This window comes from Pinus tabuliformis, chromosome 4_2 (genome assembly GCF_031772625.1).
Source record: "Pinus tabuliformis cultivar Carrire ecotype Pingquan chromosome 4_2, CPIR1, whole genome shotgun sequence".
Classification (NCBI taxonomy): domain Eukaryota; kingdom Viridiplantae; phylum Streptophyta; class Pinopsida; order Pinales; family Pinaceae; genus Pinus; species Pinus tabuliformis.
Window position 1 is genome coordinate 159,832,829 of NC_142304.1, and position 72,089 is coordinate 159,904,917.

The window sequence follows — 72,089 nt, forward strand, 5'->3', positions numbered from 1 at the left end:
ATGAGCTTCCTTGACTCTTCAAGTAGATTGTTTGGTTGTTTTCTATTATGTTTTTGGTGTTTCTCTACATGTTGTTTTCAGGTAAGAGTGACTAGAAGAAAAAGAGCTGGAGCAACACGATGAGGACTTCATCGAACGTCATATTGAAGGTAGGTCTTCATAACACAAACTTTCTAAGGAAATTTTCTTTGGTATTGTTTGTGCAGTGACTAAACGCACTCTAGGGCTAGAGGGGTTGCCTCTGTCTGTAGAGGGAACTTACATGTGTCACAAGTTGGCGACCATATTGGGTACTTTTCTTCTGTCTTTTGTGTTGATTGGCTTTGTTGGTTTATTTTATTCCTTATTTTTTGGGTAGCATACTTCATTTTGGAAGCTGTTAGACTACTTCTATAGCCTTCCCAACCTTCTGAGTGAGAGATCTGGTCCTGCCTTAGTCAAACTTTCATTTTTTGCTTTTGATTCTAGGTCGTCACTGTTTATTTCCTAACAGTCATGAAGTAGTCACATCTGCACTATCTTCTAGGTTGCATCTTTTACTATACGACGTGGATAAATTGTCTAACAGTCACGCTGAGGCTTGAAATCGGCTCGGGGCAGATAATTGAAGTACTTTCACGACGATGTCGCAAAGTGCTTGGTTAGGAAGGTGTGACGATTTGTTGTCGGCTCATGTTGCTAGTGTTTTACTTGGGACAATTCCTGTCAATTTCAAATTTTGAGGCTTGTTTGGTTGATCAACCAATGTGTTTTGTCCTCAGAGCTTGTTTTGCTCCTCTTTGTTGTGTCAAAAGTGTTGGTTGTTAAGATTTTTTATTTTGGTTTTCAAGTCTTTTCAAATCCTCACTCTTGAGCCATGTGACCTAAATACCCTAGGGTTTCTCCATTGCTTGGTTTTCTTGGGTCACTCCTCCATTGAGATATTTAGACTCTACTTGGTAAAATCTCTCTTGTTGTTTGAGGCTTCTTATTTTTTTGCTACTTGTCATCGTCTTGATTGGTATATGTGTTTGGTCACTGAACTTCCTTGTCTTGTTTGTTCGATCTCCTTCTTTCGCTTGGCATAAATTACTTTGCTTCCCAATCAATGAGATAGTTTTCTAGTTTTGTAAAAAGGATTATTTCTTTAGTCTTGAGTCTTTGATTCATTTGCGCATCTAGTTTCTTATCATTTATTCAAGAAAATAAAAAAAGTGCATTCATCTTGTGTTAAGGTTTGAAAGACGATTTTTGCATTAGTAGATTCTTGAGATTAAGACACTGAAAAGCAAAAAGTGTGTTTCTCATTCTTTCTTGTTCGGATTTCTTACAAGTTTGAGTAAATGGTAGAAGTGTTCCATTTTATTTGATTGGTTTTCTTGTTTTCCATTCAGTTTTTATGCATTGAACCTCTCACTCTTCCTTAGCTAGATATTCATCCAACGAAAATGGTCTTTTTGCTCATCTAGTTGCATTCTAGGAGTGTTAAAGATACATTCGAAAGGGCCTTAAAACCGAGACTTAATTCAAGATTAACTGTTAAAATTTATTGAATGAATTTAAAAACGCATTGGAACCTAATGCTCACATATCTAGAGGTCTAGGCTAGAGACGTGTTCCGACATTGTTAAACCTAGTTCCTACTGTTCTCACTAAGGTTGGGTGATTCCTCCTTTTGTGATACAATAGATGCTAGTATGGATTTTTGCTCCCTGTACTATCATGTATATATTGGGAGACCCCACTAGGTTATCATTCTATTATCCATAGGAAGCTGAGTCTACTACCTTATGAGTCGTAATGCACCAAACACAACATTCGGGAAGATTGATTACCGTACAAGAAGTCCTTGGTCATTTCTCTTTCATTTTATCACCAAGGTGTATATGTAATTTTATGATTTGTCCGGTAAACCTCTTGCCTAGAATTCCAGAGCAGTCACTTTCATTCCTTTTCAACTCTTTAAAAGTAAAAGGATCATCTGAGCACTTGTCCTTTTAGGCTCATTAAACTTCGAAGGTGATTAGAGTCATCTTTAGCCCTTTTTCTCGACTCTTTAAACATGAAAAGGCAGTGCTTCATTCCAGTGTCCTAAAATTTATTTGTCCGTGATAACATTTTACCTATTAATCTTGGCCACATTGTGATCACATCTTGAAAGATGTTTTGCAACCCTATTGATTATATATTTTCTCCCAGACTTTTGAGTTAGGCCATCTTGGCGGACTCACCAAATCCATTGTCCCTGCCAAGTGATGGAGAGCCCCTTTCTCCTATCCCTTCTGAGGTATCATCTGTTACTGGTACTCTTCTTATTGTCCCAATTGTTCAGCCTCTTGATTCTCGAGCTCCGGGTGAAGACCCTTTTGATTGGACTCATCCCAATGTTTGGGAATTTTTAAACATAGATCTCTTGTCTACTCCTCCCAGTGCTTCGATTTCGATGGCCACTTCTAACATGGATGAGTCAAATCCTATTAGTAGTCAAGAGAGCCTTGGGTCGACTGGGGAACCTTAGTTTTCCCTGGAAGGTTTTCCTTTCCACACTGTTACAAATGTCTCATTGCCACTTTGCTATCACACTCTGGATGACATACTTGGTTCTACATCTCTGCATCAAAGCTCTATGTAGTCTCGTACTACCATTCCGTCTTCTGGCCCTTTCATGTCTGCTTAGTTAGCCCCGACTTCCACACCTTAGATGCAGGTTATGTCAGTTACATCCATTCCATCAATGCCCACCATGTGTGTGGCATCCACAGCTCCTTCCGTTAGTGCGGTTACCACATCTTCAGTAATTACTACTGTTACTAGGATATTGTTCGGACCTGTTGGTAGAGGTCCTTCACCTCTGGTTTCTGGAGTGTAACAATCTCTTCGAATTCCATTCCGGCAGGATTGTAATATGATCAATACCTGTTTGATCTCCAAAATCCGACTCATAACCGTTTAGGTTCTCAATCGTTGCCCATTCTGCATAACCCTCCGCACTACTATGATCACCGTGGAGCTCATATTTATTACAATGGGTTGCTTCCTCCGGGAGTCCCAGTTAAGAATTACGTTCTATTTTCGGTTGCCTAGAATCGTACTACCTATCATGGCCCACAAGGCAAACCTTTGGGTTTGCAAGGGAAACCTTCGGATTTGCAAGGGAAACCTTCGAGTTTGCAAGGGAAAACTTTTCAAGGACAACCTTCAGGCCTGCAAGGACAACCCTTTCAGGGACAACCTTCGGCCTCCACAGGTTCCTCTTTTGTTTATTTGGGGCAACCTCCTGGTCAGCCAGGTCAACCTCAATTCCAGCTAGGCCAACCTATTGCCCAGCAAGGTCAACCTTCTAGTAAGCTAGGTCAACCTCAGTTTTAGCAAGGCCAACCTGTTGCCCAGCAAGGTGAACCTTTTGGTTAGCTAGGTCAACCTCAGTTTCAGTAAGATCAACCTATCGCCTAGCAAGGTCAGCCTTCTGGACAGATAGGTCAGCCCCAATTCCAACAAGGACATCAGTCTGGTCAAGTCAATCCAACTCTTAGTCAACCAGGCACTCAGTCGCAAGCTAGTTCCCAAGTTCAACCTAGTCTCCAGACTCAGGCTGGACTCCAAGCTCAACCTGGTCCCCAAACTCAAGTTGGATTCCAAGCCCAACCTGTTTATCAAATGCAACTTGGGCCCTATTCTGACGAATGACCCTATTCTTCAAAATCCATATTGGCCACCAGTTCTAACTAAGATTCTCAATGATTGTCCTAAATTCAACGATAAATCTAGAGAGGATCCCCAAGCGCATGTTATGACTTATCACCTTTGGTGCTCATCTAACTCATGGCTTGATGATTCTATCCACCTTCATATTTTTCAAAGGACTCTTACTGGTTCAGTTGCGAAATGGTATATTGAACTCACTCATGGAATTTTCCAAGACTTCAATTCACTTGCGATGGCATTTCTTACCCATTTTCAGTTACCAATTCATTATGAAATGGGAACACATCTCCTTAATTCTTTGAAATAGGACACAACTACTCACATCTCTGATCATATTCATGAATGGAGAAGGTGGCGCCGTTTGATTAAGTTCTGGATCCCTGATCAACTTCTGATTGACTGGTTTACTACCTCTTTTGTCGGTCCGATAGCTCGAGATATTGCTATGGGGGCATGTGTTATTGAAGAGCAAGCTATCGTACGTGCTCAGTATCTTGATTTGGTTTATTCCCAATCTAGCGTGCTTTATGATGTCTTACCTGATGCTTCATGACCTAGAACTTCTAAAGCCCCATCGATGCCTTCCGTCGACGGTGTTATTGGTTCCGTTGCTCAATATTCCCGAAAGTCTTCCACGACTCCTGTGAAGCAAAAACCTACTGCTCCTAGTGAAAATGCTTCTCAGTCCACATCTAATACTAGGAAAACCTCCGAAGTCAATGCCATTCAGTCCACCGTGGCAGAGAAAACTTTGAAAGGTGAGAATAAGGGGAAAGGTAAAAATAAGGCCGAGCTACCGAAGCAAGATCCTCCTAAAACTCCTACTGATGATGGTTCTAAATGCAAACCTAAGTATCCTTGTCTTATCTATGATGAGGATCACTACACTAAAGACTGTCCTAGATGGTCTAAGGTTAGTCGTTTGCATAAGGGGACTTCGGAACTCTTGCTATACTTAAAGAGCCTTTTCCCTCCCAGCAAACTCAAATGGTGGTCAATCAACCTTAGTCCTCTTCCACTTTTGGCTCCCAAGTTTTTATGGCTGGGACTATCCCTATTCATGTGAGTACTCAATTGAAAGAATATCCTCTGTCTATTGGCAAGGAACTTGAAGTACCTTCTAATGTTCCTTCATCCAGTTCGGGCCCTCTTCATATTAGACGACCCAACACTGAGTCTGTCATTAGACCTCCTACTAAGGGAGCTCTCCGGAAATCTTCATATAACCCTAATGCTCGTGCCACGTATAGTATTGTTGAAGACTAAGCCCAAGCTCCTTTGGCTATGTCTGCCTTGGAAGTTCTCCAAAGTTGTCCTCCCCAATGGAAGTCTTTGTTATCCGCCATTGGTGGCATTGATCTGGCCGATTCGGAGTTAATTACATTCAATCTTGAAAACCATGTGTTGCAATTGCCTCATCAAATCGCTTTCCTCATTCAAGTCATAATTAACTTGAAGAATATTCATCATACTGTTATTGATGAGGGTGCCTCAACTTGCATCATGTCTGTTGCTTGTTGGAAGGCCATCGGTTCCCCATCTTTGAGTCAATCTCCTAATACCTTGGAAACCTTTGTTGGAAGAGATTCTCATGCATTTAGTATTCTCCCACACTTGCCTATCACCCTGGAAGGGAAGACAGTTGATGTCAAAGTCGAAGTTGTTGACGCTAATCTGACTTACAACCTTTTGTTGGGGCGAAGCTGGATGTATGCTATGCATGCCGTGGCTTCGTCATTATTTCGTGTACTCCATTTTCCTGATCAAGGGAAAACCACCATGGTTGATTAGTTGTCTTTCTTCACTTCCTCTTCCTCGGATGGCAATTTTCCATTTGTGGAGCATACCAGTATTCCCTATGAGAGTGTGGGTGTTGGACTCTTTAAAGATCCTGCCCTTATGGGTGTTTTCTCACTCCCACCTCCTAATGTCGCCTCTGTTAATATGATCTCTATCAATCCTGATCCCTGGGTGATTCCCCCCATTGATCAGGTGGATTCATGGGGTGAGGTTATGCCGTTGAGCCCTGCCGAGCTCAACTATGTTGAAATCATTTCAGCTTCGATTTCATCTTCTGATTCTGCTCCTTCAAGTAGATCTCTCGACACGTATGTGCAATCCCCTTGGCTTGGAAATATTGCTTCTCCAAATCTGTTACAAGAGACATTTCCTTCTGATGAGGCAATTATTGAGACTATGTCTTTTGAGGATCCTCCTTGGCTCGATCATCACCATTGTTCCTCTTTCTCTCAAGCCCCGAGGCCGTGACTGCCTGTCTAGGTAAGTTTTCTTCCTGTGTTCCTTCTCAGCCGCTTCAGACTCCTATATTGACTCATGAGGTTTTTTCTGAGGGGAATATGGGGAACATTAAGAAAACCATGCCCATCGACATCTCTATTAAAACAACGACTGTTGAAAATATTCACATGGAGTTACTTGTTCTCCTGAGGAGATCCAACTTTACACCGACATTTTCCGAGAGTTTTGCGATGTGTTCACCTGGTCATATGAAGAAATTTTTGGTATTGATCCAAGTATTATGGTACATGAGATACCTACATACCCTGGTCCAAAGCCAGTTCATCAATGTTTACGTCCCGTGCACCCGAGAAAAGCTGTGGCCATTAAAGGAGAAGTTGAAAAACTTCTCAAGGCATGGTTTATTTACCCTATCCCACTGATAGACTGGGTATCTAACATTGTCCCTGTGACCAAAAAGCAGGGAACTATTAGATTTTGTGTTGATTATCGTGACATCAATTGCACATGTCCGAAAGATAACTATCCTACTCCCTCTATTGACCAGCTTATCGATGACTGTGCTAGGAGTGAGATATTCCAGATCAATATTTCGCCTGCCAATCAGCACAAAATTGCCTTCATCTATCCATGGGGTACTTTTGCTTACAAAAAGCTCCCTTTCGGTTGGAAGAATGCTGGTGAAACTTTCCAGCGAGCAATGTCCTATATTTTCATGACATTCGACACATTTTTCATCCTTATTTGGATGATCTTCCGGCTCATTCAACTAAATGCACCGACCATCCGAATCACCTCCACCAAATTTTTCTTCGCTGTAGACATTACTTTATTCGTCTCAATCCGCATAATATGACAGAATTCTAGGGTTTGTCATTTCTAAAGAGGGTATTCGTCTCGATCCCCTCAAGGTAAAAGCTATTCTGAATCTCCCGCCTCCTGCTTCTTTGCATTAGTTATAGAGTTTGCAAGGGAAGGCCAATTTCCTATGTCGTTTTATCCCTAACTATGCCGAGATTGCTAAAGGTTATACACATCTCCTTAAGCGTGACACTCCATTAATTTGGGATGACATCACCCAAAGGTCATTTGAGCAACTCAAGACACTATTTGTTTCTGCTCCCTTGTTGCGTCCACTCGACTATCATCGTGATTATTCTCTTTATCTAGCTACCACTGATAGTACTGTTGGTATGGTTTTGGTTCAAGACGATGACGATGGTTCCGAGCACGCCATCTATTATCCTAGCTGCAACCTTCTTGACACTAAGATTCACTATGCTTACATCAAGAAGCTCACCTTGGCAGCTGTTCAAGATGTCCAATGCTTTTGTCATTATATTTTTTTGTGCACGACGACTGTGATTTCATATTGAAACCCGATGACGTACATTCTGTCATGTCAATTACTGGGGGGGGAATAATCAAAATGGATTGTTATCCTTCAAGAGTTTGATCTGGAATTTACCATTTCCAAATCTAAGAAGTCACTGGTCTTCGCTGAGTTGATTTGATCATTACCATCTGCTTCCTCTCCCTCTCTAATAGAGGACCACATTTCGAATGACACACTTTTTTTTATTATTACCCTCGATCCTTGGTATGGTGACATTATTGTTTACCTCCAGACGTCTTCATTCCACCCTGATTTGTCTAAGGATGATCAGCGACGCATTCGCCACCATTCTAAGCCCTATCGTATTGTTGGAGACACTTTATACTGTCTCGGCATTGATTCAATTCTTCGTCATTTTCTAACTTTCAAGGAAGTTGAAAAGGTCTTAAATAACTGCCACTCTGGTGCCTGTGGTGGTCATATTTCTGGCTATGCTACTGCCCAAAAAATTGTTCGTGCTAGTTAACTTTGGCCCTTCATTTTCAAGGATCACTTTCTAGCTGTCCGTTCTTGTCACGTGTGTCAAATTTACTAGCAGAAGATGTGCGCGCCACCTTCCCTCTTGCATACTGTCATTACCGTTGACCCCTTTTGCTAAATGGGGCATTGATTTTATGACCTGTAACCCTCACTCAGCCGGGGGGCATGGGTATATCATCGTTTCCATCGATTATTTTACGAAATGGGTTGAAGCAATGCCTACATTGTCTAACGATGGTAAGACAGCTACACAATTCCTATTCAATCATGTGATTACCCAGTTCGGAGTCCCTCAGGCTATAGTCACTGATCATGGTTCCCATTTCCGTGGTTATATGATGACTGAGTTGACAACCCAATTAGGCTTGTGTCATAATAGTTCGACGCCTTATTACCCTCAGGCCAATGGCCAAGTTGAAGCAGTAAACAAAGTATTGGTTACCATGCTTCAGCGTACCATTGGAATGCACAAGTCCAATTGGCATTTGATGTTGTTTTCTGCCCTATGGGCCTACCATACCTCGGTTAAGGATGTGACTGGATTCACACCATTTCAACTTGTTTATGGTCTGGAAGCTACCCTCCCGATTGAATGTGAAATCCCTTCTCTCAAATTAGCTGTCGAATTGCTCCCGAATACTACTCTAGTGGAAGAACGCCTTCTTTATCTAGAACGGCTTGATGAGACTCGTCGACTTGCTTCTTTAGTCATTGAAGCACAAAATAAGAGAGTCAAAACTCACTTTGATCAGACAATCAACCCATGTTCCTTCACGGAGGGAGATTTAGTCTTGCTGTATGATCAAGCTAATGACATGCTGGGGGCAGGGAAATTCGAACCCATGTGGCATGGGCCCTATATTGTTAAACGTGTGTTGCAAAAAGGGGCTTATGAGCTAATTGATTATGAAGGCAACCCTTTAGATAAGCCCTGGAATGGGCTTTATCTTAAGAAATACTATGCATGAGTCTTTCGTGCATTTCTATGTACATAACTATGTTTTTCATTTTGTACATGTTTGGCTTGGTGTGTAAGCGTTTGCCACTTATTGTGTCCTTTTTGCTTCTTATGCAGATGTCTTTCGCACCTTATGTCAGTTTTGCTGATGGTGCCTGTCCCTGTACCTGGAATCTTTCCCCCACAACATGGGTTATCTACGATCCTCACGGTGAGTTGGTGGATCTTCAAGGTGTTTTTCTAGGATGTACCACAAACAATGTTGCTGAATATAGTGCCATCATTGAATTACTAGTTGAGGCTTTTGTCCTCAATATTCGTGCATTGATTGTGAATCTAGACTCACAGCTTATTGTTATTCAACTCAACGAGCGCTATTCTGTCAAAAATCCTCAAATTTTAAGGTTGTATTCACGTGTTCATTTACTGGAAAGGAATTTTGATTATATTACATATCGACACATTCCTAGAAGACTAGATACATTAACTGATGCATTGGAAAATCATGTATTAGATAGACATTTGCGACATTTATGAAAGTAAATCATTAAAGACATAATAAGTCATATAGCAAAAAAATAAGTTAAAGACATAATAAGTCATATAGCAAAAACATAGGTATATATATATATCAGTGTTCCACATCATAGTGCTCAAAAAATATGTGTTCGGTTACATCAAGACAACATGTCTTTCAAAACTGGCAGAAATTAAACCTAGGAGTCTAATCTATGTGGTACTCTCTATAGCACATGACTACTCGGACCACACATCTGAGAAGTCAGTGAATCCTTCCCAATACCCCTGCTGTGTGTCATTGGTATTGTTGAGGGATATCCTAGAATCTCCCGTAGTTAGGGATTCCCTACGTCAATCCCTCTAAGTATTGAGTGATCTCGTCCTCTACGTCTCCGCTAGGAGGAGGAATATCATACTCCCACTCAACTCTTCGAGCAATCAGAGACAAACTTGCAGGATTTTCCAGCCCAACATCTACCAGATTGAAACATAGTGATCAAAATATATATAAAAAATGATAAAAAATTACAAAATCTTTAAAAAATCAAAATTTGTTACCTTTGTGGTCCCAGTGTTCCCCAGGGGGAAGTACTAACTCTGGATCACCCCTGAAATCTAGGCCAGCATATGCTCAGTCCTAGACAATGACAAGTTGGGTGTCCAACCATTAGAAAAAATCGAGTCTCCATGATATATGTTGACCCCCGCCTCCTCTAGGCATCAGCAGCACCCACCGAGTCATCCGTGGTTCCCACGAAGTCGACCATGCTACAACTGCTTCCTGTCTCTAAAATATAGGAAGGCACTCAAGGATGAACGATACCAGGATGGACCCATACTCGAACTATTTTACATCCCCTCGCCTGCACTTTGTTAATTGTCGTTTCATGTTATCAGCCATGGCCTCAACCCAGTTGAAGACGGTGGGATCCATACAGTCGGCGGCCAGCTGAAGTTGGGTTTTGGTGGCCTCATGAGGCGCTTGTGAGCCAGCTTCTCTAGTGATGGTTGAGAGAAGGACATGAAGAGACAAGTTTATGACCGTAGAAATCTTGAGATTTCCGCCCTTGTCTGACTTCTCTACCTTTGGACACATTCTTCCCATCATCATGTCCATGGTTTCTCCAGTGATTCGATTCCCGTTCATGCAGGGCCTTTTGCCCCCTCCATGACAAACTTGTCAAGAAATAGATGTCTGTTGCCTCAATCTCTAGCTCTTGCCCTCAGATATTGAACTTAGCCTCATTCAGATCCCACACTCCAACCAGATATTGCATCAAGTTTGGTTGTGCCCTCAGACTAGGCACCATGAAAAATTTCAGTAGACCACAGTTCCGAAGCACATCCAGACAGTCTTGGTCTCCCATGGTCAGTTCATCATCGCCCGTATGCTCTCGTTCTTTCCACTCAATCACCATTTTTCTTCCTTCACTCACACATCAAGGATTATAAGTACTTTTCTTACATTTAAAATTCAAAGAAATAGCTTCAATTTAGAGAAATGTTAAGAATCGGTGCTCGGCATGCCTATTTTTCAAATAGTTGTGCTGAGCCAAAATCACCCGTTAGGGAAATAGGGATCTTCGCAACTTTTCCGTGTACAGTTGTGAAGACCTCGTTTCCTCCCTGTGGAAGATTTTGGGTCGTCATGATCCTAAGCTAGTGATTGACGATGATTGCCACGCACATGCCAACCCTAAATCCTTCCTTGGAGGCGGCTTCAACCATAAAAAACGAAGTATTGTCTATGTAAAAATGCAGGAAAACGATTAGAGCTTACCTAGAATGGATGAATTTGCTGACAGGCTGCTGATCTTTCTCCAGTCGATCATTGAAATTTCGAATGCACGAGGGTAAATTTTTCACTCTGAGGTAAAATGGTGAAAAGTAATTTGTTTTTTACCAAATGAATCTTTTATAAGTTTTTTTGGTCAAATTAGGGGTTTTGACTATTTCACGTGTAGGAATTTACAGGGTAAGTTCCTGAGACAAAACACCAAAGGACACCGCTCACAAACAGATCACAGATCAATACACTAGTATTGTTGATGTGGTTAAAACCCTCATAGAGGGAAACAGTCCATGGCTTGAGCCAGTGCGGCCACTTCAGGCAATTTATTAATATAAAAGAAAGACAATGTACATAAGCTTCTCTCATGAACGGTCACCTTACAAATGACCCTCCATGCTCTTTAAATAGAGATCATGGACCAATCGAGTGTTAACCATGGATCAATTATCAGTAATAGTGAGGAGAGAATGAACAGTCCGATCACTTCATGTCTAGAACATATCATGACCATTGGATTGTAAGTTACAAAAGTACATAGTAAAGAAACACACTTTACCTAACTCTACACTAGACCAAGTTATACATAACTATTTCCTATGTGTCGGAATATCCAAACATCCTCCCTTAAGAACAACTTGGGATGGGATTGAAGGATGTACAAATATGACACAATAGGAGAAGGAAGGAGGCATTAGAGCCTATCCCCCCTTAGTGACAACTTCCTGAACTCCAACCATAAATCAAAGTTTAGTAAACTTTGCCTCTGTGAGAGCCTTTGTAAATATGTCTGCAACTTGATCATCTGTTGAACAATATTGCACTTCAAGAACATGGTCATAAATGAGCTTTCTGATGAAGTGCATGTGTAGTTTAATGTGTTTGTTGTGCTGATGTTGGACTGGATCTTTGCATAGTTGAATGGCACTTTGATTATCACACCAAAGTGTAGTTGGATGCTACTGCTGAAAGCGAAACTCTGAAAGGATCTGACGAAGCCACAGGGCCTCCTTACTAGCTTCTACAGCACCACGATATTATGCTTCTACTAAAGAAAGAGAAATGGAACTTTGTTTCTTGCAAGCCCATGTAATAAGTCCTGAACCAAGAGTGAACACATAACCTGCAGTAGGCTTCCGATCATCAGGGTCACCAACCCAATCAGAATTAGTGAAACCAACCAATAGAGGAGATGTTCTACACTTTAATGAATCCCAAACTAAACTGGACCTCGAACATAATGAAGTATTCCTTTAGCTGCTTTCCAATGACTTTCATGTGGGTTTTGCATAAACTGAGCAATAAGGCCAATAGCAAAGGAAAAGGTCAGGGTGAGTATGGGTCAGATACAAAAGTTTTCCTACAAGTTGACGGTATAAGGTAGCATCAACTTCAGGGGAAGTACAAGTGATTGAAAGTTTGGCTCTAGACTGAAAGGGAGAAGAGGTTGGCTTATAGTCTTCCATGTGAAAATGGCGTAGAAGATCACAGGCATACTTGGATTGGGAAAGGGAAATACCTTCCTTGGATTGCAAGACTTGAAGACCAAAAAAATAATGCAAGTGTCCTAAGTCTGTCATTTCAAACTTCTTTTTAAGGCTGAATGTCACATGGTTTATAAGGTTGGGATCACTACCAGTAAGGATAAGATCATCAACATAAAGAACAAGAATGATAAGAGACTTTCCCACTTTCTTGGTGTAGATAGTATTGTCAGAATGACACCTAGAAAAGCCAGTTTCTAAAAGAAAGCTATCCATTTTGGCATACCAAGCTCGAGGGGCTTGCTTGAGACCATAAAGGGATTTCTTAAGCTGACATACAAGGCTGGAGTCTATTTGTATAAAGCCAGTAGGTTGTTCCATATAGATTTCTTCATGAAAGAAGGCATATTTAACATCCATCTGATGGACTTCCCATTTGAAAGAGGTAGCAAGTGAAGGAACAAGGCAGATAGAGTTCATTTTGGCAATAAGGGGGAAGGTTTCAGTATAGTCAATGCCTTCAACTTGTGACAAACCCTTAGCAACAAGACGAGCTTTATGTTTATCAACTTTTCCATCTGGGCCATACTTAGTTCTGTAAACCCATTTGCATCTAACAAGTTTTCATCCCTTTGGAAGAGGAACAAGATCCCATTTATCATTTGCCAATAATGAACGATATTCTTCATTCATAGTTGCGTCCCAATCTGGATGGCCTGAAGCTTCTGCAAAGGTGTCAGGATCATAATTCGTTGAAGCTTGAGCTAGTAAAGAAGAGGCTCTATTGAACTGAGAACGTGTGCGACACTGATATGTAGGATCACCGGCAAGAGTACCTGCTGCATCCCGGGTAGTACAGACCCATTTTGGAAGCTGAGGAGCTGAAGGAGGATCTTGAGAAGGTGGGGGAGGATTGCCATCCTCACTATCATCATCTGAAGAAGAAATATTTTCAGAAGTAGAAGGGATAGAGAGAGGTGTCACATCCGACGCACTAGGCTCCTAGGCCGATATATTTTTAGCAAACTGTATATCTCTTCTAATGATAACATTTTTGGACTTAAGTGGAATAAGTCTATATACTTTGACATCTTCAGAATATCCAACAAAAATACATTTTTCACTCTTAGGTTCTAAAGCTTTATGTTTCTCATCTGGAATATGGGCCCATGCTTCACTTCCAAAAACATGAAAGTGACTTACATCTGGTTTAATTGAGCTCCATGCTTCTTTTAGAGTGATGTTCTTTAAAACCTTAGTAGGAGTGCAATTTACTATGTAATTTGCACAGTTAATTTCTTCTACCCAAAAAACTAAGACTAAGTCCTTTAGATTGAAGCATACAATTAGCCATTTCCTTTAAGGTGCGATTCTTCCTTTCAGCTACACCATTTTGTTGTGGAGTATATGGAACAGTATGTTGCATTTGAATTCCATTATCAGTGCAAAAGTTGATGAATTTGTTGTTAACATATTGTTACACAAAAATATCGTCACCATGATTATTTGCAGTCAGTATGGGTCTATCATCACTTGTACTGTCCTCCTAAGCAAGTCTCAGACTATACTCTTCAAGTCAAGCTTTGAAAATGAGAGAAAGGCATTGAAAATCAACAAAGCTCTGGTTTCGCACTTTCTCTCACTGTTGCCTGCGGTCCCGCACCCCTGTTCACAAAAACTGCGGACCTGCCGCTTTGTCCCTAAAGGAGTGGGTCAGACCCCTGTGAAAGTCAAAAAGGCGCAAGTTTATTCTAAAAACTCACTTTGGGTTAATTATAGATGATTCTAGAAGGAATTTTGATGTGGATTAGTTGCTCTTAGGTGGTTCATGCATCCCAAAAGAGAAGGATCTAATCCCTTGATGAGAGGAGCTATCCCTTTGAAGGAGGGCTTTATCCCTTTGAAGGAGGACCTAGTAACTTCCCTCCATTGCACTATAAATTAAGGCATTGGGCTGGTTTCTAGGGAGGTTAGATGCTGAACATTTTTGAGGGTAAATGCTGGTGGAATTGAGACTTCCTAGTTGAGAGATCACATACCTTTTTGGATTCATTGGGAAGAGAGTGAAACTTGTCAAAGTAGAGGAGACTTCTTGTTGGACCTTGGGAGGAGCTTGTACAGCATCAAGGCACAGGTTGTAAAGTTCTTCTTTGATTTGAATTAATACAATCAGATTCATTTTTCTCAACAAATTGTCTTATGTCATTTGTTTCATGAATTCCTTGATCATCATGTTAAGTATGCTTTATGATATTGGCTTTTCAGGTGCTATTTAATTTGTTTGCTTGTTTGTGTTTGCAGATTTGCAACAAGGGAGCTCATTTGGATCAAAGGAGCGAAGCTTCTACAAACTTGCATTGGACCCAAGGTAGGCCTAAACACTTGTTTGCCTTTGTTTATAAATGCATATTTAGAGAAAGATAGTTTTTTATTGGCTTTCTTGTCACTAGATATTGTTAGATTCTAGGAAGGTCTATCTTGTCTGCAAGATCGACTCATTCTGTGTGACAAAATGGCGACTCCACTGGGGACTTTATTTTTTCCTTGTTTTTACTTTGACCTGAGAAACTGTGTTTTTGTTTCTGTTTTTGGCTTGTTGTGTGTGGAATTGGGTAGATTTAGGATTATTTTTTGTTTTTCTTAACTTTGGGAGAGGACCGCACCCTCAGCTTGGGACACAGTGCGGACCTATCCGCACTTTTGCTTTTAGCACAGAGCGGTACCGCACCTGTGTTAACTGTGCACTTGCGGACCCTGTCAAAATTTTGGAAAACCTAGGATTTTCTCTGTTAGTCAGCTTAGTTTTTGTTTAGATGTTATTATCCCCTGCCCAGACCTGCATATAACTTGTTAGAAGATTTTCTTAGGTTAATTCCATTGGTGTTAGGGTTTTAGGTGAAATTCCTAGAAGTTTTGATTATTGGGTTTGGTTTTGTTTTTGGTCTTGTAGTAGCTCTGAGCTTAGAAGCTGTAGAAACCTCAGATCACCTTGGTTTTTACCACCCTTCTTATGAGTTTGACCATTTGCAAGATCTACCTTTGTTGAGGAATCCACCTTGTGTTTTCTCTTTACGAAACTTCGAAAAAGCTTTTGTTAAAAGTTTGGATTTCATTTTTAGAAAAGAAATGGTTGTTTTTTGACTGATTTGTGATTCTAGACAAATTAGTCCTTAGTTTTCTTGTAGCTAAGTAAAACATCCTTGAAAAATTGTAAGCTTTGACTTCAAATAGGTTTTTATAGTTTATAGATCTCAAGATTAGTCATTTCCGTAGTTTTGAGTGTTTTATAAAAAATAAAAAATCTCTTTTGGAAAAAGTTTGTTTTTGTAGTGTTTGAGTGTTTTGAAAGAAAAGGGAAATTTTTGTGAAAATAACTAGTTGTCTCGTTTTGAGTGCATTGGAAAAGACAAAAAGCTCTTCTTTTAATTTGTTTGCTAAGAAATATTTGTGCTTACAAGTATTTGCATTCTCAAACTCTTTCCTAGCTAGAAGTTCATTGAAGGGAAAAGATTGCTTAATCATCTTAAGTGCATTTTTTAGTGATTTCAAGTCGAGTCTTCACACCACGAGTTTCATCTCCGCACCTCTTGACTTAAACAAAAACCAATAAAAATAACGCTTAAAGTAAAATCTATCTACTAATATTTTTATTTCTAGGGCTCTGATACACCAACATAACTTAGGCTAGTGTCTTGGAGTAGGGAGTAATTAAATCTCCAAGACAGTAAAACAAACAAGTAGTTGTATCTTGCGGTAGGAGAGAAATCCAATTGTTGCATTTATGCTCTGGGAAAGCTCCTCTTAAAGGAGAAGCACGAGATCGTGTCCGAACCAGTGTGGGAATCAATCCTTCCTCATTGGGAATGACGCTAGATATTCATGTATTAAAAACGGTAAACCTCGGATTAACCATTGTCGAGGAGCCTGGGGTCACTTGTTGGTAAACCTTGGATTATGTCAAGGAGCCTTCAAGGGGATTGAGCTTGTTACTCTGCCCTTGTGTGCGTATCAGAATGTAGACTGTTCCCCCAGGTATATTTGTTTCCGTTGGTAACCTTAGTGACCATATTCTATAGGATTCTTCCTAAGGTGACAGTGGTGGGAAGATCCCACTGTACTTGGAGCAGACGTCGGCTAGACTCACTTGGATTTTTTGGGGGGTTCTCTTCACTCGAGACGGTTTAGTGGAGGAACTTGTGCCAGTCTATTCATTAAGCAGGTTTCCAGGGTAACTGTTCCAACTGCCATTTCTGTATTGAACTCTGCGACGTTGGGCTTCATCACCAACTAGTGTTTTCAGTATGGAAAGTTACTGTTTGCGTGTGTTTTGATTTCCTAAATTCTTTAGGCGTGTGATTCAAATTTGTTTGGTTCTTTAGAGGCTTTAGGTGGTTTTCATTGAGATTTTACTTTGTTTGCGTGTGAAGTAGTTAAAATTTTTTAATCATGGCTGAATTACCGAGGAAGTCCCGTAGACTTCGGGGCCAACCTCCTGAGTTTTTACTGAGCCAGCTTGAAGGGTTAAGAGCCCTCGTAACTCCTAGAGACAATAGAGTTGGGTCACTTGAAGAAGGAGAGTCTTCTTTGGTGGTACATCCTGATTTTAAAGCTTTAGTAGTAGATTATAATCCACAATCAGTGTCTGTTTCCGAAATTACTAGTAGCTTTTCATCTACTAGTGATATAGGTGAGGAACTTGAAATATCTGAGCTTGAGAGTGAATTTGCTGCTACTCCAACATCGGGGTTTACCTCTCCAACTTCTACTGGTCCTGGTTCACCCAGGGTAGAAAGAATAATTACCCAAAATCTTCCTTCTGGACTTATAGCTATTGAAGAACTTGCTACTCCGGAAGAAGAAGTAGGCATCCCTATCCCTGAAAATCGACCTATTATTGAACTTAGGGAGAGTGAATCAATTTTTTACAGTCCACCTAGGAGTAGTGCTTGGTATCTTTCATTGACTAATTTTTTGGAAAACCCAGGGCTAAGTTTTTCACCACCTCGTATTACTTATCACCCAACACCTAGAGGTTACTATCCTCCATTAAATATGTCAAGACAGTCGTCCATGTTTACTCAATCACCAGAATCCTTTTTGTATGGCAGTCCTTCTGTTCCCTCTGGGTATCAATCATTTTCTGGTACTTTTGCGGGAGCATCTCCTCAACCCATTGAACAAGGATTATTAACTGGAAACAATGGTACTAATCCGTTGAGTGTAGAAGATATTTTCATGATGTCAGGTACTATTCCTAATCCTCAACCTCAAGGTGGCCAGTTACCGCCTAGGGGGCAGCCTCAAAATCCTCAATTATCACCTGGGGGGCAACCTCAAGGTACCCAATTTGTGCTTGGGGACAACCTCAAGGACAGTACATACCTACAGGACAGTACGTTCCTCAAGGTCAACCCTAGACTCAATATGTACCTCAAGGTCAACACCAGTATCAATATGTACCTCAAGGTCAACCCCAGTATCAGTACGTGCCTCAAGGGTATCAACCCCAAGGTCAATACTCGAACCAAGGTTTCCAACCACCCCCCGGTCAATCATATGTTCAAGGAATGAGAAATGTACCTTTGAATTATCAACCCTACCCTCAACCCGGTTATGGTCCTCAATATTCTTAACCTGTTATGGGTTCGTACCCCAGAATGAATTTAGTGTGGGATCCATCGCAAACTCAACAGGTCTTGCAACCGAATGTACAGTTGTCATCTCAAACTGGACAACCCTTAGTTTCTGGTTCACCCCAGCAACCTGTCCAGTCTACTATTCAAACTTCTGTACCTTCGGTAGTTTCTCAGCCTGGGCCTAGTACGCCTCGTACTCCGCCTCAAACGACTGCTGCAACTGCTGCAACATCTATTCAATCTACCCCACCTACTTCTAGAGTATCGACAGCTCCGGTTTCTACTGTTCCTGTATCTACTCCTCAGACATCTTTACCTCAGTCTGGATCCACTATTCAAACTTTGGTTCAGATGCCTGTAGGACAACCTGGTTCAAGTATGGTTGTCACAAGTCAACCATAATTTACTTATCAACCGTACCAGGGACAGTACCAATTCAGTCTTGCTGTGCAGCAGCCAGTCTATCAGTATCAACCATACTGTGGGTATACATATCAACAACCTCAACAACCCCAGTATGGTCTGGTTAATCCTGGTTTTCTGGGAGGATACAATATCCCAAATGCAATTCCTATTCCTAGTTATCCTGGATATCCTCCTCCTGGGGCTAGTCTCATGACCCAGGGTTTTAGGGATCCTAATCGTTAGTTACTGTTTATCGCAACTTTGGACTTGCCTGACTTGTCGCGCTTAATGAACGATCCCATTAATTATCTTCCGTTTTGGCCGCCAATGCCGAATAAGTTGCCTAGTGATATTCCTAAGTTTGAAGGCAAATCAGGAGAGGACCCGTCGAACCATGTGATGACTTATCACCTTTGGTGTGCGTCTAACTCCATTTTAGATGATTCAATCCATCTAAGGCTTTTCCAACGCACTCTAATTGGTCTTGCAGCCAAGTGGTACATTGAGTTACCGCGAGCCACTTTTTACAACTTTAGTTAGTTAGCTACCTCATTTTTAACTCATTTTCAGTTGCCAGTCAGATATTACAATGGCACGGAATTACTAACTTCATTAAAGCAGTCGATGTCCACTTACATTTCAGATCATATTCATGAATGGAGACGTTGACGACATTTAGTGAAGGTTTTTATTCTGGATTAGATCTTAGCTGAATGGCTTGTAAAATATTTATTGCCAAAGATCACTGAGGATGTAGCTAAGTCCGGAGTCGTTACTGAAGAGCAAGTAATTGCTCAAGCACAGTGCCTTGACTTGGTTTATACTCAGTCAGGTATGTTACATGAGAAAATCCTCGATCTTCCTAAGAAAAATCAAATTGCTGCAGCTCCTTCAGGGTCTCATGCCGCTGATGGTATGATTGGTACGGTTAATACCAAAAGTAAGAAGAAGTCTTCCAAGAATTCTTCTCCTATCATAACCTTGCCAGATTCCCCGACAGGAGATTCTTCTGCGGAGATTTATGCCGATATTCATGTTGTAGAGTCATCTACAGCCAAATCAAAATCTGGTGGTAAGAAGAAAGGGAAGAAGAAAAACAAAACAGACAAAAATTCAAAAGAGAAACCTGAAAAAGCGGAATCCAATGATGAGAAACGCAAACCTCGTTATCCTTGTCTCATTTGTGACGAAGAGATTTTACAAGGGACTGCCCTCATCGTGCAGAGGTTGCGAAGATTGACAAAGGTTCCCAAACACCTACTATTTTGAAGGATCTTTTTCCAAGTCAAGACAGTAAGATGATAGGTTCTTCCTCGAATGCCAATGAAGAACCCATACTGATGATTTCCCATGTTAGGATTGCGACTCGATCGCATGATTATGGTAGTAAAAGTCTTGTTGATGGTAAAGAAGCAAAATCTTCTCATTCTAACCCATCAACCTCAACTCCCGGTTTCGATCCACTACAGATCGAGAAACCTAATCCAGACTTAGTAATCAAACTGCCCGCCAAGGGTATACTTCGAAAGTTAGCTTTCAATCCACATGCGAGAGCGGCTCAGAACTATAACTTTGTTGAGGATTTAACTATTTCACCTTCAACAATGTCGGCTTTGGAAGTGCTGCAATCATGTCCAGCACAACGTAAATTACTTTTGTCAGCTATAGGAGCTGTTGACATTCAAGACTCGAACCTAATAATTTTCGATATAGAAAATAGTACACCGTGCTTACCTCATCAAATGGCTTTCCAGATCTCAGTGATAGTAAAAAATAGGCCTATTCATAGGACTATGATTGATGAGGGAGCCTCAACGTGTATTATGTCGATACAGTGTTGGAGATCGCTTGGTTCTCCTTCACTAAATCAATCCTCGATGATTCTAAAGGCCTTTGATGGCCGTGGATTTCATCCTTTTGGCATTCTACAGGATTTACCTATAGGGGTTGAAGGAAAAACTGTTAATCTAGATGTGGAGGTGGTTGATGCCCCTCTAGATTACAACCTTCTCTTGGGTCGTAGTTGGTCTTACGCTATGACAGTTGTCACTTCATCGGCCTTTTGGGTTATAAATTTTCCTCATAATGGAAAGATCGTAACAATAGACCAGTTGGCTTACTTTTCATCCGACCCAGCCTCTTCTGAAAGCATTCAGCATGTCGGTAAAACGACTATCCCGTATAAGGATGTTGGAGTAGGACTAGTTAAAGATTCTGGTTTACTGGGAACTTTTCCTTTTCCTCTGATCAACGCATCGTCTTATTTTGCAACCATTCATATGATTTCGTCAGACACCATTATTTATGATGATCCTTGGATCGTACCTTCTGAATATGAGATAGACTCATTTGGTGATGTTATGCCTTTGAGTCCATATGAAATTGCGTATGAGGCCGTGCAATCGTTTACCGACCCATCTTCAAACAAAATTGACTTAATGAATGTGGTCCATGAGGAATCACTTTTCAAATCAAATTCAGATTCAACAACGTTTTCCGAAATTGTTCACTCTGATGAGCAAATTCGTGAAATCCTATGTGTAGATGATTTACCATGGGAAGATCTCCATCACAGATCTTTGTTCTTACCCGAGAATGATCGTTTTGAAAATGATTTTTCATCAATTTTTACGACTGAATATATCAAGGAACCTCAGAATCCAATGAAAAATCTTGATTCAGAGTTAAATTTGGGAAACATCTCTTGAACTATTCCTATTGACATTTCGGTTAAGCCTGGAATTGTTGAAAACATTCATATAGGTGCCTCATGTACAGAAGATGAAATTCAAATATATAAGGCCCTATTTCAAGAATTCCACGACGTGTTTTCCTGGTCGTATGAGGAAATGCCAAGAATTGACCCCGCAATTGTTGTTCATGAAATCAAGACTTACCCAGAAGCTAAACCCGTCACGCAAAGTTTGCGTCAGATTCACCCAAGAAAAGTTGCTGCTATTAAAGCAGAAGTTGAAAAATGACTCAAAGCAGGTTTCATTTATCCGATTCCGTTAACGGATTGGGTATCGAATATTGTTCCAGTTAACAAAAAGCAGGGAACAATAAGAATATGCATCGATTATAGGGACATTAATCGAGCCTGTCCAAAGGACAATTACCCAACTCCCTATATCGATCAAATCATTGATGATTGTGCTGGCAGCAAAATATTCTCCTTCATGGATGGTTTTTCCGGATACAATCAAATCAATATTCTACCTGCCGATCAACCAAAAACGGCTTTCATTTGTCCATGGGGGACATTTGCTTATTACAAATTACCCTTTGGGCTCACGAATGCCGGGGAAACTTTTCAAAGGGCCATGTCTTATGCGTTTCATGACATCAAGCACATTATGCAACCCTATCTCGATGATTTTCCTGCTCATTCATTACATCGAGTTGATCATCTCATCCATTTACGAGTAATCTTTATGAGGTGTAGGCATTATCGGATTAGGTTGAATCCGCACAAGTGTGTTTTCTGTATAGAAATGGGTCGATTGTTGGGGTTTGTTGTTTCGAAAGTCGGCATTCGCGTCGATCCCTCGAAGGTTGAAGCTATTGTCAAATTGCCTCCTCCTTCGAGTATTCGCCAACTCCAAAGTTTGCAAGGGAAAGCAAACTTTTTACGACGATTCATTCCTAACTACGCCGAGGTTACAAAGGGTTTTACCCGGTTGTTGAAACAGAATACTCCATTCTATTGGGATGAGATAGCTCATAAATCTTTTGATGCACTAAAACACGCGTTGACCCATGCACCGTTATTGCATCCTCCCAACTACAACCAGGACTACTTCTTGTATCTCGCCGCTTCTCATTCCACCATTGGAATGGTCTTAGTTCAGGAAGATGAATTTAGTACTGAACATGTGATATATTACCTTATTCGAACTTTAAATCCAACTAAGCTAAAATACTCACATGTGGAGAAATTGGCATTGGCAGCTATTCAAGTTGTCCAACGTTTTCATCACTACATTTTACTACGTAAAACTACAGTAATTTCTGATTGCAACCCTATGGTCTACATTTTGACCAAGCAATTGCTAAGGGGCAAGTAATCCAAATGGATTATGATCCTACAGGAGTTTGACTTGGAATTTGAAAAATCTAAGTCTAAGAAATCTTTAGTTTTTACGGAGTTAATGTGTGACTTCCCGCGTGCTGACACGGAAACTGTGGCGGAGGAGCCCATTGTGGACGAATCCTTGTTTCTAATCAGCACTTTAGATCTGTGGTATGGGGATATCATCGTTTATCTCCAGACCCAATCCTTTCGGCCAGAAATTTCAAGGTCAGAACATCGAAAGATACGATTCCAGTCCCAACAATTCAGAATTATTGGAGATACTCTTTATCGCCGTGGGGCGGACTCTGTTTTTCGACGTTGTTTAACTCGCGAGGAAGCTGAAAGGGTTCTAAATGACTGTCACTCTGGAGCGTGTGGAAATCATATGTCTGGGTATGCCACAGCCCAAAAGATATTGTGCACTGGCTACTTCTGGTCGTCTTTGTTTAAAGATTATATTAACGCGGTCCGAAAATGCCACAACTGCCAAATTTTTGATCGAAAGATGTGCGCTCCACCTGCTCCTCTCCACCCTATAATTGTCGTTGGTCCTTTTGCCAAATGGGGTATCGATTTTATTACATGTAACCCTCACTCGGCCGGGGGGCATGCGTATATCATCCTTGCAGTAGATTATTTTACCAAGTGGGCCGAGGCGATGCCTACATTTGAGGCAGACGGCAAAACAGTTACAATTTTCGTGTTCAATCATATAATTACTAGGTTTGGTGTTCCACAAGCGATTATCACTAATCACGGGCGTCATTTTCGAAACGTTATGATGACCGAACTTACAAGCCAGCTTGGTTTATGTCACGATAGTTCAACTCCTTATTATCCACAAGCTAATGGTCTGGTTGAATCCATCAACAAAGTTTTAGTCATCATGATCCGACGAATCATTGGGATTCATCGGTTAAATTGGCATAACATGCTATTTTTAGCGCTTTGGGCGTATCAAACCTCAGTAAAAACGTCAATAGGGTTCACTCCTTTCCAACTAGTTTATGGTCTGGAAGCTGTGTTACCCATTGAATGCGAAATCCTGTCATCGCGAATGGCCATCGAGTTACTTCTAGCCACTTTCGAAGAGGAAAAACGTTTGTTATACTTGGCTCAATTAGATGAGAATCGACATGATGCTACATTGGCGATCGAAACTCACACAAAACGTATTAAAGCTCAGTATGATCGAAATGTGACCCCTTGAAATTTTTCGGAAGGAGATCTAGTCTTATTGTACGATCAAGATAATGATAAATTAGGCGCTGGAAAATTCGTTCCTATGTGGCATGGTCCCTATGTTGTCAAGTGAAAGCTAGCAAAAGGGGCCTATGAATTGGTAGACTTTGACGAGGACTCTTTAGGATAACCCAGAAATGGTCTTTACCTGAAGAGGTATTATGCTTAAAGAATGGGTATGGAGATTTTTTAGTTAGGATAGTTTTCTTTCTAGCTGGTGTGTTTTAGTTTAAAAAGTGTGCTTAGCTTAGAGAGTGTTTTTCATCATTATTCCTGCTTATCTTGGTTTTACTCTTGATATTGAAGATGTCGATGCCTCTCCAAACATACATTGGTTTCGCTGATGGTGCTTGTCGTAATACACAGAACATTTCTTCCACAGCTTGGGTTATCTATTTGCCCTCTGACGAGTTGGTATCTATGCATGGGGTAAGCCTCGGTCAAACAATGAACAACATTGTCGAGTAAAGTGCAGTGATTGAGTTATTATTTGAATCTATTTCATTTGGGATTCAGAGTTTGATAGTGAGGTTAGACTTTGAACTCGTTGTATTACAACTTAATAGAGTGTATGCCATTAGAAATCCAGTGTTATTGAGATTATTTTTGAGAGTGCGTCTCTTGGAACGTGAATTTGATTATATTGAATATCAACATATTCCAAGATCTTTAAATACATTAGTAGATGCAATTGCTTCTCGAATGTTAAGTAGAGATTTGCAATAATCATACATGTAAATTTAAAAGCATTCCATAACATGATTTACAAGATAAGCCGGTAATAGTGATATATATAGGAGTGTGTCAAAATATACATCGTCCTCGATCATAGGTTGAAAAACACCTTATGATCGGCAAAAATGATAAGTACAAAAATCAAAAATGTCATATGTGTCTACAATGGGCGATCATCCTATCACTGGTGATGATCTCGATAAGAAACCACTGCACAGACCACCTTACAAAGGAACCTCCTAAAAGGTCCTGGGACCCCAATCACATAGCACTGTAGTCGACGAGGAATGTCATCTATGCCGGTCTCTGGCATGTCCCCTGTCAAGCGCTCTAGATGACTCTCCAACTTGGCCAAGGTCTCTGCTGATTCGTCCTGTGGGGCTGGCGCCGCTGCAGCTGGTTGTTTCCTCTCGTAAGGCCAGAGAGTGGCTGGTCACTGTGGACCCAAATCTACATTGAAACTTTTACTATCAGTTTTGGGACGACATAAAAAAAAAAAAAAAAAAAATTGAAAATGATTTTACCTGAGTCATCCCATTTCTCTCCTGGTGGAAGAGCCATGTCTGGGTCACCGCGAAAATCTACCCCAGCATAAGGGAAGTCCTGAATAGCAAAAACCTGGTTTTCCAACCAATGGAAATACTCAGGTTTGAATCGAACGACCTCTGTCCACTCGTCCGGATGACGGGCCATAACTGCAACCCATCGCATCAGTTTGGGCTCTCGAGGAAGCCCAGCTCCAACAGTAAGGTGCTGCGGGACCAACATTGGGACCCTCTCCAGACCAAAGCTCACAACCAAAGCCCCATAACCAAAGGTCTTCAGTTGTCTGTTCTTGGCTCTGGTCAGTTGGCCTTTTACATTAGCCAACACAGCATCGCACCAGTTGAAGATGGTGCCTTGAAAGCAGTCAACTGTCATCCGCATCTGGGATCCGGTGGCAATATGTAGTGCGGCACTCCCGCAAAGTCTGGTAACAGTAAACACAATCACCATGAGTTCAGGACAAGATATGGTTTTAATGTCTATCCCTTTGTCTCTAGCCTGGCTGTTGCAGAACTCTAGCCGGAGGCTATCGACAGACTGGCCACCTGGCCTAGTCTCGAATAGAGTCAAGTCTTCACCTCTCTTAGGCAAACCAGTCAAAAAGTATATATCCGCCGGCTCAATTTTGAGCTGGTGGCCACCAATGAAGAAGCACTGGTCCTGTATGCTCCACCTATCTACCAGCCACTGTAAGAAGTCCACCTGGGCCCTCATGCCAGGTATGGCCCAGAATTTGTACAAGCCACATGCCTTCAATGCATCGATTGAAGGTTGGTGATTTAACATGGCAAGATCTATGTCCTCATGCTCCCATTCTCGCCAATCAAGCATGATATACAGTCTACATCCAACAAAAATGCAAATTAGAATGCAAGAAATTAAATCGTTTGGGTCAATTTTGAGAATTTTTGGGTTAAAAACCCTTGTTGCGGGGACCGCACCCTCTCTATTAGAGACAGTGCATGGGTCCACACCTTGCCTTCATGGAAGGTGCGGACCCCTGACTTTTTCCCCATTGAGAAAAAGTCGGGGTCCATGGGCTGCCAGTGTTATGCCTGCAGGCCCCCGTGCGCGGGTTTCTAGCCTAAAAACCCTCTAAAAAATGAATTAAAACCCTAAAACACAAATTGAAATGGTTGAATTTGAAGAGTAGGATGATGTGGATTACCTGGAGAAGACAACATTTGCTTCCGACGGATGGATTTTCCACAATCTTCATGGGAAGTTTCTGAACAAAAGCACTATTTTCTCACCCAAATCTCAAACGGTAAAAATGAATTGACGAAAGCCCTTTTTATAAGTTTTTTGAATAAATGAATTGTAAATTTGTTTATGTTTCACTTTAGAAAGGTAATTTTTGCAGCATTTTTATCCATCTCAAACAGGTATGAGTAATGTTTGCAGTTTTTGTTCAGGATAACGGATTGTTCAGGCGAAATCGATCATTTTCAACGAAAAAACATTTAGAGTCACCTTTAAGCTCTTTTCTGACTCCTAAAACATGAAAAGGTTGCCGAGTTTTTCTTTTTAAACTCGTTAAAATGAAACTAAAAAGACGGTCCACTTACAACTCTTTTCTGACCGTAAAAACATGAAAAGATTGCTGGATTTTTGTTGTTTCAAATTCGATATTGGTTATAAAACGACGTGTCGTTGATCGCTTTTTTACTTTTTCGGATCAGGGGAACTAATTACGAAAAGTACTCCTTGGTCGTAAAGATCAAGCGGTTCTCTCAAGTATTATTTTATATTTTTTCGGGCTTGGGAGACACAAATTTAAGAAAAAGGTCAACCCTGGAGTCTTCTTAAGTTTTTTTAGACTCTCTAAAATTGAAAAACGCCGAGTTTCTCCTATACTGGACTCGTTAAAATTTAACAGTAAAGAACTTGTTCAATTACAAACAGGAACGAACCACTCCTTCTTAGGGTTTGAATTTAAACTAAGTTGGACTCATCTGAAGGATGAGCTTATAATCAAGCAAATGTTGTCCTCCTCAAGCTTGTCAAAAATAAAGAGGTACTTGCCAGAAATGGAGGGGGAAAAGAGAGAAAAATGAGCCTGTTTGTCATACTTTGTAACCACTCTTGAACACGACACTTTTATTCACCTGGGTTGGGAAATCCTTTTCCTAACAGTTGATCAAACCACATTGAAAGTCTTCAATTGGTTTCTGGGTATTAAATTTGGGTCAATTGTCACCAAACCATCTGTTGTGTCGTTATGTGTTCAAGAGGTCACTGCCAATAAGAACAATGTAAACTTTGAAACGGGAACTGATACTGTTACCCGTTTTGTAGAGGTGGCAAAAAAATGACCCGATTTTCAAAAGTGTTGATGCAGAATACACATGTTTTTTTAAGAACATGGTTTTTGGAACTTTAATTTTTTTCATGTGCATTAAGTTTTAGAATGGTAGTGAATGGTAGTGATTTTCATCCTGATTTTAAAAAGTGAGTATTCTGCATCACACCCTTTTTTTAAAAGACCTATTTTTTGACTTTAAATTTTCTAGTGTGTGAAATGGAAAAAATTATTTTCTAAATTTGATAGTTTTTGAAGTCGTCATTGTATTCATATTTTCTTGTTCTCTATCTTAATTTTTTTTTTTTTAGTGGGGTTTTTATTGTTTTGCGTTTTTAAATTAGAAAGTCGATAGTTTGAATTTTAGATAATCTACATATTTAGACATCCTTAATTAATTTTTCAATCCACATGAAATAATTGTTTCTAAAAAACAACATTTTTTAACAATGGACATAAAAAATAACCATTTTTAACATAAATATAACAAAAAAACTAAACGTTTTGATAATTTTTTGCTAGAATTAACATGTCAAAATCACAATTTTTATACAAAAATATTAACTAAAAATGGTCAAATAATAGTTTTTTTTATGAATTTCATGTCAAAAAGATAATAATAACTACTTTTTTTTTTCAAAAAATAATGATTAACTTAAAAATCAATGCAAAAGTCACATATTACCAATATTGAACACATCTACCCAAATCTTCAAGTAATTTCGAATCAAACAATGAATACTTTATTCTCCCACCTTCACATCCAATTGTTTTATTTCTAGACGCACATTAGGAGGGACAATGTTGAAAATGGATCCACCTTTTTTAAGAGTTGATCTAGTCTATATACTCGTTGCACTTCATTTTATCCCATTCTCTTCTCTTAAACTTCTCTTTTCATTCCTTTTTTTCTAGTTTGTTTCCTCCTATTTGAATTCTCTCATGCATCCCCCTAGCAACTTCCCCTGAATCCTTCTTCTTATTCCAAGAATGGAGGGGAGACACCTTGTCTTTTTGTTCCAAGAATGTACGGGAGACACCTTGTTAAGATATATGAGTAATGGTTTAAATCTAGAAACTGATTTTCTCCCCTGTTCATAACTTGAAAAAAGTGAAGATAATAAAATAAGATAGATAAAAATAATAATAATAAAGAAGTCTCTTAAGCCCCTTACTTTTCCCCACTTATAATATCATAATTATTATATAGTCATTAATAGTCTACTTGATCATCATCATTTATTAAATATAAAACTAAAATATACATAACGGTTATGCCTACTCAAATCCTTAAAAAAAATCATATTAAAGTTACACAACATGAATTTTCAAAATTATACTAACCTCTGAAATGTAATATTTCGTTCAAACAACAATTTTCAAAATTATGTTGACCTCCGAACTTACTTAAATATAATATCTCCTTCAAACATAAATTTTGAGAATTATACTAACCTCCGAATATATTTAAATAAAATATTCCGTTCAAACAAAGAACTTGCAAAATTATACTGATCTTCACAATTATTTAAATATAATATCTCGTTCAACACCGTTTTAGCCACAAACTACAGTAATAGTTGGGAGTAAAGTCATCAAATTTTGCCTTCAGCCAGAAGGCATATTTACCGGCTTCAAAATTCATATGATATTTTGAAAAGAAAATTCATTGCTTCAAAATTCAAGAGATGACTAAAGTTATGGTTACAGTGGCGAGAATATAATCCTTTTGTTCAAAATTCAAACGATGACGGAGGGTTATGGCGACCGTGTGACTGAATCAACCGTGTGCTAATACCTTGCGCTAAATTAAGTGCCCAATGCGCGCGCAGCGCCACCCCCGGGCCGCCCCGCCCCGCCCGACCGCCGGCGGGTCGATTCCGGGACTCGACCCGCCGCCGGTCGGGCGGGGCGGGGTGGCCCGGGGGTGGCGCTGCGCGCGGCAGCGGCACCCCGGGCCGTCCCGCCCCTCCCGACCGGCGGCGGGTCGATTTCGGGAATCGACCCGCAGCCGGTCGGGCGGGGCGGGGCGGCCTGGGGGTGGCGCTGTGCGCGGCAGCGACACTATGTTTCATACACAGTACCAGAACGGTTTGACGAGATTGGAAGCCTTGTCATGGCAATACATTTCCGTTGCAATTTTTGGTGCGTCGCTTGCCTCACACTGTGTAAATCTAAAACCCAAACCCAACCCAAACATTGCCACTTTCAGCACTCAACCAACTCCAGAGAAGGGTAGCATCACACAGTTTCTTCAAAATGAATGTGGCTTAACAGAGACCAACATCACCACAGGATTCAGGCACTGCAACAATCTACTTAACAGGCAATCAACCGAGTCTTTGGAAAATATCGTCCAATTGTTCAAGGATTGCGGCTTGAGTAAAGCTCAGATTCGAACCGCATTCCTTTCCAATCCGCGTCTGCTGCAACTCAATGCAGAAAGCAACCTCAAGCCTAAGATTGCCTTGTTTCGAACATTCCTTCGAGAGGAAGATTTAAGGAAAATCATCTCCACGAATGCAAGGATTTTCAACAAGAATCTGGATGACACCATGAAAACTTCCGTGCCACTTTTACGGGAATACGGATTCCAAGGCAACGCCTTATCAGAGCTGCTAACAAAACAACCCCGCCTGCTTATAACTTCAGCGAAACATATTACTGAAGCGTTTGAACTGGCAGGAAATTTAGGGCTTACGAAGGCTTCCAAGATGTTTGCCTATGTTTTCCAGCTTATTATTTCAATGGGGAGAGATAATACAGTCCGTAAATTGTAGAACCTCCAGGGTTTTGGGTTTTCAGAGGAACAAGTGAAGACGATGTGCAAGCAGATGCCTTGTATAATGGGGATCACAGAGGAAAACATGAAGCGCACTATGGACTTTATCAACTCGGTAAGCCTTCCATTGAGTGACATTGTTAAGTATCCCGTTATTTTGTCTTGCAGCTTGGAAACACGGTTAATTCCTCGGTATCGGGTAATAGAAGCGTTGAAATCAATGAGCTTGTCAAAGAAACCGAGAAGTTTTCCTGTTTCTGTAACGTTGTCAGAAAAAGACTTCTTAAAGAAATATGTTGATTGCTATGCTGAATCCTCGGTGCTGCTTAGTATTTACAAGGGAGTTCAGAGTTGAGAACAGCATATGGTGTGGGGAGTCACCCAGATTAACATTTACAAGGAAAGTCAAACTTGAAGACGGCATATTACTGGCCAAAGCACTACAGTGGTGTTTGTAATGTTTGTCATTCCCGTGCCTGTTAATAATCTCCAGAATCAGGGTAAGAAATTAAACAATTTGTTGGAACGACTTCATTATCTTCAAGTTCCACTATTATACTACTTATGGTTCCCTTATTCTTTCTGACACAGAAACACTAGTTTTTCAAAACATGAATGGCATGTATCTTGAACTAAAGCTATAGTAAGTTGAAAGATGTCTAGTAATGCTGCTAAAGAGAGAACTGATTAGAGCTTTTGCTACAATACAAACTTATTCAACTTTTGCGGACTTTTCTCTTTCTTCTTATTCATTTTTATTCTTATCTTTGAATTTAATCTTCATACTAGTATTACGAGACTCCGCTGGGACTCCGAGTCATGCCAAGTCTCTTTCGTAAACAAGTTCTTAGGGTTGAAATATGTCTGAAAATGAAACTATGCAAAACTGGGCCAACTCTACAAAACTTGCCAAGCAAAACTCAACGAAACTCAAAATTTATGGTATTTTTCTATTTTTTCTATTTGCCAAGTTTGTGGTCAAGTCCTGAACTGAGTTTAGCCTAGTTGCAGAGTCTGAAGCAGGCCAAGTTTTTGTCGAGTCTAAGTATGATAATCTTTCTTAATACTATGATATCTTGTTATGTTTCTGTATCCTCCAAAGAGGACAGATCTTGGTTTACTTTAGAAGAGATGCTAGAACGAAAATCCGTCACGGTCCATCCGGGCATTCAAGGGAAACGCTGACAATGGCGTAGGAGGTGTGCACAGTTGGAGGGTATCACCTGCCCTCGGACACAGTTTTTTGACGCCCGGTTGAGTTGGAATTCCGCTGAGAATTCGTGCCGGAAGAAGAAACACAGTGTCTGCGTGTATGAAACATAGTGGATCGTTTTCGTTGAGTCGGCGGTGAAGAGCTACTGTGTATGAAACATAGTGCAGCGGCACCCCCGGGCCGCCCCGCCCCGCCCGACCGGCGGGGCGGGGCGGCCCGGGGGTGCTGCTGCGGGCGCGCAGTGCCACCCCGGGCCGCCCCGGCCCCCCGCAGCGCCACCCCCGGGCCTCCTCGGCCCGCCCGACCGGCGGCGGGTCGATTCCCGGAATCGACCCGCCGCCGGTCGGGCGGGCCGGGGTGGCCCGGGGGTGGCGCTGCGTGGAATTGGTAATGTGGATCGTCATTTGATGCGTGGAATTGGTAATCCAGGGCTTGCCACGGCGGCCTGCCTCAGAGAACAGGGCGTTTCCTGTGTTATTCTGGAGAAAGCAGACTGCCTTGTTTCCCTTTGGCAACAGAGAACCTATAACCGTTTGAAGCTTCACTTGCCCAAACAGTTCTGCTTTTACGATTCATTGTATTTTATTGATTCAATTTTACGTATTGTAATTTTTACATTTCTATCACATTAAGTAAATTCATATACTGTAATTTTATGTATTTTTACATTTCTGCATACGACGAAATATCTGACGAGGACCTAACTATATTACAATAATGAAATTTCGTTTTATTATTTATTTCCGTATGCGACGACATATCTACATATCTAAATGAGTGGGAGTCTTCTGCAATGAGACTAAATTCAATTCACGAACCATTACTTAATGAATTAGAGAGAATTTTTCAAATGACATTGAGAATCCGACAATAGTCAAGTCACGAAAGAACATTTTGGAAGCCATTAATGCATACGGTATATGTTCACTGGATCATGATTTTTTTTTTTAAATCTTTCTTCAATCAGAAGAATCGACACCTTTGTCATCTTACTTTGATATATTATCATTTTTATGCTTGGAATTATCATTTTATCATGATAATTACAAACCAGATTGCGAGTTAATTGCAGTTGTATGATAATGTTTTCAATGCAAGTCTTCATGCTGCACATGTTCTCAGACAATAGGTCTGACTCTTTCATCCCATTCAAATTGGACCTGACACGACAATGCTCCTAGTTGTGCCTTTGTCCGACCATGTAGTCTATCAATTTAATCCTCTGTTAAGCTTCAGCTAATATGCACAACTATGCCAAACACAACCATCGCTCTTTATTCCACATAAAAGTCTCTACACATATTTATAGTAGATCTTCAATGCATGCTTTGGTACGTGGATTCGTAATTTGCAGGTATTCGTAAATGGCGAAAAGAAAAAAAATATTATGTTGCTCCTCTCAAATGATTACAAGCAAGCTTCATGCTAAAGTTTTCCACGACAAGTCAACAGGTCACAATCTACATGAATTTTCACATGCCAAGTCAAGATATCACAATCTCATTCTTTACTTCGATATCCATGGAAACAAGAAAATTAGTAGACTCTTCTTGTCTCTGAAATTTCTCTTTTTTAACCTCGAATTTTGGAGAAAGAAGTGATTGATACCTTTGGGAAAAATGTAGTCATTTTACTCCCGTCCATAGATAATACAACTGCAATTAACTCGCAATCTGGTTTGTAATTATCATTTTTATGCTTTTGGTTTTGGTTTGTAATTATCATTTTTATGCTTGGAATTGATATCATTGTATTGGACATTGTCAGTTATCTTTGCCTTTGACTTGTGGTTGCATTATGGTTTGGGTTTTGGCTGGTAATCATCAAGCTTGGTATTTATGTGAAATAGTTGTAGTTGTTTGTCTATGATATGTTGCAAATTATACAAGGGATTTAGTTTAACAATAAATTGGTCCTCCCCTCTGATCCATAACTCTGTATGTATCCCTAGTTGGATTTCAGTCACTGTGACTAACATAATAACGTGATGCTCTGCAACTGCACAGGTTCTGCCTGCGATAAGCTGCCTCACGCCATGTGGTGCTAAATTTCTAGACGGACAAAAGTTAGAGTTTGACTCTGTGATTCTGTGCACTGGGTATAGAAGCAATGTGCTCAACTGGCTCAAGGTAAACAAATATCTATTACATAAACCGAGTAATTAATTCAATATATTTAAAGCTTTGTTGGCATTTCTGAGTTGCTCATGAACATAATTATGTTTTCTCCAGGATTCCGATTTCTTTTCAGACGATGGAATGCCCAAGACGTTGTTTCCTGACGGTTGGAAGGGCGAAAACGGGCTGTATTCTGTAGGATTCACCAGGCGAGGGTTGCTAGGAGCATCACTAGACGCACGACGCATTGCTCAAGACATAGGCGGGCTACTAAGGGCAGGAAGGAAACAACAGTTTGTATTGGCATAAATCTTTTTGCTCGCCCGGGCCGGACACGAAACACCCACTGCCTGAATTTTTGGTTTCATTTTGGTAATATGTATGTCGACAGTGTCCATTTTCTGCGAGACACTTTTTACACAGAAGGGGATTTCTAGGTCGATGTATCGACTTTTTGCGATGGAAATAATCTTGCTCAAGAGAATTAATTTTCTTTAAGTACAAACTTGTATCGTGGTATTGAAAGAAACCTGAAAGAGCCAAACACTCTAATGGCACAGAACTGAGATTATCCCATGCGCTCCGTGTACATTACCCATTTTCGCATCGGATATTCCTCTGAACAAAAGTTGCGATCTATGGATATTCCTCTGAATTGGTAATCCACGCATCAAATGACGATCCACATTACCAATTCCACGCAGCGGCACCCCCGGGCCGCCCCGGCCCGCCCGACCGGCGGCGAGTCGATTCTGAAGCTATATTTTGCAGGAAAATTTCGTAGAAAATTTCGTAGTCACTGCCATTTTTAAAACAGCCGCAAAATTGACACCTAAATAAAAAAATCATTATTCCAGTATCAACACTTTCGTTCTGAAGCTATATTTTGCAGGAAAATTTCGTAGTCACTACCATTTTTAAAACAGCCGCAAAATTGACACCTAAAAAAAAAAACATCGTTCCAGTATACACACTTTTCGTTTTGAGCACTGTTTTGTGGTTTTTTTGGGGTTTTTGGGCCAGAGTTCCCGTTTTGAGTTTATAGTTCCCGTTTCAAAGTTTACATTGTTTAAGCCATTCATCTGCAAAATATCTGTCATCCATCTTGACCATCCCTGAGTCAGTCCTTGCAACTAAATTTCTTCAACTTGATCTATGATTTCATGTTGTGGGCTTGCCTACGATGAATCGCTTTCTATCGACTTCAGCTCATTATCTAGAAAGATGATCTAGAAATCGTCAGTACCTTGGGATCTGCATGCCTCAATGGCAGGTTTCTCACCTTTGGCGACAGGTTGCATCATTGACCTTCGATCAAAGGATTCTGTGACATGTTCGACATCAACACATCTATTCACATCTCATGGATTGTACTGGGTACTTTGAGAGCCATTGACATTACTGGTGGTTTCTCACACACTTGTTAACAATTTACATCATTGACTGGTAATCAAGTGGTTTCTACCATGTTCGACTTCAACACATTCATTTGCATGGATAGAATCGTACTGTTTCAGGAAGTAGAAATGAAGACCCTGGATCTAGTTTCCGCAATCCAGGCTGCGAGGAATTTTGTATTCATTATATTGTGGACTATTCATAAACGGATGGCTGCGTCCATACTGTGTCTACATGAGTCTATACTTGTGATGTATTACGAGATCATTCCTATATCAGAGCAATAGTTAGTTTTCTAAGTCAGTTTTGATCTGAGAATGGGAATGCCTACCTCAGCGATGATATGATCTCATATATATATCTTGCATTGAATGTTTTTACGGTTCCGACCAGGCTCTCCACAAGATGATCATCAAAATGATAAAGTACTTCACTCTTCCTAAATGATAAATGAAATCCTCATCTACTACAGACTTCGCACTTTAGGGGGCAATCTGTTACACAAAAATATCGTCACCATGATTATTTGCAGTCAGTATGGGTCTATCATCACTTGTACTATCCTCCTAAGCAAGGGTTCCGCACTTTATCTCACTGTTGCCTGCGGTCCTGCACCCCCTGTTCACAAAAACTGCGGACCTTCCCGCTTTGTCCCTAAAGGAGTGGGTGCGGACCCCTGTGAAAGTCAAAAAGGTGCAAGTTTATTCTAAAAAACTCACTTTGGGTTAATTCTAGATGATTCTAGAAGGAATTTTGATGTGGATTGGTCGCTCTTAGGTGGTTCATGCATCCCAAAAGAGAAGGAGCTAATCCCTTGATGAGAGGAGCTATCCCTTTGAAGGAGGACCTAGTAACTTCCCTCCATTGCACTATAAATTAAGGCATTGCGCTGGTTGCTAGGGAGGTTAGAAGCTAAACATTTTTGAGGGTAAATGCTGGTGGAATTGAGACTTCCTAGTTAAGCTTGAAAGGAGAGATCACATACCTTTTTGGCTTCATTGGGAAGAGAGTGAAACTTGTCAAAGTAGAGGAGACTTCTTGTTGGACCCTGGGAGGAGCTTGTACAGCATCAAGGCACAGGTTGTAAAGTTCTTCTTTGATTTGAATTAATACAATCAGATTCATTTTTCTCAACAAATTGTCCTATGTCATTTGTTTCATGAATTCCTTGATCATCAAGTTAAGTATGCTTTATGATATTGGTTTTTCAGGTGCTATTTAATTTGTTTGCTTGTTTGTGTTTGCAGATTCGCAACAAGGGAGCTCATTTGGATCAAAGGAGCGAGGCTTCCAAAAACTTGCATTGGACCCAAGGTAGGCCTAAACACTTGTTTGCCTTTGTTTATAAATGCATATTTAGAGAAAGATAGTTTTTGATTGGCTTGCTTGTCACTAGATATCGTTAGATTCTAGGAAGGTCTATCTTGTCCGCAAGATCGACTCATTCCGTGTGACACATATTCTCCTCCATTATCAGATATTAAATTAAGAATTTGATGTCCAGATTGTTTTTCAACAAAGACCTTAAAGGCCAAGAACATGTTAAATACTTCACTCTTGAGTTTTAATAAGTATACACAAGTGCGTCTGGAGAAATGATCAATGAAAGTTAAGAAATACTTGTAGCCAAAGAATGAAACAACTGGAAGTGGACCACATAAATCACTATGCACATGCCGTAAAGGGGCTGAGGCGTGCCAAGAGGCATGTTTTTCAAAACTATCCCAATGATGTTTTCTGAGTACACATCTGGAACAAACAACATCTCTGAAAAATACAAGGATAATTTTAGGGGCGAATGTTCGCCCTTTGGCGAAATTAAGGGGTTTTAAATTTTTAGTGGGCGAATATTTTGTATCATAGTACATTTTTACAAATCACCTCAAATAGCCCACCTTATTTTAAGGGAGAGGGTAAAAAAGGTAAATTTAGCCCTTGAAATTAGGACTTACAACCTTCCATTCGCCCATTTTCAAGAATAGGTTTTATTTAAGTGAATCCATTCGCCCATTTTCAAGAATAGGTTTTATTTAAGTGAATCCATTCGCCCATTTTCAAGAATAGGTTTTATTTAAGTGAATCCTATGGGCCAAATACCATATTTATAAAATAGGTATGGTAAATTAATAAAAATATAAATAAATGAGAGGTATGGTAAATAAATAAAACATTTTTTATATTTACTCCATAAGTCACCTTATATACATGTAAGGGTGTAAACAAATAAAAATATAAGTAAAGTGGAGGTATGGTAAATAAATAAAACGTCTTTTTATACTTACTCAAAAGGTATGGTAAATAAATAAAAATATAAATAAACTAGACGTATCATAAATAAATAAAACCTCTTTTTATATTTAGTCCATAACCCTCGTTCTATTTATGAAGGCTCAAGAAAGAGGTTTTATTTAAGTGAATCCTATGGGCCAAATACCATATTTGTAAAAGAGGTATGGTAAATTAATAAAAATATAAATAAACGAGAGGTATGGTAAACAAATAAAACATTTTTTTATATTTACTCCATAAGTCACCTTATATTTACGAACACTCAAAAAATGGGTTATATTTAGGTGAAACCTATGGCCAAAATACTATGGGACAAATACCATGGACTAGATTGTTATTAATACCATGCAAAAAACCATTATTAACCCTAATATTATAATTAATAAAAATAAAAATGGCACATGGTGTTGACCCATGGTATTCACCAAAATGGCACATGGTATTGACCCATGGTATTCACCTGGAATGTAGCCTATTTAGATGGGGGAATTAAACCAGCATGTAGCCTATGCTAAGATTCACTAGGACTTTACAAAGTTTTATTATTTAGTGAAAGACTCGCCAAGATCTTACAAGATTTTATAATTGAGTAAAATATTCGCCATGCCTGGTGAGAGATTCGCCAAAAAATTATATATACATATTATATTATTGATAAAATCGCCTTTCATTTTTCCTATATACCATGGAGATTCGCCCATTTATTATATTTATAAATTTAGAGGGGGTTCTTAAAATTTTCCCTGGAAAAATACCATTGGAAGACCTGTCACCATATTTTATTTACATAGATTTTGAAGGGAGCGATAGTTTAAGTGACCAAATTGCTCATGCCAAAGTTTGCTCACTTAATCGTTATGAGAAACAAATACAGAGGGAAGCTTTGATGACCCAAAGTTGTTAAACTTATACAACCTTGTAGAATCATCAGCAATGCCAGTAGCTAAAATATGTCTAGGATCTCTTAGGTCCTTAATTACAACATCGTGAGATGAAAATTCAATGATTTTACCTTCACCTGAATGATTTATCTGATATACAGATAGAAGGTTGCGGGATAAGGTTGGAACACATAACAAAACATTAAATTGACCATTGTCTATATGAACAGTTCCAGTCCCTACAAAACTAAGAGATCTATCATCACCAACATATATATTTTTGGTGTTACAATCATTTAAAGAAGAAAACATGGCTTTGTTTTTGGCCATGTGATAAGAAGCTCCAGAGTCAATGAGCCAAACCGAGATGCTTGACAAGCACATGCAAAAAGTGCTATTCCTGAAGATGAAGTTGAAGTTGAAGAGTGCTCCAAATGGATGTTATGCTTCTTCATTGCTGCTTCCAAAGCTTCCATCTTCTTAAAGCATTTGGATTCTAAGTGGCCATCTCGATTACAAAAGTGGCAATGTCTATTAGTCTTCTTCCCTTTGTTTTTATTTGCCTTATCATTTTGTTGAAATGATTTTTCATTTTGAGACTGAAATTGCTTAGGACCCTTCTTTGGTTTAGGTCCATTATTTTTAGGATATGGCTTCTTAGGATTCTTTGAATTTGGTTGTTGCTGAGTGGCTAAGGCTTTCTTAGAAGACTTTCCAAGATTAAGAAGACCAAGATGTATGAGTTTTTCTTGTTCTCTTATTAAAGAATCACAAAAGGAATCAAAGGAATGGGACTTGTAGTCTTGTCCTTGAGAAATGAAGGCTTCTCTTATAGAATGGAAAGGTGGAAACAAGCACAGAGTAGGCTGGTCCCAACTTAGTAAGAATTGAGGTTACCATCTTCTTTATTAACCTTAACACTTTCCAAGAGAAGTCTAAGGGTCTTGAACTTGGACAAGAAATATTCAATGGAAGAAAAATTATTGGAGTCCAATGTAAGCAACTCATTAAAGTTTTTAATTCCAAAAACTTTAGTGATCTGTTTCATTGCTTCATTAGGAGTATCAAGTTCTGCAATATGGAATCTAAGGTTTGGAGAAATAGACATCCCTATCAACCCACGTGCTTGATCTTGCCTATTTTCCCATTTGGCTACTTTATCTTCATCTTTCGGTTTGGTTTCTTGGCCTGAGGCTATTCTGTAAAGACTTTTACTTCTAAGTAAATCTACAATGTAGGACCACCATTGGAAGTAGTTGGTGTTGTCAAGGATAACTTGGCATGTACTTTCCATTTTAACAGAAACTAAAGCTATATATGCTAGAACTAAGTGTTCCAATGGAAATATCTTGAAAAATTAGGCTGATTAAAAAAAAAATGGCTCTGAAAACGACTTCCGGATGAAGAAGTTATGGCTTTTTGAAGAAAAGTTGTTGAAGATGCCAACAAAGTGCGGGAATGTGCATAAATGAATGATAACGTTGTATTTAAAAAAAAATAAAATCTGCCCCCTTTCCAAACTTAATCTAATTAGCTCAACAAAAAGAAGGACTTGAACTCAAGACCTTTACTCTCATAAAGTAGCTTTGGACCAAGTGAGCTATATTAAAAGGTTAGTAGTTTTTGGAAAAGAGGAAGGGGGAGTTTTTTGTTTTGTTTGTTTGTTTTCTTTTTCACTGAATCTTTGGGATGCATGCTTACTTGAGAAAGCTCTTTTTTTGCCTACAAAACAAAAAACACAAAACCCAACACAAACATACAAAAAAAAAACAAACCTTACGGCTTGAAGTTAGGTTTAGCTGAAAACTAAATATTTCCCTCAATGTTTCTGATTTTTCGAGATCACACTGAGGCACGATGGAAAAGAGCATCGCATGAGAAAAATCCTTCCTTTCTATTTCTGATTTCCCCAAATCGTACAAAGTCGGGGGGCAAAGATCATACACAAAAATGAAAGGTATAGATCTGGTAATAAAAAAAACAAAGAGCTAAATAAACTGAAAAAACAGAGAGAAAATAACTAAAAACTGCAAATAAACATTGTATACCTCCAGATCTTAAAAATGACATATCGAGGGCTACTAGAAACCTTTTCGTGTCAAATGAAAGGGGTTCCTCACTGTAACAGATGCTCCTAACACAATAGAGTAGTCTTCTTGGCCTGAAAGCAGCCAGTAACAGTAGATCTACGAAACGACAGTCAGATGCAGTTCTACCGACTTCAGATTTAGATCACCAATGGATATGGCCCTCAAATAGCTCTGATACCATGTGGAAATTTACAGGGTAATTTCCTCAGACAAAACACCAAAGGAAACCACTCAAAAACAGATCATAGATCAATACACCAATATTGTTGACGTGGTTAAAACCCTCAAAGAGGGAAACAGTGCACGACCTGAGCCAACGTGACCACTTCAGGCAATTTATTAATAAAAGAATGAAAATTTACATAAGCTTCTCTCGTGAAGGGTTAACCTAAAAATGACCCTCCATGCTCTTTAAATAGTGATCATGGACCAATCGGGTGCTAAGCCACGGATCAAGTGTCGGTAATATCGAGGAGAGAATGAACTGTCATATCACTTCATGTCTAGAACAAATCATGACTATCGGATTGTAAGTTACAAAAGTACATAGTAAAGAAACACACTTTACCTAACTCTACACTAGACCAAGTTATACTTAACTATTTCCTACGTGTCGGAATATCCTAACTATTTTTATATCAAAAATGGATCTTACACTTATTTTTATGCAACAACAGGTTTCGCAAACCCGACTACCCTGCGAGTTATATTTATACTTTTTCAGACTCGGTAAAAACACGAAAAAGTCCCTCTTGGAATCATCTTTAAGCTCTTTTCTGACTCTCGAAACGTGAAAAGATCGCCGAGCTCTTGTCTCTTTGAACTCGTTAAAGGCTGCGAAGCGTCATCTACCTAGTATATGTTTACCCCTTTTTGGGGCTTGGATAGATTATTTACGAAAAAGGTATACATTGATCTTTCATGGTCGATAGGTTCCCTTGGATATTATTTTCTACCTTTTTGGGTTCGAGGGACAAATTTACGAAAAAGGACCTTTGGAGTTTTCTTTTCCGTGTCTTTTTCAAACTCTCTAAACATGAAAAAGACTCCAAGTTTTACCCATGTCAGACTCGTTAACCCTGACGACATTGGACTTGTCATCATGACGAGATCGAGCTTCTCCTTCTTAGGGCACATTAAAACTCACTAGGTCGGATTCGTCCGAAGGATGAACTTACATTACAAGCATATTCTATCCCCTTCAAGCTTGTGTTTCAAAAATAATTGGGGTACTCACCAGAAATGGTGGGGGAAAATTTGGAAACATTATATTGATTGCATTAGTTATTATGGCAGCTTGTCGCTCTTGGACATCGACACTCTTTCTGCTTCGTGTCAGGTTGGGATATCCTCATTTTATCATTGGCCTTCCGGGTTTTGGGTTATTCATTTTGCCTCATTCCATCTGATCCCTGCTGCATCATCATGACCTTTGATCCTTTGGTACCAAAATGCTGCCAAATTCCGGAGTCGTGTCGTCGATATGTCCAAGAGCTTAATCCTTCTGCAGTTTGTAGCCTTACACACCTTCCTCAAATTCTCTGTCTCATTCATAATCATCTTGTTCCTTTGTCTCGCATCGATGATGTGGGAAACATTATGGCCCTCCTTCGACTGGTCGCTTCCTGTTGACTTCAACTCATTATCCGGGAAGTTGACCTAGAGACTCCTTTCTATTACCTTGGAGCTTGCATGCCTCAATGGCAAGTTCTTTGCATTCGACGATAGGCTTGCATCATTTGTCTTTGATCGAGTGATTTCACAAGTGTTCAACTCTAGATCATTCTTCACACTTTGTGGATTGTACTAGTAGTACCTTCAGGAACATTGACATTACTGGTGGTCTCTCTCATGCTTGTTAATGGTTCACATTATTGGCTAGTAATCAAGTGATTTTCTAGTGTGCTCGAATTCAACACATCTATTTGCATATTAGAAATTGTACAATGGTTAGGTTGAGATTGAAGACCCTGGGCTTAGATTACATAAGTCTAGGTTGGGTGGATTGAATTATACATGACTCTTTTGATTGGATGGTTGCGACCTTACCTGAGTCGTTTTTTGTAGTCTTTCTGATTGGATGGTTGCGTTCATACCACAAACCATTTATATTTATCTTATGGATGGCTGCACCCATGCCTTATGCACACATATTTCACCCCTCCCACTCTCTCGGCCTTCATGCTTTAGGGGGAATCTGTTACACAGTAATTTGTCACTGACTCTGCATTCCCTAATCCCGGAAACTGTCAGTCCATGTTACTGACATCTGTGCTGTGTCATGTTGCCAATTATGTGTCATTACCTTCCTTGCAATCTCAAGAAGAGTGTCTCATTTCATTATCCTTGAAGAATACCCTTATTACCTAAGTTTCTAGGTCGTCATGAGTCAGAAGTTATCCCCCTCGCAAAGATGCTCAAGTTAACACTAGCCCTAGTAAAGTCTTCGCTCTGTCTCTATGTTGCACCTGCGACGAGCTAGATTTGCAAGTTTTTCAACAACTCGTTGAAACTTCGAGATCAAATTGCTTCATGGGCAGTCCTAGGGCTGGTTGCTGGGTCAGTTGAGCTCACCTTTCTCCTCTGGGACAGTTGTTCCACCTTTTATGTAGCCTCCCTAAGAGATAAGCTCTTCCTTCCTTCTCTTATGGGACCTCTCCCTCCTATAAATATCTCCTCCAAGAATAACATCAGCTAGCTTCGATGTAATTGGATGATAGCTAGATGTAATTTGATAGTTTCAAGTTTCTAAGAGAGGAGTAGAGGTAGAGAGTGCTGTTGGAGTGTGGAAGTAGCCTCATTTGTATTTTGATTTGAGAGATGTTTAAGTAGAGTTGGCTTGAGAGATTTCTAGTATCAATTCGTTTGGACAGAAGAGAGAGTCATTTGTTCCCATGGGAGACGGTTCACAAGTAAATGGTTACGGAGACATACCGACAGGACCCTTCAAGGAGGCTTACGATGTCAAGGCTCAGTTGTAAGTTTTACTTTGATTTATATTAATACAAACCAATATCCTGTTTCCTATATCGTGTGTTAAATTGTATGTCGGTAGCTTGAGGTTACTTGACTCTTCAAGTAGATTGTTTGGTTGTTTTATATTACATTTGTGGTGTTCCTCTACATGTTGTTTTTAGGTAAGAGTGACTAGAAGAACAAGAGTTGGAGCAACATGACGATGACTTCACTGAACGTTGGATTGAAGGTAAGTCTTCATAACACCAACTTTCTAAGGAAATTTGCTTTGGTATTGTCTGTGAAGTGACTAGACCCACTCTAGTGCTAGAGGGGTTGCCTCTATCCGTAGAGGGAAATTACCTATGTCACAGTTCCTCATACATATTTCATGGATGGTTCAAGGGATGGATCCCTACTCTTCCGCTCTAGCATCGAGAGAGTTGGATCATCGACCAATATTGTTGGTTCTGGAGGAAAAGGAGGATTTAGGGCCAATTTCCTTTCGTTATAACCTAAGCTCATTGTCAGAGGCAGGGTTTGGTGAGATGATCACTCAAGCATGGCATGGAAAATATATCGAATCACCGACCTTCATATGGGAATCTAAAATAAAGTTGGTTAAGCAAGCATTAAGGAAATGGGAAAAAGAGGAGTATGTCCCGCCTAGAAAGAGAAAAGAGGAACTGATCAAAGGTTTGGAGCACCATATTAGTATAATGGAGGATGACATGGTGGATTATTAGCACATCGAAAGGGAGAAGAGTCTCAACATACAAATATTTTTAGAAAATAGGAAGGAGGAGGACTTGTGGAGGCTCAAATCCAGAGAATCTAGTTAAAAGGAGGGGACCAAAATACCTCATTCTTTCTGTGGATTTTCATAAACAAAAAAGCAAGGGAACTATGAAATAGGATGTGATAAATAACTCTAGAAGGTAAGCCTCCAATCACCAAATTTTCTGAAATAAAAGAGGAAAATTTTGTTCACTTTCGGTCTCTATACATGTCGAAAGGGAATTTTAATGATGATAAGAATGAGGATTTCTTGGCCCCATTTTCCTCAAAGATCTCAAAATACAAGAATCACTTCCTAATGAAAGAGATCAAGGAAAATGAGGTAAGCGTAAAGCAATTTGTTCCATGGATCCTAACAAGGCCCCAAGACCAGATGGATTTCCCATCAACTTCTATCGTTCATTTTGGGATATGATAAAGAAATATTTGGTTAGAATGCTAACCTGAACTAGAGTAAAAGGAAAAGTTGGAGGAGGTACAAATTTTTCCTTTTTAGCATTGATCTTGAAGGAGTGTAATGCTACATCCTTCAATAGGTTCCACCTTATCTCATCGTGCAACAACTCTTATAAAATTTTGACCAAAACCATAGCAAGAAGGTTGAGGCGGATCTTGTCGAGACTAATATTAGAAAACCAAGTTGAGATTCTCAAAAACATGAAAACATCATTTTGGTTGAGGAGGTGATCCATTCGATCTAAGAAAGTGGCGAATTGGGATTTATTATAAAGCTAGATATGGTGAATATGTTTGATTGTGTAAGTCATTCTTTACTTTTCTGTATCATGGAATAGCTTGGTTTTAGAAATGATTTTGTCAATTGGATAAATGCTTGTATTGGAGTTCCCTAGATCACCCCATTGATCAAAGGTAGGCCAACCCTCTCTCACCCTTGATTTACATTCTAGTAGCTGAAAGCTTGAGCATAAATCTCGAAAATACTGGGGATCCGATGCCTTAACATGTCTCTCCATCACTCGAAATTTCAAAGCTATTAAACACTCACAATTCATCGACGATACCATTCTATTGGATGGAGCCTCCAAAATTATCATGGTCATGTTTAAAATAATTCTAGGCACTTATATGGAAATCTCAAGGGGCTTGGTTAGCAAGAGAAAGAGCCAACTCTATGGTTGGAATTGTTCATATTTAGTGCTTTAGGAAATAAAAACAACCCTAGGCTTTTCTATACAGTTGGGATGGATATATTTTAAATATTTGGGAGTTACCATATCATTAGGTTACCCTCATAAGGAATAATGGGAAGAGATTTTGCAAAAAGTCCGAAAGAAAATCAAGGGATGAGAGCCCATTAGCTAACTTTGGCTAGGAAGGAAATTTTAGTCAATCCTGTGCTCTCAACCCTTCCAATCTCTCTTTTCTCTAGGATTTTATCTCCAATGGGAATCCAAAACCAAATCAGTATCATGCTTAGGAAATTTCTCTAGCAGGGGGGGAAAAAGTGATCTAGCCATAGGAGCCAAACTAGTTTGCAAGTTGATCACTGATTCTAAGGAGTGGTGGAAAGAGGCATTCTTAAGAAAATACTTGCAAAAGTATTGTTTATTAAGGGTTGAAAATGCATAGTGAATAGGTAGCGGTTAAAAAATATGGAGAATTTGTAAAAAGGAAGTCCCCCTTATTATTGAAAATCTGGGATGGCAGGCTGGGAATAGGGCCTAGATCAACTTGTCGAAGGATAAGTATCTTCCTGGTACTCTTCTCCCTTCTTCTCGTGAATTTAGGCCTCTCATTGATTGGATGTGAGACAATGGGGTTGTAATTTTCAAATATATTTCAATTTGGGATGATTTGGGCACATGGAAGGGAGGGGCATGTCATGGTCTCCCCCAACACTTGTGGTGGGCTCCAGTATTGCAGCAATAATGTTGCAACTCTTGGGACTCCCTTCTTTACTTTTATCAACTCGATAGTTCGTAACAAACTTGGAAGCGACGGTGCTATATGCACAAGTACTAGCTTTTACTGCAGGCTGTCACTTGATCAGTTGGAACAAGTTCGCTAGGAGCTTAAGCCAACTTCTATGAGCTCTTAGAAGAAGCTTTTAACTAGGATGGATGAAAACTAACTCAACCAGAGGCTAATCTACTTGTAGAAAGAAGTTGAAAGCTAGAAAGGAACGCAAACCCTAACAAACCCTAGTTTTACCGACTAACCCTACTAGTGCAAGTAAGAGGATGAAAGCTACAGAAATGGATGCCATTGAATTCTAGAAAGGTAGAATGCATGCGACTAAGATACTTCTGAAGAGAAATATGAAGAAAACATCTTTTTGCATTTTTGAGTAATTTGTCAGAATTATTTTGCATGTGCTTTAACTGTTTTTGACTGTGCAGAGGTGGATTGGCAAAAGGAAATGTAGTAGGCGCTTGCAGGAGGTTGGGAAGGTTAGAAGAGGGCCTAAGGGGTCCTTAGCACCCTTCCAGAGAGTTTCACAGTGTTCATATCTCAAGAAACCACTTTCGTGAGCTTCTATAGGAAGTATGTAGGGGTTCTACACGATGTTCTGTGGCTTCTACAGGATGTTTCTACAGGATGTTCCAAAAGGGGATTTTGGAGGGTTGATGGTGGAATAAAGGTGAAGAAGTGGGTACGGAGGTTGGATGATGATGTGGAGGGGTCCAAGACCTGGTGAACGAAGCGGGTGAGTGATAAGGATGGCTGGATTTGTTCAAGGAGGGGTAGAGAAATGTTGCACAAAAATATGGAAATTAGGTCAAAGTGAGGGAACATAGCAAATGTGAGGCAAGAATCAGAGTTAGAGGACAGAGCAGGTGGTATTGATGGAGTAGGGGTAGGCGAAGAGGTATCACAGGTTCTCTGCAAGTTATTTTCCAAACTATTCAAACAAAGACTCGAAAAACCAAAGACCTAACTACTTTAACCTAATCTGAGCTAAATATCAGTAAAGAAAATGAACAGAAATTTATTGGCAAAAAAATCATGTGAAATAGCTATGCAAACTAAGCAATCATGAACCTGAGCATGTAACCACAACTGGTATCAACTTCTGCAAATGAGAATCTAACACTAACAATTGCATGATGAAGCAAATATAGTGTTTTTGGTGGCGGCAAGGACACCTTGGTCTCAGCTCATGGTCCCACAGAGGGAGAGGTGAGATCAGGGGTGCTTGATGGCCTTTTTCTAAAGATATTCTCTATTATTTACCTATCAAATCAATTTGAACATGAAAATCCTTTTTAATCATCAACAATGACCTAGGTATCAAGCAATATTGTAATCTACTTAACATAAATTATTTGATAAAGACATCAACAACACATAACAGTACACGAAGGAGGCCTTGGCACTTGGGTTGGGCCCAACCCCAAGAGCTACATGCTCCTAAGAAAAAGCTCAGAACTGATGCCAAATGAAATTTCTTTCCATTATTAAAAAATAACCATGTCACAAAGAAAGTTGTACAACAGAAGCTACAAAATGAGCTAAAAAACTAACAGCACTATAGTGCAGAATACAACTGTTCAAAAAGTAACCTATGAAGGTTGGAAGCCTTCCTATTTATGCACTACGAGGGTCTCCAAAAGCCCTCCTTAACTCGAGGGGCTCGGCTGCTTGAACTGCAAGTGATCAGTCACTTTACACAAAACTGCTCGGCTGCCCTTGGGAATCCTTTTTGGTGGCCTGCTGAACTCCGAGCTGAGGGTGGAGAATTTGAGGAAGGGGCCATTTAGTGTAGGAGACACCCTTCCTACTAATCCTCACCCTTGTTCCTTCATGCTTGGCTGTCATCTGGCTCATAAATGCTTGGCCTTGGTCCAAAATTTGTCCAAAAATATGTAATAACCACTTGTTATCCTTCTTGGTCAAGTGACTATTCTCATTCATTAAACTAACATAAATATACTCAAAAAACATGCATAAACTATGAAAAATGGTGGATTGATGAAGAACAGTTAGGCAAAATGAGCCAAATAAGTTACCCATTTTTGGGGCTCATCATCACCCCCCTGCTAAATGGGTTGCTCATCCTCTGAGCAACTAATCTAGCTCATCATCCTTGATAGCTTTGACTGCCTCTCTCACGTCCCAGACCTCTGAGGCGATGTCTTCTTCCTGGTCATGAAATCCTGCTTTTCTCTTCACTTCCTCCCACTGCCCGTTTTCCTTTTCTTCCTTAACTCCTTCCAGCAATCCCAAAAGCAAGGGAGGACTGAACTTTAGGCCAATCCAATTGGCCTGCAGATTTTGCATTGACTATTTATAAAGGGGTACCCTTGCCAAGGCCTCCCTCATCCTGGTTGGAGAGTGGTGTTCTGTTATATTCAAACTGTGGGGCAGTGTGTTCCACCTCCTTGTGCAAGCGTGAAGGCAGTTATCTACCAACAGTCTCTCCATGTCCTCAAAGTGGGAAATAGCTTGAGCTTATTGTTCAATGTAATCTGGTAAATCCCGAGGGTTGTTGGCCAAGTGCTTGTGGGTGCTTATCAATGCTGAGGGATCCTCCAGCTCTGCTCTGATCAGTAGTGGCTCACTGAGTTCCCTGTTCATAATATCTCGGACCTCTGCTACCCTTTTTTCCTCATGATTCAACCATAAGGCCATGGCCATAAGTTGCACATCTCCTACCACAGTGTTGGGATCCCATGAATTCATGTTTGGAAGGGCCAAGTTGTGTAAATAAAGCTCTGATAATTTAGCCTTGTCCTCTGATGAGCTACTGTCACATAAAGCCATGAATTGATGATAGTTTTGAAATGGAGTAGTGCCCCTTTGGGCTAAGGTGTTAATCTGGAACTGAAACCATTGATCTTTAAGGTACAAAGCGTATGACTTGGCAGGTTGCCTACACTGTACGACCTCTATTGCCCAGCTGGCCATGTAGGCCAGTTGGGCTTCCTTCTCATGTACCCGTTGCCTTAGAGACTGTATCTCCTCTACTGCTTGCAACTCCTTCTCCTGTAGCTGTTTTGCTAGTGCCTTGACCTTAGCCTGCAGCCCATCCTTTCTTTGCTGTTCATCCACGGTTTCTTCATCTTTTGGAGGCTTTTCCCGCTGCTGTTGTTCTCCTAGAATGGAGGGCCTGTCTTCTTTATGGATTCCCTGTAGCTGTAGCTGCTGTTTTAGCAGCTCATTCTCTTCCTGTAGTTTGGCCCTCTAAATGCTTTCCACATGCTTCACCATTGCCAATTCTTTCCTTGACTCCCTGAGTTGTTCTTATAGGGGGCCTATGTCTGCCACACCCTTGGACTTGGCAATCCTCATCCAAGTGTGAGTCCTAATTCTTTCTTCTTCTAGTGCAAAGAATAGTGGCACCAAAAATTTCTGGGGAATTATTTTCCCAGCTTCTAACAGTTATAGTATGAGCCCAAACTGGGCTGAGGGCTTGGTTCCAATATTTCCTCTGTCCTTTCTTCTTCTTGTGGTTGTTTGGCCACCTTTTCCTCTAATTTCTCGATCTCTTTTAGCTTAGCCCGAGTTTCCTGTAGATATTCCTCAGCTTCCTGTAGAATTGTCTTTGAGTCCATTGTCTTCAGTCTTTCCCTCCAGGTGGAAGTTTTTGGGCTTCCTCATTCATAGGTGACGAATATCTTTGAAGGAGACCCTTCCTTTGGTTTAGGGATTGTGTCCTCAATGATAATTGGCTCCTTTGACTGCAGCTGGGGTCTGCCTACTTTGATCCATGTGCTCCTTCTTGCTTTAAAGTACATGGAGGTTCGCCTCTTTCGCTTCCCTTTTTGTTTTGGAGGTGTTTTTTAGGTGGCAAGCACAACTGCTACCTCTCTTGCCAATATTTTTGGTGATTTCCCCCTTTGTGGTTCTGTTTCCATGCTTCCTGTAGAAGCCTATGTGTCAACTGTTTCTGCCTGTATTGCGGCCATTTCAGGATCTGTCTTTACCTTTTGCTTTGGTGTGGCTATTGTTGCTATGCCAGCCTTTACTTGGGATGTTTCTGCCTTCTCTGCTCTCCTCTGCAATCTTTTTTCCTTTGGTGTTTGTGCTGTTGTTCCTTGCTCTGTTTTAGGCTCAGCAATTTCGCCCTTTCCCTCTTTCTCTTTTTTTTCTTGCTTGTGCTTGTTTGTCCTGTGTTTCTTTACCACTGGTTTTCTCTCCTACTTTAGTGTGTTCCCCTTCTTCACTGCTGGATGAGGTGAGCTCCTCGACCAGAATTCTAATATCGTCATCTCTGGTCATTTTTCAGAAAATTTCCCAAGAGAGGGGGATAGTGTAGGTGTGGAGGGCATCTTCCACTAAAATTTTGATGAGCCCATGATGGGCTAACTGATCCGGTGTCCCTTCATTCAATTTTGTGCCACATTCACTTAATGACTGCAGAAGAAAATAGGGGATGCTCAACTTCTCTTTCGGAGGTAAATCCATTCCATGTCTTAGTTCATTCAGCAACCTGAAATGATAGACGTAGACAATGCTGAACCTCCCTTCAAAGGTAATGTATTTCATGATTTTGAAACTGACTTCGCTCTAGAAAGGAGGTAAGTTGGTTCTCCAGACCCCGTTATTGTCTTCTACATGATGTTCCTCAGGCAGGAAGAATGCTTTCTTGGCTGCTTGGCCCAATGACCTTTCTTCTTTTCTCGAAGGGATCCCTAATGGGAGACCAGTAACACGACTGATGAGCTTAGGGGTAACTTCTAAGGTAAAAACCCTAAAATTCATTGTGGCCTGTGTCTTTGATTTAGGTTTTAGGGACATTAAGAATTCCTCTATTATCTCGTCGTCATGACCCTGAATTTTGTCACAAAAGGACATCCAATTGGCGTGGGTGAAGAGGTCCACCACCTCTGGATGCTCACACAGCTTGCTGGGATCCGAAGGTTCTTTCCTGATAAACCCTCCTGGCATGGTGAGAGTGCCTTGTTTTATGCTCTGATCAGAAAAGGGAATGCTGTTTATGGATTTCTCCCCTGAACTTTGAGAAGGGATTTCAACTATCAATTAGCACCAATTCCTTGGCTTTAAGGCTATTGCTACCCAGAACTCAGCTATCCATTTATGAAGGAAGAAATCGTGTTTCCACAGACAGAGTACAAAGTTCAATGTTTATTCCCATCATACATACAAACATGCAAATTCAAATTCTTCATACACAGGCTAGCCCTCACAATTGTGTATCTTTCCTACAAGAGAATTTTTTTTTTTAACAGGAACTGTGGAGGAGAATTTTGACGCAAAAACGACTGAGAAATATCGTGCAACACACAGGAAAACTGCTATTTCCAACTCACAGGCGAATTTTTCTTGGACTCCCCAAATTGAGACAGTTAAATTCACCACCTTTTCGAAACATACCATGCATGGAAGAGTGTTTTCGAGTCTACCTCTCTCGGAACTCCAAATTCAACGAAGAAAAGTCCAGGCTTCCCTGCTCCAGAAAGCTGTGCCGTACTTCCTGTAGAACTCTTGCCGGCTTCTGTAGGATGTCACTGCGCCTCTGAACGAGCCCAGTACGTGGGAGATTTTTTTGAAACAGGCCGAAAAACTCGGTGGAGGATGACGGGTTAATAGATTTCAGAAGTAGAGGACGCATACTTCAGCCGAGGACATTGCAAGTGCAAATGAACAACGGGTGGTGAGAGTCTTCAGCCGAGCATCTTTTAACTGCGGCACAATTCGTGGCGAGGGGATGAGGTGGCTGGACTGAACCGTTGATCCAACATCACGGCCATCATTTCTCTCCGTGTCCTTGACTGCCATCACCTCCTCTCTACCATTAACTGTTGCCACCACTGCCAGTCCCACCGATTTTCCCCGACTGGAAACTCCACACGTGTCGACTGCACGTCTCATCGGCAATTTTGAACATAACTGAGCTTGTTCGGATCCCACGAAGCTATGTAATTGGCTATCGGTGGCCAGTTGACTGGCCACCGATCCCGTTCAATCCGACCCATTTTCAAAGTCATGCAATTTTCGAAATATAGTTTATGCAATTGACGAATGAGTTTAGACACTTAGCTATGTGGTTGTGGACGTGTTATGCAGACTTCGGGCCTTGGAACCACTGCTTCGCTTGCTTCTGCCTCGTGCATGGGTGTTAGAACCCATTCCTTCATTTTTTGATGCTGTATGCGCGGGTTTTGGAACCCGATCCTTCAGTTGTCAACACTGCATGCACAGGTTCTGTTGGGTTTCGGATGCCGAGGATGTTTTCACGTCCAAGAGGAGCCTTTTACATGTTCCCTTTGTTGATTTCGGTTGTCCCTGCCTCCAGAGTATGTCTTCCAGAGGGATCAGCTGCTACAGGATTCCTGTAGGATGTCCTGTAGTTTCTTCTCCTCCTGGGATGTAGGCTAAACAAGCAGGGTTATATTGCGGACGAGGGATTCATTGATGAGGAGTCTAGATGGAGTTTGGACAGGTAGGGTGAGCAAGACTTTGTTGCTTGACTTGTCACTACAAATTCTTGTTGTCAATCTGAGGAAAAAAAGTTTTATTGTATGAATGTGCAGGAACACATAACCAGGTGGGTGACGGAGGTGTAAAGAGATGGAACAGGGTGCCATATGGTGATGGGTGGAAACAGGGGTAGCTGCAGGCCTAACAACCAAATTCCAACCTTCATATTCCCCTCCAAAATTGATCTTGGCTTGCCCGAAGGTTCCACAGGATGTTTCCTGTAGAAGACATAGAATTCCTGTAGGAGAGGCAGAGCTTCCTGTAGAAGGTGAAATCTGAACCCGAATGCGATCAAATCCTAGGAAAGGCGAGTGGTCATGGAGGAAGTGTCTGTGAGGGTGTCCTATAGCCTGGTGTGGACCCCTGTCCTTGTTTTGTGTGACCTTCCTAACCTGCAATATATTCCCTGCAACCTGCAATTATTCCACAAAGATTAGGCCTGTTTTTCTTTTTTTCTTTTTTTTTGGGAGAGAGAGAGAGACAGCTGGGGCGCCTCCATGAGGTTTTCACCCTCACTGTCTGCCCCAGGTGCCTCTAAGAAGTTTTCACCTAGGGATCTTTTTATTTCACTTCTCTATTTTTTCCTTCTTTTTTTTTGATGCTCAAGGTGTGGGTGGTGTAGAGACAGGGCCCTGCTCCACTACCATCACTGATTTGTCCAAAGTTTCAATGAACTCCTGCCTCAAAAGGGGTTTCTTGTAGATTTTCAATTGATGCTCATTGATGAGCATGGGGATGGCTTCTTCATCAATGGTCCTGATAAGGACTGAACCACTGTCTTTGCATTTCTCCACTGTATATGGTCCTAACCACCTTGTCCTCAGTTTCCCTTTGAAATCCTTGTATCTTGAGTCATACAGCAGCGCCCAATCTCCTGGCTAAAATTGCTTTTCATAAGGTGCTGGTCATGCCATATCTTCCTTTGGAGTTGAACTACTTCTGAGTGGAGGAGGGCCTGCATTCTCTGTTCATCTAATCCATTCAGTTGCAGTAATCTTTCTTGTTGTGCATGGTTGTGATCTAGGTCCAGCTGAGCTGCCACCCTCAATGTTTTGTACTCGAATTCTATGGAAAACAAAGCCTTCTTCCCGTAGACTAGCTCATAAGGTGTGAAACCTGTTTTAGTTTTCCAAGTGGTGTTGTAGGCCCAGGTGGCCTCAACCAAGCGATTTGCCCAATCCTTCCTGCTGCTGCTCACCACTTTAGTCAAAATCCCTTCCAACGATCTGTTAGTAACTTCCACCTGCCCATTAGCTTGAGGATGATAAGGGGTGGAAGTTCTGTGCTTGATCTTGTGATGAGCAAGCAGGTCTTCAATCAGGTTAGAGGTGAACTGACTTCCTTGATCGGTGACTTCCTTGTCAGCTAGTCTGTGCACACAATGATGTAAGACCTTTGCTTTGAAGGAGGGTTGATAGGACCCACAAAATCCATGCCCCACTTCTCAAATGGCTCGAAGGTCACTTGAGGTTGGAGGGGCATTTCATCCCTTGAAATCGGTTTCCCCATCCTTTGACATCGATCACATTGGCTGATGTATCTTCTGACATCTTGATGAAGAGTAGGCCAATAGTAGCCTGCCTGTAGAATTTTGAAGGCAATTCTTTTCGCTGCAAAGTGACCTCCACAGGGCCCATCATGATAGGTCAGGAGGATGTCGAAAACTTCCTACTCCCTAACACAACGCCTCAGGATCTGATCTAGGCCAAGTTTAAACAGGTTGCCCCCGATCCAAGTGATTGGGGCACTTTTCCTCACAATTATGCTCTTCTCTCTTGAGGATAGGTGTGGAGGGCACTGTGTTGAGACCAAGTAATTTGCTATATTAGCAAACCATGGAGAGAGTACTGAAATAGAAAACAGGTGTTTGTCTGGCATCTACTCATCCACTGTCCCTTCTTCACCTACAGGCAAATCCAATCTAGGCAGAAAGTTAGCAACAACATTTTCCTTACTGGCTTGTCCACAATGGTCAAATCAAATTGCTGCAACAAGAGTAACCACCTAATGATATGAGCATTTACATCAGGCTTATTCATTAAATATCTAATCACAACATTATCGGTGTGTACGAATGTTTGATAACTAGTGATGTAGTGTCTAAACGTGTTTAGGGAATGGACTATAGCTAGGAACTCTTTTTCGGTTACAGTATAGTTCTGCTCTGCCTTGGATAGGTTTTTGCTGACAAAGTATATGGCATATGGTAGTTTCTCCTCAACTTGTCCTAAGGCTGCCCCTATGGCTCTATTCGAGGCATTGGTGTGGATTTGGAAAGGTAGGGCCCAGTTTGGACCTCTCAAGATCGGGGCAGACACCAGCTTATCTTTCAACTCATCGAGAGCCCCTTGACAGTCGTTAGTCCATTTAAACTCAACATCTTTCCCTAAGAGGCCAAACAATGGCGAGGCTAGCTTACTGAAACCTTTAATGAATCTTCTATAATATCCTGCTAAGCCTAGAAAACTCCAAACATCTCTCAACTTTTGAGGAGGTGGAACCTTTTGGATGATAGCAATTTTGTTAGGATCCACCTGTAATCCTTGTTGAGAAATGATATGACCTAACATGGTCCCTTCAGTCATCAGGAATTCACATTTTTCAGGACTGAGGGACAGGTTCATCTCAATACACTTGGTTAAAACTTTCCCCAGGTTAGACAATGCTTCTTGGAAGTTAGACCCATATGGAGTAAAGTCATCCATATAGATTTCCACTGAATCGTGAACCAGCTCAGCAAATATACTCAATACTGCTCTTTGGAAAGTGGCAGGAGTGTTGCATAGCCCAAAGGGGAGGACCCGGTAGGCAAAGGTTCCCCAAGGACAAGTGAAGGTGGTCCTATCTTGGTCTTCCGGGCTGATTTGGCTTTGATTATACCCGCTGAACCCATCTAGGAAAGAAAAGAACTTCTTCCCTGCCAGCCCATCTAGCACTTGATCTATGAACGACAAAGGGAAATGGTCCTTCTTGGTGGCTTTGTTAAGTTCTCGATAATCTACATAGATTCTCCACTTCCCATTTTTCTTGGGTACAAGCACCAGAGGAGAAAACCATTCACTGTCCGAGATGGGGTAGATGAATCCTACATCCAAAAATTTTTGCAGCTCTTCTTTAACGATGTCCTTAAGGGCTAGATTCATTCTCCTCTAAGGCTGCCTGACTGGTTTACAATCCTCTTTAATGTAAATGTGATGGGTACAGACCAACAGATGGACTCCTTTACAGACCGATGGATGGACTCCTTTCATTTCCTTATAGCTCCAGGCAAAAGCCTCCAAATGGCGGTTCAATAGGCTACATATCTCCTTCTCCTGAGAGGAAGATAGGGATGAGCTGATCTTTAAGGTTCTTTCAAGGCCAAATTCCACATTTTTAACTCTGGATGAGGTCGGATCGGCCACACAGAGGTTCACTAAAGCGTTGGCTTAGGTACCTTCCACTAACTCCTCTAACGATAGTGCACTGGGAGGTGGATTTTGAATCAAATTCTCAATCAAGTCATCCTCGGTCAGAGGACCTCCCCTGGCGGCTTCTACTGTGAAAATTGGTGCAGAGTAGACTTCACCCTCATCTCCCTCCTCCAACCAGAGTGGTAAGTCATGTTCTAACAGACGTTGGGCAGGAGGGTATAAGACTAGCTGTTTGGACATAGGCCCATTCTTGATGTTCATGCTTCCAGCTCGATAACTGATGTAAGCATCCACAGTAGCTAACCAAGGCCTTCCCAAAATGAGGGGGTATCCAGTGAGTTTTGCCTTTGGTTGAAGGACCAAGAAGTCTGCAGGGTACTCCCAAGAATCAATAGAGACCAGGACATCCTCCACAATCCCTTCGGGAGTCACGGTGGAGCGGTCTACCAACTGCAGTACTATCGAGGTCTTTCTTAAGGAACTCTGAAGGTTAAGTTTAAGCATAGTGTCCCTGGTCATCACATTAATGGCAGCCCCTAGATCAATCAAGGTGTGGGGGATTATGGTGCCATTGATGTGGACATCAACTACAAGACTCCCAGGGTCCAAATATTTTGGATAGATTACTTGCCCCAACATTAGATCGGACAGTTGTCCTATGGCATTGATAGTCAGGGCATCTCTCTTGCGCCTACCTGGGTGCCTGAAACACTTCTCCTTGATCAATTTGTTGTAGATTGGCACATCTTTTATGGCCTGGAGAAGTGCGATTTTCACACACAACTGTTTAAGTTCCCCAAAAGTTCAATCTCCTCTAGGTTTGGTTGCGTGGCTACTGTTAGTCTCTCAGGAAAGGGTGGAATGGCTTTGGGTTCACTTTCCTGTTTCTCTTCCTCTTCCCCCAGGGGAGGAGGTTGGCAATCTGGAAGGACCTTTCTAGACCATAGGTTGATCTCCTGAATCTCCATAGCATAGGTAGGGCATGTCGTCTCTCCAGTGTATACCTATTGGGCCTGTCTATTGTTAGGGTTCAGGTTTGGTTGAGTAGGCATATGGGGTTGTCTTGGAGGAGCAGGAGGTAATGGTTGTGGTTGAGTAGGAGGTGGAGGCAAAATAGCGGCATAAGAGTTGTATTGGGGCCTCCACCCCAGTTGAGGTGCATTCCACTGAGGTTGTGGCTGGACATGAGAGTGAAACAAACGAGTAGTAGGTTGAGTATGGTATTGAGATGGATAAGACCAAGGAGGAGGTGTGGACCAAGAAGGATGAGCAGGGGGCCCCAAGAAGGCATGTGAGTAGATTGGTTGGGGTTGTAATAAGTTTGGGATGTTCCTTGCATCCCCTGCTGGTAAGGTCTGGACCCATGCGGCCTCCTTTGGTTAAGGAAGTAGAGTGGCTCAATGGCCCCTTCAACCCCTTGGTACATGGCTTTAAGTCCAGGTACGGTTGGGCACTAGTTCGTGGGGTGGTCTTCCTCACAAATGAAACATACCTCCATTGAGTGCAATGGACACTCGTTCTTAGGATGCTTCCTTGTACATCTGGGACAAAAAATGGCAAAAGCCCTCTTAGCTTCCTCTTTCTTCTGTTGGATTCAGAAAGTATCCAGTTGCATGGCAATGGTCTATCTCATCTCACTTTTGAGGTCTTCCATATGATTAGCAAACTCATGCTTGGTGAAGGTGGTACTACCTGAGAGTGGATTCCCCCTACCTCATTTCTGGGCTGCCTTAGAGTGGTTTCTAAACACATTCTTTATGTCCTCATAAGGTAGTTGGTAGATGTCTCCTCCAGCTAGCAGATGGAGGGTATCTAGAAGGTCTTTAGGGACTCCTTGGAGTAGAACTAGCTTCAGAGATTCAGGGTCAAGCGTGCACCTAGCCCGTTTATGGCTAAGTTGGAACCTTTCCTCGTAGTCTTCTAAAGACTCATCACTTCCCATGGTCATCCAAAAGATCTCTCGCTTTGTTTCCTTTGACCTACAGTAGTCCCGGTATTTGTTGTTAAAGGCTTGCTCCATCTGAGCCCAAGTTGTGATATTGTTTCTAGGTATCCCCATGAACCAACGTAGTGTTGCATCCTTGAGGGTAGAGGGAAATAGTTTCAACTTTTGCTCATCCTCTGCATAGTCATAAGTTCGACAAAGGACAGGAAGGTATCAGGGTCTTCAGTGGTCAATCCATGGAAATGAGGTAAGGCTGAGGGACTTATGTTTTTCATCTTCATGTCCCGGTTGGTCTCTCGGATGGGAAAGGCACCTTCTATTCTCTCCTCATCTTCTCTATTGTTTCTGTTTTCAGCCATGGTCTCAAAAGGAATGTTCTCTTGCTCTTCTTCTGTTATAGGATCTTCGTATATCTCAAGAGGTTCACCTATAGGTTCTTCTGGATCACTGCCACCGAAGAAGAGAGAAGGATGACTCAGTGATGTGGTGGGGGTTTTGGGTAAGAATTTCTCTGTATTGTCTCTGTTCCTACGAGGCATGAAAATGGAATATTTTTGGTGGATTTTTGGCGTTTTTTCTGCTTGTACCTGCAAAAATGAAATAGATTGAATTGCAACTAACTAGAATCTATATTGCTAAAATGAAAATGGGAATTGAAATGAAAGAAGGAAAGGACTAATATACTTTGTTGAAATGAAATGCTAGGCTACGCTTGCAGAATTGAAATTGCGGAATTGAAATGCTAATCTACGCTTGCAGAATTGAAATTGTGGAATTGAAATGCTAACCTATGAAAGTAGGAAAGGTCTAATCTACTTTTGCAGAAATGAAATTGCAGAATAGAAATGAAATAAACTACTTAGCAGAAGGTTGTAGTAGAAAATAGAAGAAAAGCAGAAATCACAAATACTCCGACGCTTCCCCGGCAACGGCGCCAAAAAGAGTGGTGGGCTCCAGTATTGCAGCAATAATGCTGCAACTCTTGGGACTCCCTCCTTTACTTTTATCAACCTGGTAGTTCGTAACAAACTTGGAAGCGACGGTGCTATATGCACAAGTACTAGCTTTTGCTACAGGCTGTCACTTGATTAGCTGGCACAAGTCCGCTAGGAGCTTAAGCCAACTTCTATGAGCTCTTAGAAGATTCTTTTAACTGGGATGGATGAAAACTAACTCAACCAGAGGCTAATCTACTTGCAGAAAGAAGTTGAAAGCTAGAAAGGAACGCAAACCCTAACAAACCCTAGTTTTACCGACTAACCCTACTAGTGCAAGTAAGAGGATGAAAGCTAAAGAAATGGATGCCATTGACTTCTAGAAAGATAGAATGCATGTGACTAAGCTACTTGTGAAGAGAAATATGAAGAAAACATCTTTTTGCATTTTTGAGTAATTTGTCAGAATTATTTTGCATGTGCTTTAACTGTTTTTCACTGTGCAGAGGTGGATTGGCGAAAGGAAATGGAGTAGGTGCTTGCAGGAGGTTGTGAAGGTTAGAAGAGGGCATAAGGGGTCCCTAGCACCATTCCAGAGAGTTTCACAGTGTTCGGATCTCAAGAAACTGCTTTCATGAGCTTCTACAGGAAGTCCGCAGGGGTTCTATAAGATGTTCTGTGGCTTCTACAGGATGTTCCAAAAGGGGATTTTGGAGGGTTGATGGTGGAAGAAAGGTGAAGAAGTGGGTACGAAGGTTGCATGATGATGTGGAGGAGTCCAGGACCTGGCGAATGAAGCGGGTGAGTGATAAGGATGGCTGGATTTGTTCAAGGAGGGGTAGAGCAATGTTGCACAAAAATATGGAAATTAGGTCAAAGTGAGGGAACGTAGCAAATGTGAGGGAAGAATCAGAGTTAGAGGATGGAGCAGGTAGTATTTATGGAGTAGGGGTAGGTGAAGAGGTATCACAGATGCTTTGCAAGTTATTTTCCAAACTATTCAAACAAAGACTCGGAAAACCAAAGACCTAGCTACTTTAACCTAATCTGAGCTAAATATCAGCAAAGAAAATGAACAAAAATTTATTGGAAACAAAAGCATGTGAAATAGGTGTGCAAACTAAGCAATCATGAACCTGAGCATGTAACCACAACTAGTATCAACTTCTGCAAATGAGAATCTAACACTAACAATTGCATGATGAAGCAAAGACAGTGTTTTTGGTGGTGGCAAGGACACCTTGGTCTCAGCTCATGGTCCCACAGAGGGAGAGGTGAGATTAGGGGTGCTTGATGGCCTTGTTCTAAAGAGCTTCTCTGTATTAACCTACCAAATCAATATGAACATGAAAATCCTTTTTAATCATCAACAATGACCTAGGTAACCAAGCAAGACTGTAATCTACTTAACAGAAATTATTTGATAAAGACATCAACAACACATAACAGTACACGAAGGAGGCCTTGGCACATGGGTTGGGCCCAACCCCAAGAGCTAAAGGCTCCTAAGAAAAGCTCAGAACTGATGCCAAATGAAACTGCTTTCCATTATTCAAAAATAACCATGTCACAAAGAAAATTGTACAGCAAAAGCTACAAAATGAGCTGAAAAACTAACAGCACTGTAGTGCAGAATACAACTGTTCAAAAAGTAACCTATGAAGGCTGGAAGCCTTCTTACTTATGCACTACGAGGGTCTCCAACAACCCTCCTTAACTCGAGGGGCTCGGCTGCTCGAACTGCCAGTGATCAGTCACTTTACACAAAACTGCTTGGTTGCCCTTGGGAATCCTTTTCAGTGGCCTGCTGAACTCCGAGCTGAGGGTGGAGAATTCGAGGAAGGGGCCGTTTAGTGCAGGAGACACCCTTCCTATGAATTCTCACCCTTGTTCCTTCATGCTTGGCTTTCATCTGGCTCATAAATTCTTGGCCTTGGTCCAAAATTTGTCCAAAAATCTGCAATAACCACGTGTTAGCCTTCTTGGTCAAGTGACTATTCTCATTCATTCAACTAACATAAATATACTCAGAAGACATGCATAAACTATGAAAAATGGTGGATTGATGAAGAACAATTAGGAAAAATGAGCCCGATAAGTTACCCATTTTTGGGGCTCATCAACTTGCAACAGAAATGGAAAGCAATGATCCTTGTTTTGAAATACCTTGCTCACACTCATGAAGGAGTTAAATATTTCAGATTTTGGCGACCTTGCAAGTCTACTCAGTACACCTTAAAAGAAGGATATGGTTTCCTATTGAGGAGGCTTCCCTTTCCTACCCAATTCAAACTATGGAAGGAAATTTGGAAGAAGGATGAAATTAAAAGAGTCCATGCCTTCTATTGGAACTTAATCCATGGGAGTATTCTCACTGCCAAAGATAAAAATCATAGAAGTATTCAGGGTCCCTCTTGGTGCATCCTTTGTAAGAGAGAAGAAGGTTCAATTCTCCATTTATTTCATGAATTCCTCTTCTCTCTTGTAATGTGGAGACAAGTGTTTGAAAAGGTCCATCACATACACATCATTCGTACAAATTGGCACAACATGTTCACCAATTGGATGCAATAAAGTATATCCTAGTCTTCTATAATAAAGAGGGTGTTAGTGTCAGTCTTTCCAGCCTTCCTCCAGTGATCAAATATGCTCTTACAAAGTGGTCTCAGAGTGTGAGGGTCAAATTTTGTCATTTCAAAGAGTCTTCAAGAAAAATTTGGTCACTAGGCATTAGGTCTAGGGTTTGCTTTCACTCCTTCTAAAGTTGTCCAAATGTCGGTTTGCGTCATCATTCTGCTGAGTTTATCATCATTCATAGGGTTGTCATTATCATGTCAGTGTCTAATGAGTCATTTTACACCTTGTTCATGCTTCAGTTGCGCCTAGGTAAGTTCATTTCCCTCTCCTAGGGTTTTGAAGGCAATTTCTCTTGGATGGACAAATCATCAGCAAAACTTATATCCTAATGTTCATACACCTTCCCCTATCCTTAAAGTACCTTATAAAACACTTTCCATCACTGAGATCCCCCAAATTCCTCATTTTTTCACAAACCCTAGTTTCTTGCTACAACTTGGCAATTTTTTAGGTTGGGCCTGTGTTTTTCCCTTTTAGACCTCTTCCCCTCACTCAATCTCTGAGATTCCACTTTCCCCTACTTCCTAACATCCCTCCCTACTCCCCAAAATTTCCTCAAGAATTTAGAAGCCCCCTATCCCCTTCATTCCGCTTCATTTCGACAAAATCTCTTGTTCCACACATCGGGGTAGGTTTTACTCAAATGATGTTTCTGAGCAATAAATGATGAATTTTGGAAAACTGAGAGAGGTTTTTTTCCAAACAATGCCAAGGAAGAAAAACCTCCTTCACATTTTACACAGGTGTCATGGTTTTAGAGAAATGTCAAAAATACAATCGCCTCGAGAGAATCAAATGCACCTCTGAAGTGACCTTGGAAAAATCAAGTTTTCTCCTAGCTTGGTTGTCCAAATGACTTTTTTGATGAGTCAAATGATAACTAGACACAAATATATTTCCAATGAGCTATCATGAGCTCAATTTGGAGTTGAGGAAGGCATTCAAAAGTTGACTGCAACAGCACTCTGCCTTGAGGCAGCCTCATTTGGCACATTTTGACCAGTCTTGGGAGATTTGATTTTTGACAGGGAAAATGAACTCCAAATTGAAAAATTCTAGTTGTGTTGGAAATTAGACTCAAATACCTTTCCAACGAGCTATCCTGCGCCCGATTCTGACACCGGGAAGGCCTCCAAAAGTCATCTGAAAGTCGCGTTACGCGTTGAACCAGGCGCGCTACGCATCAGGAGCGCGCTACGCATCAGGACACATTTCTCAGTGCAAAATTACAAGCGCGCTACGCATCAAAGGGGCGCTACGCGTTGGGCAAGGCGTGCTACGCATTGGGTTTTTCGCCCAGTCACCTGCCTGCAAGCTCTCAAAATCCTCTCTTAGCTCAAGACAATACAAGTAAGCTTCTTTCCATGGCTAGTTTCAGTTTTCCAAGATGAATATGAAAGAAATGTGATAAAGATGCCATGCAAATTAAAAGTAAAAACCCTAAATTGATGTGAGAAATTTAAATTCCAAGTTTCTGCTAGGGTTTCAAACAGTGAATGCTGCCCAAGGTTTACCATTTTAATCCTTCTTTTTGTACCCATATTCACCAGCATTCTCCTAAAGATGTCCCATAAAATCCTATAATATCACTCTACAAAAATCCCAAACCCTACTTCATCTCAAAACCCTACAATATCATAATTTCATATGTTTTTCCCCTCCCTAAACTCCTTGTTTATTTTTATTGTCCCTTAATTCCCTCATGTTCCCTTTCCCTAACAATTCCCTTGTATTTATGTCCCCTTGGTAACAGCATTTGCAAAAGTCAAAAAGTAGTTAATTGTGTGCATAGTCAGCATATACAGTTCAGCTATCTTGCCTTCAAAACTATGTCAGAAACCGAAACAGATTATGAGCAGGATTTTGATAGTGATTCTACACCGGAGGTAAGTGTGCCAAGGAGGTATCACAAAGGTGACGGAGGTCCAGTTTCATCATGAATTGGCTCGTCTCTTTGTCTTGCATTTACATGGAGACCAAGTTACCTTAGCTGGAGTCAATGTTACTCTTACACCGGAAGCAGTTTCATTAGCAACAGGTCAGTAAGGATCGAGAAGCTAATCTTGAGAGGGTCAACATCCATTTAGAGAAGTTGTTGGCGAAGGCCAATCACTTGAAACATCATTATTAGGCTCGCATGCATGTGTGCAAAGCAAGAATGAAGGTACTCAAAGGACGATTGGCCAAGGCACTAAAACGGAGGAAAAGGCCCGATCCAATTCATATTTTGGCTGAAGCCTCTTTGAAGGAGCATGGCACTCAATGATACACCCTCAGCTCAAAATTCAGAGAATTTGGAGCAATTTTTGTCATTTTTGAATTTTTTGGTAAAAAAAACAGGTTTTTGCCCTCAACGTGTAGCGCGCCGTGCGCTACCCTAAATATGGGCAAGTCCATTCCTCAAAAACTCAGCATTTTTGTATTTTTCATGACAAATTACACTTTCTCAGCAATTACCAAGACATTTCATCAGGTTTTGAGCCCTCAGAAGGTCAAAAAACATGCAAAAAATGACTTTCTGCCACTTTTTGGACACACAGGGAGCAGTCTTGGGAGATTGCAATTTTGGAGGGGCAAATGACCACCAAATTGAGAAATTCCACTTGGGATGGAAAGTAGACATCCATACCTTTCCAAAAAGCCTACTTTTGCCTAATTTTGATGCCGGGAAGTGCCTCAAAAGTTGGCTCAAAGGCGCGCTATGCGTTGAGGATTGGGGCGCTACGCATCAGGGAAGTTTGCCAGATTTTCACCTACAGCTCAGCAAAATACAGATTTGACTAGTTTTGACTTTTTGGAGTGATTTTTCATCCTCCTTGATGTAACTGATGTAATTTTATGATGTCATGGCACTTATTTATCTCTTCTAGAAGATTCATTCATAAAATAACAAAAAAATAATGAATGAATTGGTTCCCTAGCTTATAGAGGCAAGTTGTTTTGATTGCCTAGATTGTAGTGCTCAGTTTAGAATTGGTTGAAACAGCTCCTAGGATGATGAGCTCGACCCCTAGAGGCTAGGGAATGGGTTGGCATGGTCTATATTATGTATTTTCTAAATCATTTTCATGGTTGGAGAGGTTGGACTCTTGAGGGATAAGCTTAGACTGTATTACTCTTTATATCTCTGCAATTTTGGCAAAGGAAAGACCAGGGTTTTGCAACACTATTTGGGATTCCTGTGGTTATTTGTGTTGATGGTGTGTTTCTCTCATGTACTTGTAAGTGTGTTATGTGTATCATTTTCCAAATTCTCTTTTCTGCACATTAAGTAAATGAAGTGTTAAGGTAGAATTCATAATTTATATGCTCTGCCTTTAAGTTTGCTTAATATCTATGTTTTCCTCTTTCTAAAGAGAACTCTTGAAAGTTTCTTGCTCTCTTTAGCTCCTCACCGGTCATTTTATATCCATTCACTTGATTCAAAGGCATCAAGACAATCTCCTACCTTGCCCCAAAAAGACCTCTGCAAAAACTGTGTCTCATCCCCGCACCCAAAATTGCTGTGCTCAGTTTTCCAACAAAACCCTTAAAATTTAAAATCAAACTTTCCCTATCAGTTTACTAGCCTAAAATCAGTGTTCTTTATCGGTCATCTCAGCCCTTTGAAGACCTATTGCCGAGATAGACCCGAAGAGAGCCCTCTCCTGCCCCGTAGGGCTAGCTACGAGGCTAAGTGGTTTGATGTTGCCTTGGATCTTGTCCTTTTCAGCCTAAGGCCAAATTCCAACGCTAACATATTGGCGACCATACTGGGGAAGAACAAATGGTTTACTTGTTGATGTCATTTGTTTTATAAGCTACAGACGGAGCTTGAAGTTATGCCAGGTAGCCTTCGAAACGTTTTTTCTTTGCATTAGCGGAAGTAGATAAACGCTGCTTCAGTCAATCTCTGGTATAGCTTGTAAACGTGACATCTAACTTGTTAATTACCCCAGTACATGTATCAAGTTTAGATCTGATTGTTGATGGTGGACAACGATCAGACACTTGAAAGGCTGAAATCATTCACCTGGCGACTCTAAATCATTTTCGAGATCAGATCCAAAGACTCCACTGGAGGATGATCCCAACCAGCAAAAACATGAAAGGACAATATGGACATATCAAATATTCAAGTTGGAATTTCATCCAAGACATTTTGTTCTTTGTCATAAATTATTTCTTCTCTTTTCCCAAGAATGTCAAGAAGGCTTTGCAAAGTATACTGTATTTGAGAAGAGATCCTCGGCCCGCAGTTGATTCTTTCCCTTTGAAGATCGTGAATACCAAAGATTTGCATGCCTTTGAGCTTGATCAAGATCCTTTTTCCGAATTTTGTGATGACCATCTTCAAATTGATGAATCTCAAGAGACCAAGACTGATTCTATACCTGCTGTACATACCCCTACACCTTGTAAAATTCCAGATCGGTATAAACCTCTTGTTTTACCTTCTGTTCTTCATGCTTTCCCCAAAAACTATGATCTATACTTGCCGAGGTTTGATGGTGAATGTAAGAATGTCAACGCTGAGCAACATGTGCAGAATTTTGAGTCTTTTCTAGACCTTTTTGAAGTTGATAGCGAAGATGTTAGTATAAGGCTTTTTGCTCTTTCTTTGCAAGCCAAAGTGAAGAGTTGGTTCAAAGCCCTGCCTGATGCAAGCATTTCAGATTTCCAACAGTTTGTCAAAGTTTTTCTCGACAGGTGGATGATCGGACAGAACCTTCTCTTGATTGTAGAAGAGTATAACCAGCTGAAAAGATTGCCAGGGGAGACAGTACAACAATTTTCAGCCAGATTTAACCAAGTTTATTATTCGATGCCAGTTGATATAAGGCCTACTCCTAGATCTGCTCTCTTGCACTATCCGGGTGCCTTTGATCTGGAGATGGAGTTTCAGCTGAGAGAAAGGAATATTGCAACACTTCATGAGATGCAAAACAGTGCAGTAAATGTAGAGGCGCATCTGCTGATCCGAAGGGCAAGATTGAAGGAAGAAGAAATGAAAAACATAGATCCGGAAAAATCGACATCTCTAGAGGTAAAGCTTGACATTTTGGTCAGTGCAGTAGAAGAGATGATGCAGAAGGTCACCACAAGAAATGATTATGATGTTCAAGTCCATGGCTCGTTGATTGAATAAGAACAAGTTGCTAATCCAAAACATTTTGTTTCTTATCCTAGTTGTCATAGATCTGATAATGATTGTTTTGTAGATCACCTTGGCGAAGAAAGCACTGTTGATATGACGTGTATGTTTGATGATGAATTGCCTCAGTTTGATCAGTATGATGATGATTATGTTCTCCAAAAAGAAGCTAATCTTGCAGACGAATCAATAGCTAGTTTGTGGGAGGAGGAAGAAGTTCACTTTCAGCAGCTTGAATACCGTGATCAACCGATGCATATGAGCTACGACAATGATGAGGAAAGTGCAGAAAATTTTGAAGTAAGTGAAGGATATTTGCCTTTTTGTTTTGATTCGTTTCAGTACATCAGAGATAACTACCATGCAATCAGAAATCAAATGTCAACAAGTCTTGATTTGAATCATCTTGAGAGCAATGAAAATTTTGTTCAAGACTTCTCATATTCAGATTTGCAACCCCCGAAAGCCATTGATTGTCAAGTTGCAGCTGAAGACTTGGAAGTGGACACACATAATTTAATGATTCAAGGTGACTCTGTACCATTCTATTTTGAATCATTTCAGTTTTTGAAGGGTAGATTGCATAGTAAATCTTCAAATGAACAACCTATAACAAATCAACAATCTCTCAGTGTTAATGTTGAGGATGAGACAGATAACAAAATTCTTGAGCAGCCTGTAGCATCAGATTTTCAGTCACCAAATGAAATTGAAGGACAAATTACATATTGTAAAATTTTGTAGATGTTCTATGCTAAGAGCAATTTCACTTTTCTCACAGCAATCATACAAGTAGATAAGCAAAATGCAGATAGAACATATAAGCAGATCTTACAGAAGACAAATCAGAAAAAAGAAAAATGTATGTGTTCGTTTCGGCGGTCAACAGGATGCTTCAACCAGCAAAGTCTCCTTTGGTCAGCCAGCCCAACATGTGTCACAACAACCCTCCAACCAGTAGATGAGTCAACCCAAGTCAGTTCTACAAAAGTCAACGCTGTCCTGAAAAGTCAACGCAGGGGCAGCAAGCTAAAAGTCAACGCAGCAGCAAAACGGTCAACCCTTTGACCTCGATTTTTGTGCCAGGTAGTACGGCCTTCAAAAATCGAACCTCCCACAAGTTTTCAGCTTGTTTGGACCAAGCGTTGACCAAAGTCAACGCTGGTCAAACTTCTGCAAAACCCTAGCAGCAGAAACCCTAGCAGCAGAAAAATCCTCTTCGTCCTTCCCACGTGTGGCTGAAATTCGTCCTCCAGGTAGCTCGTACTTTTAGGATGAGAGAGGAAGATGTGAGTTGTGTTGTTTAAATTCTCTCCAACTTTTCCTGTATATATATACATCAATGAGGGTGTGTGACACATCTGTTGGGCATGTGAGCCTACATTATAAAACTGGCTGACCTTGCACATATAATTTATTAAGAATAATAAATTCAAAATATAAGTTCTGCTCATCGGATTAAGACTATTTTTATATGGATTTTACACCTCTCAGAAAGAGGAATCCAACAAAAATATTAGCCTCTTAATCTGAGCATCAGAACATGGAGTTTGGACCTAGTTGTCCAAATTTAACACTCCCTCTCAACTAGGGAGAACTCCATCTATTAGTGCAATTAACATCGTGAGTCATCCCGCCGAAACTTGCTTTGCTGGCTTCTTTATTTCAGAACAGAAGTGGGTCAGTCACAAAGACATCATTCCCCGACTGACATAATCAGTCCAGAGGTCCCAGACCTCACAAATCTTGATCCCAGATCAAGTGGTTGGACCATGTCATCCTAGATAGAGAGTACGACAATCTCTAATGCGTCCATCAGTCTTTGCTAATAGTCTCTAGCTTTTCCACACCTCATTGGCCAAATGAGAGGTACTTCCCATGAGCCCTGAACTCAATGGGTAGGATGCATACGGGGCACAGATTAAATGAGTGGCGAACCAGCTCAATAATCACAAGGGTGGGGCAGAAGCATTATGAGTGCTTATAGCTCCGAGAAGCTATCCCCAAAGCCCCCCAGAGCTCCCGGAGCTCATCGTCCAACAAGACCCACATCATAGGGTCTTTCCACGACACCAAGACTCTCACGGAAGGTTAGGAACTTGACCTTCCCCAGGGGCTTAGTGAGAATATCCGCGACCTGCTCATCAGTTCCTATATGATCGAGCCTTACGGCGCCTCGCTGTACCATATCCCGGATAAAGTGGTACCTGATATCAATATGCTTGGATCGGTCGTGGAACACAGGATTCTCAGTCATACGAATCCCACTCTGATTATCACAGAGTATTACAGTGGTATCTAGCACATGTTGGAACAGCTCACTGAAGAGCTTCCTCAACCAAACTGCTTCACAACAGGCCATACTAGCAGTAATGTATTCAGCCTCCGCGGTGCTCAAAGCCACCGACTTCTACTTCTTGCTCATCCATGAGATCGAAGTAGAACCAAGATTGAAACAGCATCCAGATGTGCTCTTACGATCCACCACACTGCCAGCCCAATCGGCATCAGTATATCCCCGGAGTATCACACTCCCGGCAGTGTATCTCAGCCCATGGTTTATCGTGCCCTGAAGATATCTCAAAAGATTCTTGGCACCAACCCAGTGAAAATGATGAGGCTCAACCATCTGTTGACTCAAAGTATTCACTGCAAAACATATGTCCGGACGGGTGTTCACTAAGAACATCAAAGCTCCTATGAGTTGACGATACTCAGTAGGATTGGCCAAGATAGGCCCTGCAGCGCTGCCACTCAACTTCTTAAAGTTGAGTTCCATTGGTGTCGACACGGAATTACAGTCCACCATCCCAAATCTTTCCAGAAGCTTGACAATATACTTTCCTTGAGAAAGGAAAATCTCTCCAGGTCTCTGCCAGACCTCCAGGCCTAGGAAATAGTGCATCAGTCCTAGGTCTTTCATCTCGAACTCAGCAGCAAGCTCCCTCTTACATTGATGAATGAGAGGGTCACCACCTGTCAGGAAGAGGTCGTCCACATACAGCACTAGAATGAGAGGCTTTCCTTCCAAAACCTTAAAGTAAAGGTTTGGATCAGCATTGCTTCGAGTGGAGCCCAGCTTCATCAAGTAACTATCCATCCTCTCATACCAAGCTCTGGGTGCTTGCTTTAACCCATAGAGGGCTTTCTTCAACCTGCAGACATAAGTGTCTTGATCTTGAACTTCGAATCCCAGAGGTTGTTCTACATACACCTCTTCCTTTATTGCACCATGCAGAAAAGCGGTCTTGACATCCATCTGATGAAGACTCCATCCTTGCGTAGCAGCAAGGGCTAAGATGGATCGGATGGTGGTATATTGAGCCACAGGTGCAAATATACCGTCATAGTCAATTCTCAATTATCATGGATCTGCACCTCAATGACTGTAATGTTGCTCTCATTATACAGCATCACATTGCTACCCCAAATCAACAAGAATGACAGATCTAGTCTTTTCATTGTAATATACTCCTAGTGGAGATTCATATCTTCTTTGCTGTCTATGCATCATCACGCTGCATGCTACCCATGCTGCCTTTGCATCATCACGTTGCAACACTACAACACAGTCAGATCTGCACTAATTGAGGCTTACGAGCCTCCAAATTTGCTCCCACAGGTTGCCCAACCATCTGATCCAAAACTGATCAAATTCCTTGACCCAACACAAGGCATAAATTGTTGCTCCAATCTGTTTTCGCTGCTGCTCCTAATTGTGACTGGTTAGGGCATCCATATGCTGCAACAGCCCTTAACCAAGTCACCAAATAGCCTTCAAAAACTACGTGCTACCCTTGTATAAGTCCTCTGCATCCACGTTGTTGATTAGGGCTCAATCTAGCCCCAAAACAGTCCCACGCAATGCCTTTTCAGTGGGGTAAGGGCCTGCGGCCTACCACAGGTGGCTTCCTGTACCCACGGCCTGCTGAAACAGAGTTTCCAGCCTGCACATAATATTCAAATCAACCCAGAATTTTGTCTCCTTTATTGAGGCTTTTCTGCTGGTTAATTTTCACTCCAAAACAATCATAGGAGTGACCTAAACGTCCCCTCTTCCTTCACTGGAAATGCCCTTACCTGCACCCAATAAAACAGAGATTTAGGGCCCAATATACTGCAGATTTAGGGCTCCTATTCTTAGCGAGTAAGGGCCTCTTTAGAACTGCGGATTCTCCTCTAGATCTCTCTGTCCACAAAACCCAAACACGTGGAGAGAGTGCAGTGGTAGTCTCCCTCTTAATGCCAGCTTCTCTGCAAAAATCTTTGAACTCATTTGACTCATATTCAGTGCCATTGTTAGTCCTCAAAATCTTGATCTTCTTTCCGGTCATATTTTCCACCAAGGCTTTGAAGGTACGGAACCACATGAAAGCCTCATCCTTCTTCTTCAAGAAGTATATCCAGGTTTTGCGAGAGAAGTCATCAGTAAATGTCATATAGTAAGAACATCCCCCCAGGGATGTTACAGGCAACATACCGGAAAGATCAGAATGGACCAGTTGCAATATCTCAGATGTCTTTGTGACACTTGAGGGGAAAGGTCCCCTTGTATGTTTTTCTTCAGCACAGCCCTTACATACACCTTTATGATTATTTCCAAAATCAGGCATCCCTGTCACCACCTTCCTTGCATCTAGACGCCTGAACATAGGAGCATTCTTAAGCATATCAGGTATAACCATAAACCTGACTTTGCTGCCTCGAATAAAGACATGCTCCAATTGGGATACTTTTCCATCCTGTCACTGTTGTTCATGGACTGAGCTTTGATTACAGGTTAGGGCTTCAACTGAAACCTACAGCAGCCCACTACATAATTTGATGCAGCTTCCTTCCCTTTATCATATCTGGGAACTCGCTCTCCTAGATGACTATTCCTGCACCCTTTTTAAGCTTGATTAGACCTCTAAACAACTGCTACAGGACTGCAGCAAGCTCACCATAGGTATGTCTCCTATTTAGAAGAATTCCCAGCCATAACTATCCCAGAAAAGCCTTCTTCTATTGCTGCCTCCCTTTTATAAGCTCCTATCCTCCAAGCTGATTGACCTATCAATCAAAACATTACCAAGGAGTCATCTACAACCACCTTGCTGTTGCCTCCTTGTCATGATTTCTGTGCTTTACTGCTGTAGCTTCTTATCTCTGGTTAGGGCATCCAAAAACCCTCCAAAAATCTACCACAATAGTCCTCCAACCACTGTGTTCCCTTGTCACCCTTTGCTATCCTTCTAGGCTTCCAATCTGCTGTTGTATGTCCCAAAGAAACCACCTCAAGGCACCCTACAGATCTCGGATCTGCTACAGCAAGGAGTTTGACATTTAGACAAGGGTTTACACCTTTAGTTTGGGCTGCGGTGTCTCCTTAGGAGCTGCGGCTAGGCGAGAGGACCCTTACTAGGTCTCTCGGCCTCTCAACAAACCTCCACGCATGCTGCTGTAACATCATCACCTGCGGCCCAAAACAGAATACCCAAATACTGTAACTATGCACAGAAAACCCTTTAACCTTACCGCTGATCTGTGGTTTTGTTTAGCAAGGGAGACATGCCACAAACTGTCCACACATCTGCTCTTTAGGTA

General features: G+C 41.0%; 2 pseudogenes; both read left to right on the plus strand.

The window, feature by feature from the left end:
- The first annotated feature begins 29,576 nt into the window (after positions 1-29,576).
- On the plus strand, positions 29,577-30,767 carry LOC149168680 (uncharacterized; annotated as a pseudogene).
- Positions 30,768-31,912: 1,145 nt separating this feature from the next.
- On the plus strand, positions 31,913-33,931 carry LOC149168681 (putative indole-3-pyruvate monooxygenase YUCCA3 pseudogene; annotated as a pseudogene).
- Positions 33,932-72,089: the final 38,158 nt, after the last annotated feature.